Below are 72089 nucleotides of genomic sequence, written 5' to 3'. Positions count from 1 at the left end.
GAAAGAAGCCATAGACTTCTACTTCCCAGACGGGGAAGGGAGAAAATAGTCCTGTGCATGAAGATTCCAGAGAACAGGACAAGGCTACCTATAATTTAAGATAAAATTATTTGCTAAGAATAATATATGCTACAGGAATCCAGAGAAAGGCATTAGGTATCCAGAGTGTTGGTTAGAAATACAGGCTTCTAAGTCAGATGACGTGGGTTTGATTACATTTCAGTGCGTATGAAATGGAACAGAGATGATTCGTTGTCTCCTGTCATCTGTTCTCTCTTTTCTTCTCTGTAACAGAACTCCCAAGTGTTAGCTAGTGAATTTTATCTATCACTGTGTAATGAATCACCCTACAACTTAGTGGCTTAAAACATCAACAATTACTAATTAGTTTTCATGGTTTCTGTGCATCAGAAATTTGGGAGCAGCCTGGCTGGTGTTTCTGGCTCAGGATCTACCATAACCATTGGAGCTGAAGGTATCGGAAAGGTGACTCTCTCTGCAGACTTAATGCTTCCAAGCTGGCTCACTTGCATGGCTCCTCTACATGTGGACATCCCTGCAGGGCAATTGGAGTGTCTTCATGGCATGATGGTGGGCTTTCCCTAAAGTAAGTCATCTAAGGGACCAAAGCAGAAGCTGCCTTTTATGCTTTAGTCTTGGAAGACACTTAGTATTATATTATATTATATTATATTATATTATATTATATTATATTATATCATATTATATTATATTAGTCACACAGACAAACCCCAATCAAGTGTAAGAGAGGACTGCACAAGGCCATTAATAGCAGGAGGTAAAGATCATTGGAGGCCATCTTGGAGGCTGGCTTCCCTCGGTGGACACATTCTTCCTCAGAATAAAGGATTGCATTTCCCAACATCCACAGAAGTTAGGTGTGGCCATGTGACCAAGTTCTGACCAATAGGAATTGAACTGAAGCACTGTGCCCACCTTCTGAGACTTGTCCTCACAGTGAGGGGGCATTCCATTCTCCTTCCGTTTTCTTCTTCCTTAAATTTAGAATGTGAACTCCATGGCTGAAGCTGAAGTAGCCACCTTGGACCGTGAGGTGAAAACCGTGTGTTGAAGATGCTGGAGGAACAAATAGAAAGAGCTAGAACGATGAACATGAAGCCACTGATAATGCTCTGGATTGTCTAGATGTACGGAAGAGAAATAAGCTTATCTTACATTTAAGTCACTGTTGCATTACATTTTGTATCACACACAGGCAAATCCCATCCGGGCTAATACTGGCAGTGCTTACTTTCTCTGAACTTCAGTTTCCCTCTACAAAAGGGACCCAGCTACACAGAGATGTTGTGAGGAGTCAATGATGCCATGTATGTGAAGTGCATGGGACAAAACCAGGCTCATAGGAAGAAGCACCTGATACATTTTTGAGTTATTATGATCCCCATCTTACAGATTGCAACACTGAGCCAGGTGACAAAGCTAAGGCTTGAACACAAGGCCTTTCTTAAAACCTGTTCTCCTAACTATTACAATATAATGAGTCACTCTTTCGGTAAAGGTGGGTTTGGAAGAGGGAGGGTGAGTCTTTGGGGAGTGTGTGGGGGGTTTCAAATGCTCTTGGAAGAGGAGAGGCAGGATGAGAGCCAAAGCAATGAAGGAAGGCTCTGTGCCTTCCCTTATGGAGGTCCCTTCCAAGCTTAGCCTCACAGTCCTGGGATGCTCAAAGGACATATTTTTCGTGTTACTGGGTTCTTGATTTTGCCTCCCAAATGTCCTCCGAGGGCAAGAGATGGGAGAGGCACCGAAGCAGTAACTTGAACGTGACTTACTTTTGACTGGACTCAGTGCCAACACTCATAACCAACCCTGAAATCAGTGTTTTCACCCTTGTTTGGATGATCAGGTGTAAATATACATTTTAATTATTTACATAATTAAGTCAGTGATTTGCTGCTGATCCGATATGTTTGACAATATTTCAGTGCCATCTGTCTCTAATTGGACTTAATCTCCAAAAGATGTTACCAAAATAGCCACCAAATAATTAAAAAAAAAAAAATCAAGCCACAAAAAACCTCCACTCTCCTCACTGCATTCATAGATAACACACACAACACAATTTATCCCGACATTTGTAGTGGTTTTAGGCATTCTGTGCATGTAACTTGATGGCTTACAGGAAAATATTGAAGGAATTGAGGGATATAGAGAAAAGCACATTAGCCCAGGGAGGCGAGTTCCAGCGCTGACTGTGTGACCTTGGGCAGGTCAATTTCCTTCTCTGGGCCTTAGCTCTGATGTGCACACAACCCTTGTCCCCATCTGATGCTCGTTGCCTGCTACCCCATCATATGGTTGCTATTCCATTGTTGGGTACTTTTTATACCAAAAAGTTGTTCTTGAAATAGGTTCTGGAAACCAATATGAGGGCTGACTTTTGCACCGGGACCTTGGGTGACCCTCTTCCCTTCTGTGAACCTGAGGTTTCATGTTCTATAAAACAGAAGTAATGATGTCCAGTTGGATTAGGTAATGCTTACGGTGTGTCAGGGTCATGAAAGGTAACATTTGTGCTGAGAGTGGGTTGTGAAATCAAATTGTCTGGGTTGGAATCCCTGTTTCCCACTTACGAACCAGAAGCCTCAGTTTCCACACCTGACAAATGGGGTTCATGATAGTACCTTCCTCCCAGGAATATTGGAGGTTTAAATGAGAGAGTGTTTAAAAAGTCCCTGGCCGGCAGCAAGCTCTCAATTACGATTAATTGTCATTATTACAAGGTCGTCGTAAGGGTGTCACGTGAAAACCTGCTTTGAAGGACTATGAAAAATAAGGATTTTAAAAGATTTTGCACAGTGTGGGACACTTGTACCTCAATTTAGAAACACTGTTCTGTAGACTTTGAAAAACTTGATGCACATTTTATAGATGAAAAACAAGGCAAAGAAGGTTCAAATGATTTAGGTGGGGGGTGACTTTAGAAACTGCTTTTTCCACAAACCAAGCAATAGCTCTGGTAGTCCGAGAAGACTTCATTTCTGTTTGCCAGAAAATCATTCTCATAGGCTGCTTTGTTTTCGGCTTTTACTGAGGGAAGTGGCCCCGTCTCTGGAGAGAATTAATTAATTAATTCAACAAATAGTTTTGAGCACCTATTAAGTACCGGGCACTTTGGGCAAGGGGAACACGTTCTAATGAGGGAACCGCAAGCGCAGGCGCACACACATGTGCCCACGAACCACGTGATGTCTGATGGTAAATCAAGGCACGGGATTAGATCGCCACCGCAAGGGTTACATTTGCAGCTGGGCAGCAAGAGAGGGACTTTATGAAAAGGTGCTTTTCAAGAAACTTGATTGGAGTAAGGGAATATGCATGTGGGTATCAGAAAGAAGAGTGCTCCAGGCTGAGGCCACAGCAAGTGAAGTCCCGGAGGTGCAAGCTTGCTCAGTAGAGAGCCCCCAGGAGGCCAGTGTAGCTGGAAATGAGCGAGGGAGAAGTGGGAGTAAACGAAGTCAGAGAGACAGCCCAGGACTGGACTTGGGGCCATGGCGGGGGCTTACGACTTCATTTTACGGGAGGATGTGAGGCCTTTGGAGGGTCCTTAGCATGGGAAGGGCAAGGTTGGATTTATGATTTAATGTGATGATTCTGGCTCTTGTGTTGAGAAGAGCCAGTAAAAGCCGAGAACAGAAGTAGAGAGACCAGGATGGATCTCACCGCAGCACCTTCACCTAAGCAGGACAATAGCAACCAGCCCCTGCGTGAGAGGCGGGTGAAGGTGGGGCCATGGTTGCAACTCTGGACGTGCTTTAAAGATGCATCTGCCAGCATTTTAATTGGATTGGTGGGGTGTGTTGAGGAAATGAGAGGACTCGGGGATGACTCCTGGACTTTTGACCTCAGCAACCCGGGGGGGGGGGGGGGGGGGAACGGATAGCTCATTCCTGAGATGGAGGGTGCTAGGTGAGGAGCAGAACATTTCTTCAAAAGAGAAGATTTGTTTTTACGATGGGATCAAAGGTTCCATTTTGGACATACTGAGTCCATCTTAAATATGCATTGTGGACCCAGGAGCACCTAGGAGATATTGAAGCCAAGGTCTTGGCTCTGACCATTCTGTAGTAACTGGGCTACAACAGAGCTAAGAAAGAGCCAAGGCCGTCCACCTGGGGCACCCCAATATTTAATGGTCAGGAAAGGAGACTGAGAAGGAGCAAACAGTACTGAAGAGAAAAATCTGGTAGGCAAGTACATTGGATTCCCTGGGCTTGCCATAACCAAGTACCACCAACTGGGGGGCTTAAAACAACTGAAATTTATTCTCTCACAGTCCTGGAGATCAGAAGTCCACAGTCAGGTTAGTGGCAGTGCTTCACTCCTCTGAAGCCTCTACGGGAAGAGTCTTCCTTGCCTCTGCCAGCTTCTGGTGGTAGCCGGAAATCCTGGGTGCTCCTCGGCTTGTGGCTACATCCCTCCCATCTCTGCTCTGTTTTCACATAGGTCTCTTTCCTGGGTCTGCTCTGTGTGTCTTTAAGTCTCTCTCTCCTCATCAGGACACCAGTCATTGGGCTTAGGGTCCACCCTAATCCAGCATGACCTCATCTTAACTTGACTTTGTTTCCAAGGAAGGTCACATTCACAGATATCAGGGGGTTAGGACTTCAACCTATGTTTTCGGGAACACAACTCACCCCACAAAGGAAGGTAATACAGTCTCCGGTTGACTGCATGTTGTGTCTTCTGTCAGCACAGCCTGACAATCATAGTGAATATTCAGATTTTAATTCCTCCTTCATTGGTTAATTCGGAGAATTCAGCATAATGACGTTTTTCAAATAGTAATTATGTGGGATGTGAAGAAGGTGTTAACCTGAAAAAAAGTTTTCTGTGATTAGATATAATGGAGCAATCCTGCGTTAAACACACATATTTTTAAAAATTGCAGGACTTTTCAGTGCCTTTATTAGGTGAATGGGCATTAGGAATCTCTAAGAAAGGGAACAGAACGTAGAGCATTCCCAGTAATTCCCAGAACCTTTAGGTCACAGAGCATATTATGCTGAGAAGGAGGGGAGAGCGTGGGTGACAAGAATGTGGGATTTTGTGGGAAAGTTAACATACTGAGAAATCAGGGGAGACAGTCTTACAAATGACATATAAATAACCTTCAGTCCTTTATCCTCTGGAAAATGCTCCTGTGCATATTGCACCATCTATTCAAAATCAGCAAATTCCATTATGCAGATGAAATCCTGTGGAAACAAATCTGACATGAGGAGAGAGAGAAAGAAAAAAGTTTAATCTACCTCAGACATTTGATTTCATTTTAACCTTCTCAGGAAAATGTTTCTTCTGTAATGTTTCCAATAGATTTGAGTTGATCCTATTATGCTCAATATTCATTCATTCTTTTCCAATGAATATTTGAAAGGAGCCCACCAAGGGCCAAATACATTATGTATATTATCCCATTTAATCCTCCCCATGTCCTAAAAGGTTTTCCTCCTTTTATCAGTGAGGAAACTGAGTCTAAGAGGGTGGGGACAACTTGCTGAATGCCACACAATTAGCGATAGCAGTAATGGTATTCAATCCTAGGGCTGTCTGTCTCTAAAACCCATGATTCTTCTACATGATGCAGAATATTTTTTGCTTATTTGTTCACTTGTTTGGAAGGAGGAAGGAAAGGAGATAACCTTACAGTGAACATCAAATACAGGGAAGCAAGTTATTAATAATGATAGTAGCTAATAATGATTGCATTTTTACTCTTCAGCAGACATCTGATTGAAAATCACCACTCTCCAACAGAGTGGACGTTTGTATTAATTACCAGTAAATGCTACTGTTGGGATTGACTCCAGAGTTCAGAATTTCACCCCGTTTATCTTTGGTTTTGGTAACTTTGAATGGGGACTTCCATTCGATGGCGGGGGAGGTAGTGAATATAAATGGTGGTGGTTACTCGGGGCACTGTGTTGTGAAGGATCCTGAAGCTCTTCCTGGGCTCAGTGAGAGAGAGTGACTGATGTCTGCCTTGGGGCCGGACATCATAGGCACCTGCCCATCATCGTTACTCTGGATTTGTACCTCCTGGTTCTGAGGCACCTGCCTTATTTTCTCCTTTTCTCTTTTCTTGAAAGTGCAAAGCCCAGAATAGATAGTTCACCGAGGGAGGGCTAGGTTAGAATCATTATGAGCGTGGTTTTGATTTAAAGGTGTATCGCCATGGGAGATGGGGTCAGAGTGGGTTCCAAAGGCAACGGCAATGCGGCCAAACAACGGCTTGACTGGGCCCTGTCATCTCAGGACACTTCCATACACGTTTGAGTTAGCTGATCCCCCACGATGGGCTGGCGAGGTGGGCAGGATGGAGGAAATCATCCCGCTTCGTGCATTAGGCTCAAGGAGCACGGTGACTTCTTGGCGCCCGCACAGTTTCTAAGTAGCAGTAACAGGTTTGGACGCAGGTGCTCAGCCCTCCAATCCAGCAGTCTTGCCACTGCCTTGCCCTTTTCCTGGTGTGGTGCAGTCATAACTGCTGGTGAGGTCGGAGCTGAGATAAGACCCAGAGACAGGTGACGTTGGCCCTGGCGCTATTGTTTGGATGGAAGGAATGACGGGCACGGCCAGGAAGGAGTCAAGTTTGGAGATAAAACCATTTCAGTATCTTTCCTTCTCTTCACAGCCATCAATTCTTTCCTATATTGAATAATAACAATAGGATGTTAATAACCATGAGTTAGGAGGGGCTTACTATGAACTAGGAAGTGTGCTAAATGGCTTGACTAGCTGATATAATTTAATCCTGCAAATGAAGCCCAAATTGCCCCCCTACACCCATTTTACGGTGACAAAACTGAGTCACACTGAGGTTTACTATTTGCCCTGGCTGGGAAGTTTCTGAGCTGGGATCAGAACGTGGGGGCTCCCACAGCATGCTCCTTTGCCCCTCTCAGCTCCACCGTCAGACTAGCTGGGAACCATGGACACCCTTTGGGTATCTATTTTAAGATTCTAAAGCTGTTGTTTGCTCATAAACATCAGATCTGCTGCGGATGTAACAGGCAAGCACAGACTCACAGCAGAGCACGGAGCTGAGTGCACCAGGCCGGGCAGGGCCCCAGCCAGGCGGTCACGCGCCTGCTATAAATACAGCCGTACCAGCTGATCCAGACGGACTGTCGATGTCTCCCTGTCCAGTATTCGGACTTCAAATACATTTTTCCCCCCCTTAGGCCTCTGTCTTTTCTCAAATATCCATATAAATCCTCAAATTTGTTGTTACTCTTCCTCGGATCTATTTCTTGTTTCCTTCCTAGGTAATGTTTTAAATAGGAAGAAAACTGCTTTTTTAACCCAATGTAATACCTCCTTTAGAGTTGTCTTGCCAATCAGGAAATGAAATACAACCACATCAGGCCAGGCTTTAAATTCAGCCCTGTCTTCCTATTTTGCCATTTGAGTCCTGAAATTTACACAGCCTCGTTCCCACTCTAATTGATTCTTCTAACCTGACCATGACTTTTACCATCCTGTGGTGAGGACACCCGGCTGGCCTTATTTCTCTGCTGTCAGGCCATAGATCACCTTTAAAGGGACCCACGCTGTCAGGAAGTTTATGTCTCAAATTTAAGATTTCTTAAATGAAACAAAAACTGCCAGGCAGTTTAAAGAACTTAATACGAATAATAAACATTCAAACATGAGGTTTGTTTTTTTTTTCTGAAAACTTTATAAAAAAAGACATTAACATTTCTCTGCATCACGGACACACCAAATGTAGCCAGCACGTGAAATGACCAAAATAGGACTTTCACCTTATGAAGAGAACTTGCAACTATAAAATCCACCCTACCTTGAACGCTGGTATCATTTGATGTGCATCTGCAAAGGGTGACACTTGCCCTACCTGTTAAAATAAGAAGAAATGAGCTGTGATGATTGAGGCTTTAAGAGGACACAGATAGTAGGTTTAGTCTGCTTCAGAAATCACAGGGAACGCCATGCACATTGCATTATGTCATTATGTCTGCAGATAGGACCACAAATTGCAAGGGGAGCTGTGTGTCTTGCTGGGACACACACCAGGCTGGGAGACAAGTATCCTGGACTCAAATTCAGTTGCGTCCCTAAGAGCCACCGTTTACTATATGAATTGAACTGTCACAAAAATCTACAGACAGCATTATTATCCTCAGAGGAGTGAGCTGTGCCCTTTACCAGAGTGGTTTCAGAATGGTTCACAAGGACGTGCAGCAAGAATATGGGGAAGTGGGATTTGAGCACAAATCTGTCTGAGGCCCCGTCTCTCCTCACAGCCATGGCGTGCACTTGGACCAGTCACTTCCCGTCTGGACCTCAGCTTCCTTATAGTGGACCAAGGAAATTGACCTAGGTAATCTTACAGTTGATTACAAAGCTGAAATGGACTTGCATTCAGAAGACCTGCTCTTGAGATCCAGAATGCATTTACCGGTTGTGCAGCCTTGGGTGAGCTGTTCAACACCCCCCCGAGCTTCAGTTTCTGCATCTATGAAATGGGGGTAAAATCCTTCACTAGAGATCAAATTCAATAATCAGAAATAACAGTACTCTTATTTATTATTAGTCAATTATTAATAACAGTGTTATTTTTAAGCCCAGGCTTATTTTTATTCATTAAAAATTATTGCAGTAGGACCTAAACCTGAAAAAATATGTCATATTCATTGTGCTGGTGGCTACTTGAAAATACCTGTCTGTCTTTCATCTTGCACTCATATCTAAGACACAGCTGTCTGGAAGAGGAGTATTGTGGAGTGATTAAAAGCGAGGGCTTCAAAATCAGACACTTATCTGCTCTGTTATGTACTAGTGATATTATCCTGGGCAAGGGGCTAAACCTCTCTAAGGCTTGGTGTCCCCTGTGAACAGCGGGGCAACCCCACGTGGCTGATGTCAGAATGACATGGGACACTAATCCCTGTGAGAACCACTAAGCTCCGTGCCTGGTACAGAGCAGGTGCTCAGTTACCGCTGGTGAATGAGAGAACACCCAGCTTGGTGGCGCATGAAACACGCTGGATCACTTTCTTTATTAAATTAAATAATCCACTTAACCTCCCAGGGCTGTTTGATTCCATGGCCCTCCCTGTTGTCCTTCCAGCCGGCACTGATATTAAACCTGCATGAATTGAATCTTCCTGAAGGGAAGAACCAGGACAGGGCAGCTGGATGCAGCAGAAGACAGGGATGATTTAAATTTCAAATTCAGAGCTAATTCACCACTAATTAATTCTTAGTTTCATCTAGTCCTTTGCTCTATACGAGGTTGTGTGTGCAAGATCCCATTTGTCTATAGAGGACCCCATGAATAGCAGGAATGACACTATGGACTCCATTGGATCAGCTGGAAGGCTGAGGCTCAGCGGAGGATGAGTGACTTGTCCAGGAGCATTCAGGTAATCAGCATTGGAACCAGAATGCAAATCCAAGCATTCAACCACACACACACACACACACACTCACATGCACGCACGCACACACACACACAATTATGTATGTATATACATAAATACACGCACATGCATACGGTTATGCATGTGGATACATATATATATTTCTATATAATAAGTCAAGCATTCAACTGCACTTATATACATACATGTACATATGTAACATATGTACATATGGTATGCACATACATATACATACATATATACGTGCATGTGTGTATATGTATGTATACATATTTTTCCCCTTTTTGCTTTTCACTTTTCCCCTGTTTGCTTGCTGGAGTGCTCCTCTCATTTAAAAGATGGGACTATAATGTAAAAAATCCTTGAAATTTTTGGAAGAGACATCTGGAAAAGTGCCTGGAATCTATAGCATACAGGAGATGCACCTCTAAAATATATACAAAATCTATCCTTTCCATCCTCATTGTCTCTGCCTGTAGTGGGCAGAATAATCGCCCCCCAAAGTTGTCAACACTCGGGAGCATATGAATGTTACCCTCTGTGGCAAAAGGATCTTTGCAGGTGTGATTAAGTTAAAAATGTTGAAGCAGGAGATTGTCCTGGATTTTCTAAGCTGGCTCCGTGGAAGCACAAGAGTTCCTACAAGAGAGATGTGGGAGAGTCAGAGTCTGGGAGATATGAAGATGCTGTGGCACTAGATCTGCGGATGGAGGAAGGGGTCACGAGCCAAGGGATGGAGGCAGCCTCTAGAAGCTGGGAAGTGGAAGGAAATGGATTCTCTCCTAGAGCCTCTGGAAGGAACACAGCCCGGCCCACTCCTTGATTTTAGCCAGTAAGACCCACCTCGGACTTCTGATCTCCATTGGGAACTAACCACCACCATCTCTTGCAGGGCGACTTCAGCTACATTCACACTGGTCTCTCTCCCTCTATTCCTCCCAGCCCCCACCCACAAAATCTCTTCTCCATGCAGCCTCCAGAGGGGTCATTTCAAACCTAATCTGCTAATGTCCCTCATGTGCTTAAAACCCTCAATGGCTTTCTGTCGCACTTGTAATAAAATCCATGCCCTTTATGGTGGCCTCATTTTTCCAGCTGAGGCTTGAAGGTTAATGGACTTGCCCAACCAGTCCTGGGAGGACAGAGGGAGAGCTGAGCTCAGAACCCCAAAATCTGGCCTAAGTTCCCCCACTCTGAGGTATATATATGTCTATATACTTTGATCTGGAACTATCTCCTCAAGAGAAAGGAAGGGAAGAGCTTTCCCAGAGAAATGTCAGGGTGATTGCCACAATGTTTGAGGTTTTTAGAAGAAAGGCTGGAAGAAGTTGGAACACTCTTTCTGGAAACTTCTCTTTCCTGCTCTCAGAATTTCCTGTCCTCAAAAGTATACAAAGTGTTGCAAAATCAATGACTCAGAGGAGTTCTCCAGGAAAAACAAGTTTGTCCATTTGAACAAACTACTCACTCTCTAAATGCATGAATAGGAAATAATGACAATAAAATATATACTTATATATTTTATATCAGGTTATAAACTCAAATGCCTGCAGGACCAGACTGGAAACATATGGGTGGGGATTCAGGCCAAGTGTTGCTAGATCTTCTGATTTTTCAAGAGAAAATAGAAATCTGGAGTTATATGTGAAAACTCCCAATTTTTAAGTACAGGCAATGGATTTTAACAATTATTTTCACCATGTGAGGACCAAACAACATTTCTGTGAGCTGGATAGGACCCATAGCCATCTGCCTGAGATGCTGGTCCTACATACTCAGAGCCACATCACCTCTGCCATGCTGGAGTTTTATGGTCAGGTATGGCCCCATTCCACTTAAATGTCTTTCTGGCCTTTGAACTTTTGTTAGAAAATGGTGGGTCTAGCAGAGCAAGCCGGAGCTCGGTGCCAGGGAATCTCCGAGTTAGCTTATGTCTGAGGAGTACATCATACCCATGCTGGGTGCCAAGAGGACAATGATGCTAAAGGCCAGGCTCTTTCCTCAGCTTAGGCCAATTTCTAAACTATCTGATGGACCTGCTAATGCTTTACAATCTATATATTCACTTAGCTAAAAGAGACAGGCTCCCCGCATGCAATGAATTCATGGTGGACCTGCTGGTGGTTGTGAGACATACATATAAACAGGGAACCCTCAGAATTTGGTCCATGTTGAAGGTGGATTTATAAAAATTAAATAAATCTGAGAGTGCACAGTCCTGGCTTGGAGGGCTGGTAAGCCAGGTGGAATTCCTAGACTAGGTGACCCGAGATGAGTCTTTAAAAAAGATTTTTTTTTTAATTGAAGTGCAATTGACATATAAATTATATTAGTTTCAGGTATACAGCATAATGATACAATATTTGTCTATGTTGTGAAATGATCACCACATTAAGTCTAGTTAACATCCAGGAGTCTTCAAAGATGGTAGAGTGGTTATTTTGCAAGGTAAAAGTGGATAAATGTGCTCCTGGAAGAGAGAACCTCTTGAGCAGAAGTCTTTGCTCAAGTACTATAGATAAAGTCTAGTTTGGAAGAATGAATGTACATTTGAGGAAATGAGATGATAAGGTAATCAGATAAGTTGAAATAGACAAGATAAGATAAGATACCAGGCAGAGCGTGGCAGAGAAAATATACAAAGGAGAGATAAGGTGGTGTGCCAGAAAGAGGGTCACAGGTCGTCATGTTAGTCTTCTTGGCTTTGCATTGATCTTGCTGAAAGTCTTTGTCTTCTCCTCAGGACAAGACCTGTGCTCATCATCACTGAGGCTCCAATAATGCCAGGGAAGGGACCTCTTCAGTCTCTTTACCCCCTATCAAGTGCCCACTGATCCTCTCCCAGAGCACAGAATGTTCCCTATGGCTGGCCTGGGATCAGACACTGGAGACTAGGTTATGGACGGCATCTGTACTCAGACCAGCATGAACAAGAAACACGGTTCACACCTGCCAAGCCCGACAAGAAGGGGGCAGTGACAGGCAACCTTTTCCCTATGATCCATCTGGCCCAAATACTCAGAGATCCAAGGTTGGCTATCTTGAAATTCTAGATGATCTTGGTTTTAGTTGTCCTCCGAACAGAGAGCAACGCTCTGACTTCACACACATCCACAGCATTTTCTGTCTCCTGACCCCCAAAGGTCATATTCTCTGGTTTACCATTGTCCAAAAGAAGCCCTACTCTTTTTGAACCTATCTTTCAAGTTCTACTGTTTATCCTTTTTTACAAATGGCACTCCTGTGAGGTCCATTTTGATGATCTTATTTACAATTGTAACAACCCCCACCCTGCCGCATCACTCCCTAGCTTCCTAATCTGCTTTATTCTCACTAGGATGTATCCTCCAAGAGGATGAGTATTTTTATTGGTTTAGTTGTTGCTCCATCCCAACACCTATAACAGGTGTCTGGCACATAGTAGGCTTTCAATAATTATTTGTGACAAGAATTAACTATGATATTTATTGATCCCCTATGATGCGTCTGAGGTCTGTACCCTCATAGAATTTAACAATCTACCTGCTATTTGAATGTCAGACTTATTCCAGGGAAATCACTGCATCTTATCCATCTCTGTATGCCCAGATACAGAATCCTGCACACAGAAGATGCTCAACAGCTCTTGTCAAGTGAATGGGTCTACTCGACATGATCCCCTACAGTCCAGCCCCAGTGAGCTTTATAATAATCCCTGAGAGTTTCCATGACTCCTGAGACCTTTTGACCGTTCTCTGCACACTGGCCAAGTTCTAATTCAAATATCACGTACATCATCTGTGAGGATTATGGTTAATGCATCCTAAAACAGTTGGTACGCCAAGAAATTAATAAATATTAGCCATTGAAAATACTTTTTGAAAAACCCTCAATGTGAACTTTTACCATATGACTATCTAATGCCTGCAGTGTGTCTTGCTGTATAAAAGCTTGCATATCAAGCTTTCTGAGTGGTGTTCCCCGTGTAGGATGGGTTTATGACAGAGGGGTGGGGTTAAGAGAGAAAGGCGGAGGCCAGACAGGTAAGGGGTCAGATCTGAACTCTGCTATGGGTTAGCTGTGCAAACAGGAGCAGGTCCTTTCATTTCTCTGATCGCGGCTCCCTCTGATAAATGGGCATGGTAATTTCCCAGCACAGAGTCAGTAGAATATGTAACAAGATCCCATTTAGACAGAGTCTGAAACACACTTGGGGCGTAATACCTATGAATGAGCATCTCATGGCTTTTAAAATTTCCTTGCTGGAGGATATGTGCATTGAAACCAGTGACCCTCCCCCCAATTCCCTTTGGGAATCTGAGCCTTTCACTTTGTGTCCCTTTTGCATTTCATGCAGTCCTACTGCAAAGGGAAAGCTTGATGGAAATATCTCCTTGCCTCGTGTGGGTGATTGGTTTACACCCAAATCACAAAATCTGATTATAAGTTTGTAAATGTCTTTGCTTGCAGAGAGAGACCCGTATTATTAATGGCCATAAAATTAAATTATCTGGTGCATTTCTATTCCAAAAGAAAAACTGATCCATGTTCACTAGTCAGCCCGCATAGCGTCGATGTATAAACAAAAATGGAGGGGGGGGAGAACACCCACCATGTTATTTATTCAGTTCCAAAACATTTTCCACACACCATATGGCAGGATTTTTTTTTTCTTTCCCAAGCCTTTTTCACAGATGTAATTATAATTCTTTTCACCTTCCCCAGAGAGATCATCTTGAGTATTGTAAAGATTGTATGAAACTTGAGACCTTACAGGGAACTTTATTATTGTGGCAATCAGTCTCCCCCCTCCTTTGCAAAGTTCGGCCACTGGCCTGTGGATAGTAGCTCCGCAGAGCCTGAGGTTTGCCCTGGGGACTGTTAATGATCGGTGAAGGTCAAACATTATCGTGATCATTATCTCATGTCCATCAGCATCTCACTAGCAGGGATGGAGTTCAGCTGGACCAGTGGGCTACACCATCAGCCTGAAACATGAGCCAGACCTCTCTTTCTCTGGCTTTTTTGTCATTGTTAGGGTGTTCTCCAATCCCACTAGAATGCAGAATTAGCAATGTTTCTGCACCACGTTCTGAGCATGAGGGATCTTAGCACTTACCTCTTGTTTATGTCACGTGGAACCAAGCAAAGGGACTGGACATGGAAGAGGTATCTGCTAAACACTTGTTAATTTTAATTTTCCTGGTGCATAAGAGTATTGATAAGGATTGATTCAAGTCAACTCAGAAAGTGTAGGCAGATCGAACCAGGCATCCCCGAGGCTGCAGAGACCCCGTGTATTAAACACACACTGTGTGTGAAGCTTTGTACTAAGTGCTTTGTGTATGGGATCTCCTTTACGTGTGTGGTAACCCAGTGAGGTAAATAGTCTCATAGTTTTACAGGGATGGAAACTGAGGCTTGGGGGTGCTTATGTGCTCTAGGCAAGGTCACATGCGTTTTTTTTTTTAACCGCGATGTTATAATAATAGCAGCTCCAGGAACCCCAGCACATCTATGAAAAAGGGGTCATTTTTAGTTGACCCCCTTTTGAAATGAGGAACGGGGACTCAGAAAAGCATAAGGAACTCAGACATACGTTCCCACAGCTAGCAAATGTGCTCTCACCCAGTCTTTACCCAGTTCACTGTGCAAAACACAGTGTGTCATACACCCTCTGAGTTTTAAAACATGAAAACCTAACCTCCATTTATATCCTTGTTTCTATGGGGTGATGTGTTCCAAACGCCAAACATCTGAGTTACAAAGGAACTTTTGGCAACATAACCTGTTTATGTGTTGAAGACTGTCTGTATCTTCCATATTGATAGGGTGCGTCTGGCAAGAACAAAAATCATCTTGTGATTTACCAGATGGCGATTCTGTTCTCCAGCTGGATCGGGAATCCCACAGGACCCATATCTTCCTGCAGGATTCCAGCAGCACCACCTCTGTGCGGTCGCCTTACCACCACACACGGGGCTGCCTAGACCCCCGCACTGGGGCCCTATAGCTCCAGCAGAGCGAGGAGGAATTCACTCGGGTCAAGAAGGTCCCACACTTGGCGTGCTGTTCAGGAATTGCGCAAATGGACATCCTCTGCGTGGGAATGCTCCCAGCCACATGCACCCCCGAAGGTTCTGACTCACAGACCATTGGTGCTACAAGGTAGGGAAAACCAGTTCTGTAGAAATCGTCCAGAGAAGAGCTATGCTCAGTGACTTACAGCAATGTTTTCCAGTTGTTTTTGACTCCAGCTTCCAGAAAGATAAACATCTTATGTTGTGACCCAGTGCATGTATATGAGTAGAATATGCATATTTGCTTGTAATTGAAATATAGATTATACATAAATGTGTGTGTGTGTGTGTGTGTGTGTGTGTGTGTGTGTGTTGGGGGGTGGGTGGGGAATAACTGAAATAAAAGTTTCACAAAACAATACTTACCCTTCTTGTGTGAGGTGCACACTTATTTGTCTTTTCTCTCTCTCTTTTTTTTAGAGAGATATCAAGTTGGGGGAGGGGCAGAAGAAGAGGGAGAGACACTCTCATGCCGCTGTCTCACCAAGTGCAGAGCCTGATGTGGGGCTCTATCCCATGACACTGAGCCGAAACCAAGAGTGGACGCTTAACTGACTGCACCACCCACGTGCCCCACACCCTTATTTTTCTAATCCAATCAATTCCATTTCTTTCCTGTCCATTTCCTGGTCACAATCCTCTAGATGGTTTCTACAGCCCATGGTTTGAGAACACTGTTTTAGGTCAGGTTCCATTTACAGCTCTGGGGTACTAGACCTAGAGTCTCTGGCCTCCGTTACCTCATCCGTAAAATGGGTATAAACCACTACTTTTCTCGTATGATTGTTGTGAGAATTCAATGAGGTAATGCTTGTCTGCAAATCCTCAAAAATGATGAATTATTATCTAATCCATATTGTTCACCTTAAAGACGGGAAAATGAGAGCCACTGAAAGAGAGGTTCACCAGAAGTCACTCTGGGAACGAGCAGAGTCTGGGACCACAATGCAAACTTCTGACCGACGCTATTACTCCAGGCCAAAGGGAAAGTGTCTTACTTGCAGAAACTGCATTAACTCCTCGGAGCGACCAGCGCAACTTCAAATGCATGGCTCTCTCTGTGCCTTTCCCAGCCTTGCCGGCGCCCATTCTTGCTAGGTTTCCCGGTGAGAGTCTTCAAAATGCCAGTGCCCCAGGGAGACCACAAGTGTTTGCACCTGCTGAGTGGCTCCTTTGGTCAGGGAATGAGGCCACGGGGATGTTCAAATGGGAGAAAAAGGACTCCCAGAGGGCCTCACTAACTCCTTCTAAGTCCCTCAGAGAGACTGGCCCCGGGAAGATAAGACAGCAGAGTGCGCGCTTCAGTTCTGAGCCTGGTCTATTAGAACCAGAGAGGTGTAAGCTCGGGGTTTTGTGGTGAAGCTGGTAGCAGTGAGGAAAGAATGTTGTCAGCATCTTTGCATCTGTGGAGGCTAGGCAAGATGCTAGTTCTCCAACCCCATCATCCCCAGGATTACCCAGTGCTCTCCCCTCTTTGCCTCTGCTCAGGCATTTCCTCCCACCTAGAACCCCATCCCTTACTTTGCTACGTTTTTAGATCCTTCCCATCCTAAAGTTTTCCTGCCTACCCAGCTCCCAGCTCGTAGATACTTCCTGCTACCTGGAATCTTTTGGGGAGCATTTGCATTCCCTAGCTGTGTCATAGATAAGTATATAAAATTGTTCTCTCCTGCTAATATAGAAGCTCCTTAAGAGGCAGAATCTCTATCTGAGTTACCTTGGTGTCTTTTTGGGCACCTGACAAAGTATTTTGTTTGTACATATAAGGCCCTGAAATGTGTGTGTTAGGTGAATGAATGAGGGAAAAAATAGATGGGCATGTGGTAGGTGAATGCTGTCAGACTGCTTGGCATCACCAGAATACATTATTGACGATGCATTTGTAAGTGTGTGTGTGTGTGTGTGTGTGTGTGTGTGTGTGTGTTTTCCAAACTGAATTGTAAGCCTGGGACTCTCACCCTTGCGTGCTCATGAGAGTCCCATGGGGAGTTTACATAAAATACTGAGGCCCCACCACCAGAAATTCTGTTTAAATTGGTTTGGGCTAGGACCTGGGGAATGCATATATTTAATATTGTCTCTTGGTGATTCTAATGTGCAGCCATGGTTCAGAGGACTGCTGTTAGCTTTCTGATTAATAGGAAGATGGTATATGAAAGTGCCAAGTAGAGTAGCTGGTCCGTGGTAGTGCCCTATAAATACATATAAACACTTCCTCTCCTCCTTCCTCTTGAGAGTTGGGACTTTACATTTTGCCTCTTTCCATTGTGCAGGGAACTGAGCTCAAGGGACAAGTTAAAGAGAGGGCAACAGATGTTTCAGTGGGGAATGCAATCAAGGGTCCAATGAGGCAGTCCAGAGAGTGAATGCTACATGCTCATAGAACTTGGGTAAAATCACTGTGGACTTACAACATTCAGGGGAAAGTTTGTGAATAAGGTTAGATTGGAGTTGGGCCTCAGTGAATGGGCAGAGTTTGGCAAACTGGTGAAAAGCAACCCGAAGGGCATTCTAGAAAAGGACCATAGCATCCTTCAAGACAGGAAGATGGGGGAAGACTGTCATGTGCCAGGCACAGCGCTGAACACATTACATGTATGACCTTATTTAAGACTCGTAGGAACTATTACTATCCCCACTTTACAAAGGATGGGACAAGCTTTAGAGAGGGCAGACAATTAGCTCAGGCATGCAGAGAGAGTCAGCGGTGGGGCTGAGATTTAAATGGGGTTTGTCTGAGATACTGCGTGCCGCAAAGGGGGGAGCGGGTCACGGTGTGTGGATAAGTCTGTCTGAGTAGGTGTGTTTGGAGAGGGAAGAAGAGGTCGCTAGACTAAAAAAAGCATGTTTGGGCTAGACTGGGTGCCAGTGCATCTCCAGATCTTGAAATTTACCTTGGGGGCCACAGGGAGTTGTAGAGTTCTGAGTAACATGATTAATGTGGCTGAAGCCACAGAGAGCCAAGAGTTAGCAGGGTTGACAAGAGCCTTGGGAAGTTATTTAATCCACAACTGGCCAAATGAGGGAATTTATTTTACCTTACCTAAATTATTCTTGCCGAGGATCAAACCCGACACTTCAAACCTTTCTTGGAAAAGAAGTTTGTAAGCATCAGCCCCAACAGGTTTAGCAACCTCATTGCAGTGTTTTTCTCTGGGGGCATCCAACGGGAGCGTTTTTTACTGAGCACCTACTGTATGGCAGAGCCCGTGCTGTAAGCTGCAGAAAAAGAGCTACAGAGGATTCTCTCCCTTCTCCTTTTCCTCCTATTGGTGATCCCTCGGAGACCAAGCTGGAATGGACTCATCAAATGCCTTCCATTATCTGCCAGCCATCTTTTTGCTGAGCTGAAAATGCACAGAATTACCTTAACGTTCCCAACTGGGTCTTATTTACCAAGCCGCTTTCATCCCTTGTCTTGCTTTCCTTTGAACTACATCCAATTTATCACTTTTTTCTTTTCTTTCTGGAAACATGATGCTCAAAATTGAACACAGCCATCCAATTAAGCCTCACCACAGCCAACTAAGTGGCTGGCTTGTTTAACATGGTGAAATCTTATTAATAGGTAGATGGGGAGGGGGACGCGAGTGTACTTGGGCCATTTAGATTTTTTTTTTTTTTTTTGGAAGCAGTAGATGCAAAGGTGGGCAGAAGAAACTAACATGCCATCAGCTGCCTTAGAAATATTCTTACTTAATTTTTGTGGCATGTTTTATTTGGGAGGGTTTTGTGTTCACTTATTTTATTACCTTGACATTTTTATACCCCCGGTAACAATTTTTTTATAAGTTAAGCTTTTACTTAGGTACAGTGTGAAGCTGTTCTTGAGATGAAAGCTGTTATCTGATTCAGGGCTTAATGTTGAAAAGTTCTCAAGCTGGTGAATCTAAAGACATTTCCTGCATAATTGTGTACTTAGAATTCACTGGCAGCGTAAAAGAGAGAAAGCTTCATGTTCTGTCTGGAATTACGAAAAAAGACAATTTATTTTTAAGTGAACTGGGGGCGAAGGGGGGAAAAAAGCCTGTGACGGAAGATGTTTAGCTGAGTTACTGAAATACCATCTGGAGGCTTGGCTGGAAAAGAAGAGAAATCCTAGAAGGAGCAAGATGTGGGGCAGCTAAGCCGAGGAAGGACCAGCACACCGGAGAGATGCCGCCTCGACCAGCGATGTGATTTGTGCAGCTCAGAGCGGGGAGAGCTAATTTACCCTTGGAAAGAGAAGACAAAACTTATTTAAATTTCTTAAAAGTGTAGCCTCGTGCGCATAACATAAAATGTACCATTTGTAAGTGTCCACAGTTCAGTGGTATCCCATACATTCACATTGTTATACAACCACCCTGTCATCCATCGGCAGGAGGACCAGTTTTCCTCTTCCCAAAGTGAAACTCCATATCCATTAAATACTCCTCCCTCTTCTTCCTTGTCCCTGGTAACCACCATTCTTCAGTTATTTTTAAAAACAGTTATTTTAAGATTTTATTTATTTGTTTATTTTAGAGAGAGAGAGAGAGAGAAAGAGAGCACGTGCAAGCAGGGGGAGGGAGGGAGGGAGAGAATCTTAAGCAAGCTCCATGCCCAGCACGGAGCCTGATGTGGGGCTGGATCTCACGGCCACAAGATTGTGACCTGAGCTGAAGCCAAGAGTCAGGTGCTTAACCGACTGAGCCACCCAGGCGCCCCTGAAAGACAGTGATTTTTTAAAAAGTTGGAGGAGAAGGGTCTGTCAGGCCTCAACTAATCACACCAGATTTATGAGACATTGTCAAACCACTCCTACTTTACCATTTCCTCCAGCCTAGGCCTGGTCCTGTCTTCTATGGCGGCTGTTGTCCTGCAGCCCTGTCCGTCTGTCAGTCTGTCACCCAGACTGTGACCTCTGTGAGAGCAGGAAGCCTCAAGGGCCCGCCTTCAGTGCTCAGGGCCCGATGCTGGCCACTAACTGTTCCTCATGACTACTGTTTGCAGGGCACCGTGATCGATATTTACATCTCTTATCTCGAGGATCCTCACAGCAACCCTGCAAGGGAGGGGGTGCTAAACCCATCTTAGGAGAGGAAGAAAAGGAACATCTGACAATTTAAGTAATTTGCTCAAGGACAACTGGTAGAACCAGGGTTTCAATAAAAGTCCATCTCTTGGAGAGCCTGGGCAGCTCCAGCCCCACATAGGGCTCTGTGCTCAGCGTGGAGTCTGCTTAAGATTTTCTCTCCCTCTCCCTCTGCCCCTCCCACCTGCGAGCATGCATGCTCTCTCTCTCTGTCTCAAATAAATAAATAAATCTTAAAAAAAAAAAAAAAAAGTCCATCTCTCAGTTAAGCATCTGCCTTCGGCTCAGGTCATGATTCCAGGGTCCTGGGATCGAGTCCCGCATTGGGCTCCCTGCTCAGCGGGGACTCTGCTTCTCCCTCTGCCTGCTGCTCTCTCTCTCTCTCTGACAAATAAATAAATAAAGTCTTTTAAAAAAGTCCACCTCTTTACCATTTTCCAAAACTTTTTTTTCCCAAAGGTGGTCTTTGTCAGCATCTTTGATAGGAAGATGGGACCTTCAGGCACAGATGTCCCTGGGCTGTAGAAATCCACTTCCTTACCAAAGCTGTGTTCCTGGAACACTACTTTCATGAGATGATAGTAGGCACTTCTTAAAACTGCAAAAAAAGTTGGAAGAAGGGGCTGTACTCCTCCTGTGTTGTCTAATAAGTTTGGAAATACGGAGTTCAACACAGTTAAACAGAATCATCCTTGCAAAACATCTCAGAGGCTGGATTCTTCATTCAGTCTGCAAGCTTATTTTTCCTCTTTTTATAACGATTTGTTTATCCAGTACTCCGTAGGAAAACTTTAGTAAATGCCAGGGGTGACATGCAAAATATTTAATGACTGTTACAGCTTGGACAGTGGCCAATCCGACTGGAGAGCAGCCCAAACAGAAACAACAGGAGCCAAAAACTGGTGTGGTCACACCGACGTGAGCTGACGGGAAGGGCTACCTGCAGGTCATCAGGACCCACCTTAATCGATCAGGGCTCTTGGATGACGGACAACTCCGGGAGCGGGGAGCAACCGAGCATGCCAACTGTCCCCAGGAAAGAAGGAAGCCCATTTCCTGAAAATGTTTCTTGGGGCTGTCTAGGATGCTTGGGTTGGGAATAAGTTTTGTCTGCCTGATATAACCCCCTACCTCACCTATAAGCAAATGGAGGTTGGCACACTTCAAGGCTGTCAGTGGTGGCTGTCTGCTAGGCTCTATTGTATTTTGAGCAGAGGCGACATCACTCATTAAAAGGAACTCCGGACAGGAGCCAGAGGGTCTGGGCTCTGCCTAGGACGCATGGTGACGAGAGGCCAGTGGGCACCTCTCGATGGGCCTCAGTACCAGCTTCTAGTGCAGGGGTGGGCTATGTTATCAAAATTCTCCTCTCCCTGTAATATCTCACAACTCCCGCCTTCTGGGCTGTCCTTAGGTTTGCCGATTCCCATTTTTAGTAAGTAACTACACTTCCCCCTCACAGCCCCCAAGCAAGTCAAGACAATCTATGTTTCTTCCTTACCTGTCAGGTGATGTTGCTACAAAGATAAAGGCACTTGCCTTTTGAATTCCACATCTGTCTGAGTCTGTTCCACGCTTGATGCACAGCCAGGAGTGGAATGGGGGAATGTATCTTTAATATTTATTAAAGGACTCCAAATCTCTGTAATCTTCCATCTTTGATCCTGTTAAATATTCTAAACTCCTTTTTTATTTAAACATGTTTGACTGGTCTAATCATGGGTTGATGTGCTTCCCCGGCTCTTGGTGCATCTTCGGCAGCGAGCCGGGAGAGGAGGGATGGGGCTTATGGGAGACGTTTAATGCTCATGTCAATTCCATTTCTACTTTGTCCAAGTTGAAGCAATTTCACCCGGAAAACCCAACATTGTGATGGCTGCTCAGGAAATTATCACAAAGGAGTCAAAGACATTTATTTGAAGGTATTCGTCACCATGTTATTTATAAGAGTGCGATTATTAGAGATATACTTCCTGTATTACGTAGAGAACATGTTTCAGTAAGTTCCAGTAGAATGATAATTTTATGCAGTGATTGAAATTTTGGTCCTGAATATGACATCAGATTTTCGGGAAACTCTATGGCTAAGGGGCTACAAATACCTAAATTTCACAAAGGTTTAAAGGGGAATGTGGACAAATGAGCGTGGTTGATTTATTATGGGTAATGGGATATTGAGATTATGGATGATTTTTTTTTCTGTCAGTTTCTGTTATTTCAGTTGCAATATTGTTTATATGGTACACAAGACATGAGAAATCATGTACTATACATAGTGGAATAAGTATTGACTTCGGAATTGGACAAATCTATATTCAGACTCAGATTTTGTTACTTCTTTATGTAGGATTTTGGGGGAAATCTTTTATCCTTACAGAGCTTCATGTGTGGAAAGTGAATTCTTCTTTTCTTCTCAAATCAAATCAAATCAATGAAGCTGCTATTTCTTGTAAAAAAAGCTAGTATTATAATAAGCCACAGACTTTGACCTTGCTCATTCCTGACGATCTATATTTTATAAAGCTACCCTGTTCTTGAATTTGTAGGAAACATGACAGCATCATAGTTCAGGTTTGAGTCTCAGCTCCACCAAGTCCTAGCTCTGTGATCTTGGGCAAGGGGCACCTGTTAGGGTTTGACCTGGTTAGTAAGCAACATTCCTCTTTTTCTTGCCTGAGTTCAGAACCAAGTGAGAAAGAGACACTTGAGTCAGAAAGATTGAGATCAGGATAGTACCTTTCCTCCTTTAAAGCTGTTTGGGGGATGTGACAGGGATGCATTAGCAGCCATCAGCTTCCTAATCCAGATGTTCCCCTTCAGCCACAGCACTCCTGCCTCAGGGGAGAGCAGGCTCTCCCAAGCTCACAGGAAGGGACAGCAGAAAGCAGCCTCCCTGTAGGTGGCAGATACCAAGAGAAACAAGACTTGAAGATCTACTCCCATCTTCCAAATATATTCTTAAAAATTCAATGGAGTTGTGCAAGTTGTTTTTTACACAGTACCTGGCATATAATTAGTACTCAGTAAATAGGTTCTGCTCTGTCTCTCCACCACCTTCCCCAGGTAAACCCCCACCACCACCACCCCCGGATATCTGTGGATGACCTGCCAGACCAGTGCGGCCACATGAAGAGAGGTATGGCATGGGGTCAAGAACATGGCTTGTGAAACCAGATGGTCTAGATACGAACCCTGGCCTCACCTCACCAGCACCTGGTTGCATGACCCTGGACAGTTTACTTAACCTCTGTGTCTCAGTCTCTCTCTCTGTAAAGTGGGCCTGGGGCAGTAACTTCTCTCTGAGCCCTTATGAAGATTAAACAAACAAATAGTTGTAAAGCACTTAGAGCAATCACTGACACATAGTAAAAGTGTTTGCTAGATATAAATAAGTAACAAAGACCTAGACATTTACTATAGGTCCACCCCATTCCACAGGATCAGTGAATTTAGGGTATAATGACATGCCGAACCATCCGCATTAATAGTATAGTAGAGGGATTTCTCATCCCTCTGAAATCTTTTTTACATTTCTCACCCCACCCCCATCCTTTTACTTTTTGGTTAGAAAAAAAAATAACTCTGCAACTGGCAATGGGAACGATTCTGCATTAAACTGCCTTCCGTGGTGTGTGCAGAGTTGGAGATCTTGGATCCACAGCCTTCTTTTTCCCTCCTACCACCTAAATTTCTTGGTTAAATTCCCAGCAAGATGAGGATTATTTATAATTTGGCCCTAACTGCAGCCCGGCAGGAGAACATGTTAATGAGTTCATTAATTAATTAGCTTGCATTTGCATAGCGCTTTAGCATTTGCAAATCTCTTTCGGATTCATTATTTCAGTTTATGATCACAATCCCCCAGTGAGAGACAAGGCAGGGGTTATCTAGACTTTCAGATGAGGAAGCTAAAGCTCAGTGAGGTTACCTGGTCAGCCCCAGACAACTAGTTCAATGGCGGAGCTGGGATCATTCATTTTCAGTAGGGACTATGGGGTCTTACCGACCGTCATTTAAATCCGAGCTCCTATCTGTGTTACCTGTGTGATCCTAATCAAGTTACTCAGCCTCTATGGTCATTAGTTTCCTCATCTGTAACATGAAGTTAAAAATAGTATGAACTTCATTAGTACTAATATGAGTATTAACCAAGATAATACACAGAAAGCATACGCTGTAACTGCTTGGTCAGTGGTAAGGTCATTATTATAAAAAATAAAATAAGCTTCCACTAAGTATAACACGGTGTGGGCTATGGAAGCATCACATGCAAAGTGCATCGAGAGAAGCGAGCAGGAGTAAATTGGATCCACCTGATGCGGTGGGGAGTTGGGGAAATCTCTGAGGCATGGGGGTTGAACCTTGACAGCTGAAAATAAATTTTTCCAAGCAGAGAAAAATGAAGGAAAATTCCAGGGAGCAACACTGATGGACCTGAATCACAGTGGGGTGAACCTGTTTGCTGTCTCTTGGTTACGTGTTGACAGAGGATACCTAGTGGTGAAGGTGAGGTTGGGTGTGTAGATACGGATATATACAAAATAGCTAGGGGTTGCAGTGATCGTTGGGGTGTGGGCATTGTGACAGCATAATGTGCCTTGTGCTGAAGATAATAATTGGGAGCTGGGCACAGAGAAGGCATGAAGTCCCTAGTGGTGGAGGTACTGCTGGAAGCGTGGGCATAGTGATGGCATAGGGTATCCCTAGTGGTTGAGATGGTGGGGAGAGAGTGGGTGCGGGGATGGGTAGATGATGGGTAATGAGATGAGCCAGAATAGCAAGGATTAAATTATGAAGGTCTTGGAATCCATGAAGAACACTTGTATTTTTATGGAAAATCATATGAATGATGCTTCTCTTTTTCTTTAAGAAGATGAAATGATTTTTATCTGATCCATGTTTCAGAAAGATTACACTGATTGTAAGTGCATGGGATGGATTGAAGATAAATCTTTCTCCCATAGGAGCAATATCCAGGCTTATCCTGGAATGTCTTTTAAAGAAAAACATGTTTGTTTGTTTGTTTTTTCCACTTATACATGTTACTCTGTATTTTCCGAAGATCTGTTTGATTTCTAAGCCTGCAGGGTAAAGTTTGCAAGTGCAGACTTGAAAACACACAGGGTCTTCCCATCACCAAAAGGCTTAAATTTGTAAATTCATAGAAATTAGGTTAGCCTGGGGCCTGTGGGACCTCTCATTCGAAATTTTCCTGGAACAGCTTGGTTAACAATAGTCTTCACACATTTCCTCCAGGCCACTGACTGCACACATGTGAATTGGAAGTTCTGCTACATCTTGGAGTCATCTGGCTCATCAGGTACAAATCACACTCATGGATCATTGGCTGTTAGATGCATGAAAGGCAACAGAGCCCAGACATCCCAACATCTCCTATACTATAGAATAGTACCTGGCCAAAGTAAGTTGGGGGCATGCTCCCAATGAAATCACCAACTCTGTCCCACTCCCAACACACATGCATATGTGCACTTGTGAACATGCATGCATGTGCATGCACACATGCACACATTTTTATATTTTGGACAGTCATGATTCACAATGGAACATTAAAGCCTCTGCCTAAAAAGCAACAAAAACAGCAACAAAACCAGAACTTTAACACTATGTTTCCCAAACTTAACTGACCTTAGAAATAACATCTTTTTTGTTTGTCTGTTTGTTTGTTTAGCAGAATACCTTTTACATCCCACTTTGGGACATTCTGATCAATCTATTCTTCTGGTAATCAGGGTAAGCTCAGTGAGTTTGCTAGGACAACAAAAGTAGTTATTGCTGGAGCTCAGACTTGAATTTAGGTTCAATGCCTGGATATTTTCTCTCTCTCTCTCTTTTGTATAAATATTCCAAGTTCTGAGTCTTCTGGCCCAAGTCTGCATTATAAAGATATATTTGGGAGAGTATTGGGACAACCAGAAGCACAGCTTTGTGTCAGTTATGACTTTATGTGTCACTGGAGAATTTTTCTCTCTCTGAGTAGCTGATCTGCACTGGGACTCTCTTGTTATAAAATGTCTTGAGGAGTGAGGGTTTTATTTCTGTCTCATCTGTTTTTTGCATTTGTAGTTTCTGCTTTGTCCAAACAAGTTACTCTTTCAGAGAATGAACTACTCATCTGATTTTTTGGTTTTTTTGGAGTAATATGTTGTTCAATTGTATTTTAATAAAATCCACAGGAGGAGCTCAAAAAATATTTTAACTTTTACAAAAACAGAGACATAATGGGAAAGTCACCATCTTCTCTAATTCCTAGCACATTGCTAGGACACAACCCGGACACCAGTGTTTCGGTGGAGATAGGCTGGACACTAACTAGTCCCACTTCTTCTTGGACAAAAAGGAAGACTACATTTCCCAACCTTCTTTGAAGTTACTTTAGGATCATGTGATTTGGTTCTGGCTGAATGGATGTGGGGTTGAAGTGATTGTATTCCACTTTCATTCTTGGTTCTAAAATATCCGGGGTGCCTGGGTGGCTCAGTCGGTTAAGCGTCTGCCTTCGGCTCAGGTCATGATCCCAGGGTCCTGGGATCGAGCCCTGCATCGGGCTCCCTGTTTGGCGGGAAGCCTGCTTCTCCCTCTCCCACTCCCCCTGCTTGTGTTCCCTCTCTCACTGTGTCTCTCTCTGTCAAATAAATAAAATCTTTAAAAAATAAAATAAAATAAAATATCCTGCACAATTTTCCATTTTCTCTCTTCCTTTTTCTTGGTGACCATGACATTTCTTGTGTTGAAGATGGGGACACTTCTGGATGGAAATTCCTGAGTCACTACTGGAGGAGAACTATCAAGGAGAACTACCCAACCTGTATGTCTTGGGGTTGAACAAGAAACAGATCCCTGCAGTATAAAACCACAGAGATTCCAGGTCTATCACTTAGTGCAGCCTAGCCTCGCCTGTTCTGACTAACACAAACAGCATGCCATTGACTTTAATTTTCCCTAATGTATCTGAGTATTGCCTACTAGAAGCAAATATTTATTCCTTGAACTCTAAGCACTTCTATAGCATCTCAGAAAGAATCTTGCATCGCTTCTCTCCTTTGAGCCTCCCAACACCCCCTGAAGAAACTTGGCAAAGTGTTCGTCATACCCAATTTATAGGTGTAGTGGACATGGCTTAAAGATTGTCCAAAATAACTCAGGAGGTCAGAGTCTCATCTGAATTCCAAACTCAGGATCTGTGTCTCCAACTCTGGTGCTCCCTCACTATACTCCTGCAAACTGATATGAAGTCTGTAGGATGGCAAAGCCAGCCTGAGACATCCAAAATGGCTAATTTCAAATTATTCGTATTCTCAAAACCAGGAGGAATTTAATTATCAAAACATTAGAGCCAGTGGCATTTCCAAGCTAAGGGAAACAAAATTCTTCCAGCTATTTTCTTGTATTATTGCACTTTTCCTGCTAGCTATACATTATTTTCATATATTTTGGGGGTTACTCTAGAGATTATAGTAAACATTTTTGCCTTACTTAAAGACGAATGTAAATTTGTACTTTTCCATTTCCTGAAAATTCAAGGACCTTAGAATAGTTAATTCCCTTTACTTGCTTCACTCCTATATGCTATTTCATTGTGCAATTCTCTTTTTATAAATATTAAACCTCAATGTGAATCATTATTATTATTGTTATTGCTTTATCCAATCAGTATTTATGTAGACTTACTCCCCCTCTACTTGCATCTGAGTTAGTCAATATACTTTTTATTCAGCCTAAAGTATCTTCTGTAGTATCTCCTGTAGGGAAGATCTACTGTTGATGACTTAAGTTTTGCTTGTTTGTAGTTGTCTTTATTTTGCTTTCATCTTTTTCACTGGATATAGAATTTTAGATGGATAGTTATTTTCTTTCAGTCTTTGAAGATATTGTTCCATTTTCCAGTGCCTCAATTACTTCTGTTCAGCAGTCAGCCATAGTTCTTATCGATGCTCCTTTGAAGATAATCTGCATTCCCCCCTCTGGTTGTTTGTAGGTCTTTCTACTTTTCTTTGAATTTCTTGTCTATATGTGTTTTTTGTGTATGTTTATACTGATGGAGTTTGTAGTGCTTCTGGAATCTGGGGCTTGATGTCATGCATCAGTTTGGGAAAGTGCTTGGTCATTATTTCTTCAAATATTATTTCTGTCTCTTCCATGTCTAGCAATCCAGCTGTGTATACTTGGCCAAACTTTCTCAGGAGATCTCACTGTGTCTTATTTTCTTTCTGTATTTTCTATATTTTTTTGTCTCTTTGTGCCTTAGACTAGATATTTTCTTTTGTCTTATCTTCCAGTTTATTAATCCTCTCTTGAGTTCTATCTAATCTTCTGTTTACCCATATATTGTGTTTGAATTGCAGTGATTGCATTTTTCCACTCTAGAATTTCCATTTGATTCCTTTTTATGGCTTCTCACCCTCTGCTGAAATTATTCATCTTGGCATCATATTTCTTCAACATATTGATCCTCTGGAGAGGATCTACATTTGCTTCTGATAGGCAGATTAAGAACAGACTTTTTAAATCAAATCAGAGATTGAGTAATTTGAAGCTGGGTTTTAGCCTTTTAAAGAGCTTCTTGATTCTTTAAATAGACCTTATTTTTAGAGGAGTTTTAGGTTCATAGCAAAATTGAGAGGAAGGTGCAGAGATTTCCCATATGCCTCCCACTCCTGGCTCACATGCATAGCTTCCCCCCTTCATCAGTCCCCCCACCAGAGTGCTAAGTTTGTTACAATTGATGACCTTATATTGACATAGGATCACTCCCCAAAGATCATAGTCTATATTAGGGTTCATTTTTGATGTACATTTTATAGGTTTAGACAAATGTATAATGATATGTATCCACCATTACAGTTTCATACAAAGTAGTTTTGTTGCCTTTGAGGGCTTCTTCAGTTCTTGCTTTTCCTTACATTTGGGATAGAGTCTTCAAAAATCCCAAGGGAAAGCTCCTCCCTGGCAGACCCTGAGCTCCAATTTTAGTTATTCCAACCCAATACAATGACTCTGTTCAGCTCCTCGGAGCTGCTCAGATACCCATTTAAAATCATCAAATCTCTATAGGAGGAAAGCAGCACCAAATGTTAGGCTCACTCTCTGGACCTTCTTTCTCCCTGAAATTTCAGCCTTTCAAATCTTGGTAGTTCTCAGATATGTTCAAAATGACTATTGTTTTTATAATCGATCAAATTGGTATAATTTTTCAGTTGAGCTTCATAGGATTGTTGATCTGAAACAGAAGCAGAATTCCCTTCCACAGCACTTTCTGGTAAATCTTTAGGTTTCTCTTATTCTTTTTTTCTTCCCAGAATCTCAGGCTGCATTTAAATGTAAATAGGTATCTTCACACAGAATTGGGCAGTTATGGCCCCAGAATAGAATTTCTGAGGATTGGTATAATTAAGGGAATGTATCTGGTCCTTAAAACTATTTAAGAGTATAATGTGGTTCTAAAAAATGGCTCAGATAAAAAAATTTTTAAAAATTAAAAATCGTTAAGATCTGGGAAAGTAAAGTGAACTTGGGAATAGGAGACAGAGAATCATAAGCTCAGTATCGGAGTCTTGTTCTGGTCCCCAGCTGTCAGGTGTTCTTCTATTCTCCACTTAGAAACCACCCCCCTCCTCTGGCAAGGGGAATCGGAGCTGCCTTTTCATTGGATAATGTAGATGGGTTTGTTCATTAGGAAATACGGCATGCTAGAATTTAAAGGGATGAGGATGGAGTAAAGGGAAGGTTAGCTTTGCCTTGATTGGTGCTTTCCAGACAGAAATGAAAGAGTATCAAATAGGCCATTTTAGTGCAAATAAATGGTACCACTTTTATAGCAGTAGTAAATGCTAAGGCAATAAAGCCTAGTCCACAGGGTCTATGAGAACATCAGTTTTGGCTATTTTTTTCACAACTTATATCCAGTACTAGCATAGTGCCTGACACATGGTAGGTGCCCATCAAGTACTTTTTGCAAGGAACAATGCTTGAACCCTAGAACCCTACAATATTTTTTTCCTTTAAACTTAGAACCCTATAATATTTCTTTTCCTTTTTTAAAGCTGGAACTAAGAATTCTCTACGTTATCAGTTTAACCCTCTTTACAAATGAGAAAACTGTGGTTCATATTTTCTGGGTCATTGCTGAAAGCAGATTATAATAGCGAGCAACAGAACCTAAAAAAAAAAAGTTCCTTGTGACTTAGGCTTTGTTACAAAGTTATGAATGTAAAAATAGTTGCACAATACTATGGGCACGTAATACACAGAAATACAAGTATACAGCCATGCAAATAATTTTACCTAAGAAGCTGGATGAAAGACACTTGGGAGTCACCAAAGGAAATTTTGAGTAAATCACCCAGGAGCAGAACATGCTGCATTCTATAGTGTGTCTTCTGGTGTCCAGGAAGGATTACAAGAGCAGACTCTTTCCCATTTCTTTGCATTGGATTTGAGAATGTTGGCCGAAGTGATTTAGTACAGGCAAACCCTGCATTTTCCTACTGGATGGTTGCCTTCTACTGTTTTGATAAAATTTCTCTATCTCTACCTTTTAAGGAAGAATAGTCTGCTATCAATGTTTGGCTACTGTCATTTAAGAGCATGGAAACGTGGGCTTAAAAGAGAACACTATATTTAAGTCAAACGTCAAATCTAATTTTTGAAATGGAAACCCCTACTGCTGTCTGAGGTAATTATCAAAATGTGGATCTGAACAAAGTGATTTTATTTCAGCCAGCGCCCTTTAAGTTTGGAACAGGAAGTGGGTTAAGCCTGACTGTTTCTTTCTCTTTATTAGATTCTCTAAGGAGAAAAAATAAAAGCCCTCATTTTTAATTTGTATCAAATGATACTTTGCTGACATGTTATCTGCTGAAATCAATGCAGCACCCTGGCTAATTTGGAGTGGAGTTGTTTTGCAACAATTTAGAACATAGCTTGGGAATTAGCTATTCAGCAAGCCTACATTAAAATTAATTTGATAAAGTATACATTAACATCCTTGACACTTCTGTGAGCATAGATTTTAATAGATCAGTGTATGGGGGGCTCGACCAATAAAATAAAAGCCTCCTCTATGAGATGGAAAGAGAAATGCACCATCTCGCCCTCCCACACTGCGGGACTAAACCCTTCAGCTATCAGCATAGTACATCAAATTTAAGAGTCTTTAAATATTAAATATCAGTGTGCACCATGGAATGTAATAAACCCACTTTTCAAATAATGTTTCATTCCCCGACATAGAAATGTGTGAGGAGTTTTCTTTTAAATATACTGTGGAAGTTAATTAAGTTCACTCAAGTTTATTGCATGGATTCACTAAGACTACATTGGGATATTTACAACCCACCCAGAATGCAAGTCAGTGAAACTTTTGATATGTTGATAAGTGATAAGGATGTCATTTGAGGTTTATTTTTTAATAATAATTTAATTGTCATTGTAAAATGCCTCATAGTTAGGACAGATTAAATTGCCACCAAAACCATTACTAAAATTCATAACCTCTATAAATGTAAAGTGTTTGCTGCTGTGTCATAAATAACAGCACTTGTTCCAGGAAAATGAGGTGCCTGAAATAAATTAAGAAAACCAAAACACATAAATGCATTAGATTGCAACAATTTCTGGTTGCTGATGGGAATGCAGCTGAGTGGGGAGGTGGATTTTTTTACTGAGTAAAAGTTACTTATGATCTCAAGAAATCTTGGGTGCTGGAGGATTTCTACATTGTTTTTTTTTTTTTTTTTTTTTTCCTTTTACCTTAGTGGTACTTTTGGAGGGTGCTGCCTTTCCTGACTGAGAAGGAGCAAGAGAATCTGGGAACTTTCGAAGAAATTATATCATGAGCAAGGTGACCTTATCCAAATTGCATGATCTTCTTGAGTTCGTGTTTCTTATCTGCAAAATGGGATCATGTTTTCCAATTGTTTTGAGAGTAGAGAGCCAAACTGGGTTTTCTCATGGGGTCCTTTCCTGTTTTAACATCCACTAGACTCAGGTGAACAGTTGTCAGCTTCCTTGGGAAGCATTTTCTGATTTCTCAAGTTGGATTGGACCTTCTCTACCTGCCATTCATCTAATGCCATTGATCTTGTGGCTGTTATTACATGCTCAGAGACTGGTTTTGCTCATCAGGGTAGGAGCCATTCAAGGTCAGAGTCTGTGCTGCTCCTATTTGCATCTCCTGTGCCCAGAATAAGACCAGACATATAGTGGATGCATAATAGAGCTTAATGGGATAAATATATCAATATATCATTTGGTATATTTGAAAAAGAATGTTTTCATATGCTTAAGGGGAATGCACAGGTTATATGAAAGAAACTTTCAAGTTTTTTTTATTTCACCTTTTGGTACTTGGCAATTGGGTGCCTGGGGCAAATTTGGCTTGGTGTGGAATGGGTCCCTTTTAGGAATGGATGGGGTGGAAGACTGAAGAAAAGACTGCCTGTTTTATCCACAGAAATAGCATCTGTCTTAAACATATTGAACTAATAAACAATGCAGCTGCTATGGAACTCACACAGAGAAGTAAACATGGAACCATATGTAATTCATGGTCTGCGTTAATGAGAAATTTTTAAAAAATTATAAAAGAAACAGAACGGGTTTCTGATCACTGTAGGCATGGGTCAGTAGATACATTTGGCACTCACCCTGGCTAAGAGACATAGCCTGGGTTGATTTCTGTTCTTGAAAAAACTCCAGGGTTTTACACAGTGGGAAGGAGAACCAATGTTGGGTTGAGAGCTGAAAGGTTTGCATTTTGGTCCTGACTCAGCAGCTTCCTCTCTCCCTGGTTTTGAGTAAATCCTGTTCTCTGTCTTGGCCTCAGTTTCCTCACATGAGAGATGAAGGTCGTGATGATCCATACGTCTCCCTCCATCCCATATAGACCCTGCCTCATGTCTGGATGGCCAGATGGCTCCAGGGATGGAAGTGCTCTCTGGTCAGAGGTGTGGCCAGTTGCAATCCCAGTTCTGGCAACACGGACTATGAGGCCATCAAAATTGGGGGGTGGGGGATGACCCAGCATTTCCACTTCCTCATGGCTCACCTCTCATTGTTCTTTTGAAGTCAGAGCCAACCTAGAGAATGATTATAAACTTGCAAGATACCCAGGATAAAAGGGGACTGAGCAAGAGTGAGGAGGTTTAACTTTCTGGCCCTTCCAGCCAATTACAGCACATACCCTCCAAGTCAGGGTTCCCACTGCGTTTAACAACCCAGCAGGAAACAGCCTTGTAGAGAGTTCACAATTCCTCTCTCCAACATGAAATAAGACCAAAGATTCCTTATTAGTGGGCTGAAAACCTAGGGACAGTAATCAAGAAAAAATAATAAAGTTGTAAAAGTTCTTTCCTGTTTAATAGAATTTTGTGTTAGTATTGTAAATTAATGTAAATGTCACTTTAAAAGAGAATACAGAATAAAATCCTAATAAAGTTGGATAGCACTGCAGGGGTGGTGAGTAAATTGAGAGAATATCTGATTAGATTTCAAAATGCTGCTTTTTAATTCATGGGACTACTCTCTTCCCCGGTTTATTAGATATTCAGGTTCAGAGTGAGTTTCTTGGGCCAAAGTGGGCTGTATCCCACTTCTAACTCCATGTTAACTAGTAGATTACAGGATACTTACTGTTTAGCATTTGTGTAGGTTCTGTTTTTGCAAGTGTTTCCAGTTATCAGTCAATCCCTTTGAGAAAGCCAAGTGGAAGGTTTGGCCAAAAATGAACAATGAAGGGTGCCTGGGTGGCTCAGTCGGTTAAGCGTCTGCCTTCGGCTCAGGTCATGATCTCAGGGTCCTGGGATCGAGTCCTGCATTGGGCTCCTCGCTCAGCAGAGAGTCTGCTTCTCCCTCTCCCTCTGCCCCTCCCCCCTACTCATGCTCTCTCTCTCTCTTCCAAATAAATAAATAAAATCTTAAAAAAAAAAAAAAAAGAACAGTGAAGCCTAGGGAGGTTAAATAAATTGAGATCCCACCAAAAACTGAAAGCTGATCCATTTTCTGGTATGTGTTTAACAGTGCTGGTTCAGTTTCTGGAAGGTAGAGATTGACCCTCAATGATATACCCGATCAGGCATATATCTCCGTGATGGCCATGCAACAAATGCTGATTGAATTAGAGTTTCTGCCAGCGTTAGTTTTAGAAACATCTTTTACCGGGAACAAACTTACTTTATTTATTTATTTAGCTCCACACCCAGTGTGGAGCCCAAGCAGGGCCCGGACTCGACCCTGAGATCAAGACCTGAGCTGAGATCAAGAGTTGGATGCTTGACGGACTGAGCCACCCAGGTGCCCCTTATTGGGAACATTCTAATAGCAGAGAGATTCACACAGATATCTTTTGTTTGAGACATGGCTAATCCTACCCTTACTTATATCTCATTGGAGTCTCCCAACAACCAGAAGCCTTGGGAAGGAGCCTTCTTCGTAGTTACTGGAAACTATGCCTGGCAGCAGAGAGAAAACACTGGAAGTGTAGTTCTGACCTATCCATGCACTTGGGCAAGTCCCTTCTTTGCTCTGATCCTCATTTCCCTTCTCTGGAGGAGTGGATTAGACTTGATCCAATGTGTTCCATCCAACACTAGCTCCATGAGCTACTTCATGATAAGAGGCCTCCATGGCTATGTGTGGATAAAGATGTGAACCATTCCCACCTCTAAGAGATGCACGGCACACCCCAGTATGCTAAAACTATGAAAAGACCTGAAATAAGGAAGTCTGTTGAACTTCAAGCTCTTGCTACCAAAACGATTATGATTTAAGGACTCTGTTTCTGAGAAAAGCCCATTAACATCGTTTAGGTGTTTTGTGAAGCATTCTTGGGCAAATATTGGAGGAGGTGTTCTCAAAGAGCTTCAGACTCCATGATTTATTATTGGTGATTGACCACTTCTCCTTGACAGGTGAGAAAATCGGACACTCAGAACAGATAACCAAATCAAAGTGCCACACGATTGGGTAGTTAAGCCCCTATTTTAGAATCTTAATAGGAGTTCCTTTCTTTGACAGCTTTTATCCTACCAATGATGGGGACTCCCATGGCCTGTCTGGTCCACGTGGCCACATTTACACTTAAAACTGTATTCCAATGTGTAAGAGGCCCAAGTTTTCCTCCCAGAGCTTTCTTTGAGGAAGGCCATCCTGGAAATAGGGTAGGACTAGGGCAAGAATGGTAGCTAGGGTTGGGATAGGAAGCAGCCCTTGTGTGTCCAGAGCAGGCTTTTCTGACTTCCCCCTGTCGAGTTAGGTGGACTTTTGTACACATACTTTTATCACGACCCTTCTGCATTTTCTTTATAAATTATGTGTTTCAAATGTATATGTTCTTCAGACATTTCTCGAAAGAAGACATAGAAATGGCTAACAGACACATGAAAAAATGCTCAACATCACTCATCATCAGGGAATACAAATCAAAACCACAATGAGATGCCACCTCACACCTGTCAGAATGGCTAAGATCAAAAACACCAGAAACAACAAGTGTTGGCGAGGATGTGGAGAAAAAGGAATCCTCCTACACTGTTGGTAGGAATGCAAATTGGTGCAGCCACTCTGGAAAACTGTCTGGAGGTCCCTCAAAAAGTTAAAAATAGAGCTATCCTAGGACCCAACAATTGCACTACAAGGTATTTATCCAAAGAATACAAACATAGTGATTCGAAGGGGCACCTGCACCCCAATGTTTATAGCAACAATGTCCACAATAGCCCAAATATAGAAAGAGCCCAGATGTCCATCGACAGATGAATGGATAAAGAAGAGGTGATACACACACACACACACACACACACACACACACACACACAATGGAATATTACTCAGCCATCAAAAGAGTGAAATCTTGCCATTTGCAATGACATGAATGGAGCTAGAAGTATTATGTGAAATATGTCAGTCAGAGAAAGACAAATACCATATGATTTCACTCATATGTGGGATTTAAGAAACAAAACAGATGAACATAAGAGAAGGGAAAGGAAAATAAAATAAGATGAAAACAGAGGGAGGTAAACCGTAAGAGACTCTTAACTGTAGGAAACAAACTGAGGGTTGTTGAAGGGACGGTGGGTGGGGGGATGGGGTAACTGGGTAATGGGCATTAAGGAGGGCACTTGTTGTGAGGAGTACTGGATGTTATACACGACTGATAAATCACTAAATTCTACCCCTGAAACTAGTAATAAACTATATGTTAACTAAATTGAATTTAAATTTAAAAATGTTTATGTTCTTTAGAAACCCCTTTAGAATTCAGTGCTTCTAGCACAGTGTCTGGCACATAGTTGGTGTTCAGCATCATTTTGAGACTGGATGAGTGAATAAGTAAATGCATGAATATATGAATGCATGAGTGAATGAATGAATGAATGAATGAATGAAATACTGATTGAAACTCTAAACATCTTAAAGCCATATGTCTATTGTCCCTGCTGCGTGGGACAGGATTGAAACAACTTGGCTGGTGAATCTGAGCCTACACTGGCTTCTTTCATCTCAGTTGTCCACCTCTGGATCCCCCAGTCTTCTGTTATTTTTCAGTTTTGTTTTTCACTTTACCCTGGGGCCATATTTTACCTTGGAGATAGTTTCCATTGACATAGTACATTGATCCTAAGGACAGACAAGGTCTTTCTTGTCCGTGTCTCTTTTTTCCTAAGGAAAAATTTGTTTATGTCTTTAAGTAATTGAAGCCATCCCCAAAATATTTCTGGCGGGGTGACATCATGTCAGGAAACACTACCAGGTATGGGAGAAATGGTGATCAGTGAAGTAAGTAGAGGAAAGCAGAAGGTGCTAGAATTCAAACTCAGTCTTGGAGGTCAAGGAAGGATTTATGGAGGAGAGCTCAACTGGGATCCAAAGGATAAATAGGAGTTAGCAAGAAAAAAAAAAAAAAGAAGAAGAAGGTAAGCAGAAGTGTTGCGGACAGAAGGAAGAGCACGTGAAGAAGTCTGCATGTGAGAACAAACAAGCTACATTTGGGGAATGGGAAGGTGTTCTGTTTGGCTGGAGTAGAGCTAGTAAGAGAGCTGGGGAGGAGGGGTCTAGAGCTGTAAGCCTGAGCAGATACCAGAGTGAAATGCATGCCAGGCCTGTGGGTATGTCTGTGGGCAATAAGGACCCTGGAGAGTTCCAAGCAGGTACGCGATGAGAACAGACTGATGCTTTAGAAGCTTGGCCAGATCGGCAGTCTGGCTGCAGAGGGAAGAATAGGTGGAGGCAAGACAATACTCAAGGAGCCTAATTAGGAGCTTGCTACAGTCATTGAAGAAATTATTGTGTCATGGGCTGGGGAGGGGCAGTGACAGTGGGAATAAAAAAACTGTTTGGCTTTGCAATTTTTTAGGAAGTTGAATCAATTTAATGATTAATTAAATGTGAGAGATGAACAAGAAAGATGAATTAAATATGAGTCCCAGTTTTGTGGACTGACAACCGGGTGGGAATTGATAGATACTACTCATTGATAATGGGAAAACAAGACAAGGAGGAGGTTTTTACTGTTGGGGATTTCATGAGCCAGGATCTAAGTCATATATTTTCTTCCTCTTCAAATCCATTGTCAGGGACTATAACTACTTATTTGTTTACTGAATTTACCAGTCAGTATACATAGCACAATATATAAAAAGGAATTTGGATTCTATAGGTACAAAAGAGCCCATTTAAACAACTGTATATCTATCTACAAATATGTTGGTGGGGGGCCACCCAATTCAAGCAAAGGATTAGCAATATTTTGAAATAACTAATGGTTCATCAAGTTTTATAAGTGAGGCCACTTGCACCTTTGGGCAGTAGAATAAATGAAATAATAAAAATACTTTAGAAAGTACTTGTAAGCTATTTGTATTTTATGTATTTTTGATGAGTTGGAAAAACAGCGGAATCGCTTCTGCTTCAATATGTTACCTCATAACTAAAGAACTGGTTTCAGGGAGGGACTGGGTTATTTGAAATGTATCTAAATGAGTGTGACCAGAAGATTAAAAATACCTAGGGTAAGTGATACAAGGCACTACTGCAGGAATATGGAATATTTTCTTCTGGAAAAGAGAAGGTAGCATTAAGTGTTCATAAACATACACTTGGCTCTTGGAGGCATATGAGTTGGACATGGAAGGGCTCTTGCCTCAGACATTCAATAATCATGTGACCTTGGCAGGTCCTTCAACTACCTTGAGGCCAGTTTCTTCATCTATAAAATGGAGATATTAATTACTTCTCCTGCAAAGCCCAATTGGATAATAAAGAGAATGTGACCACTTGTCAACTCCTATAATTTTCTTTTTCTACCTCTCTAATCTAATTCATATCACTCATCTTCTTTCTGACCTCATTGCAAGCATCCTTATGACAATGGTTCAATCTATGGTTCAATCCTACCCTAACTGAACTCTTGGACTCTTGTCTTATTCTCTCCAGCCACCAACTATGCTGTTCATGGAATAATCTTTCTAAATTCCAGATATAATCATGTTTTCCATCCTCCAAAAGCTTTCCATTAGCTATATAATGAAGCCCAAACTCCTTAGTATATGTTCCAAGTCCCTAAATTATCTGACCCCTCAACTCAATACTCAAACCGCCAACTTGGGCTTCTGCCATATTAAATTATTTGTGATTCCCCGAATTGACTAGTATATTTCAGACCACTAAGCTTTTGCTCAAGTTTCTCCCTTTCCTTGGCATCTCCTTATCCCTTCCCCATTCCACACCCACACTAACATCAAAATCTACTGTGACAGAGAAAGTATGAGTGTTCACCATACCTTTGATGTAGAGATCCAGTAGAGGACTCCATGATGATAGAAGATGGGGGAGTCATTCGATGCAAGAAGCTTGGGTATGTGATGATTACATGGAGCCCAGACCCTGGCTAGTCATCAATTAACTTGAAGAGGAGTAAGCAGTAAACCTTTATTATCTTAAACCAAAGATATTGGAAGGTTATTTGTACAGCTTTTAGCCTGCCTTAAATAATGATACCTACTTGGCTTTCAAGACCTCTTTCAAGGTCACTGTTTGGGCACAAATCCGTGATCTAACACTTTCCCCTTCTGAGGCAAGTCACTGAGCCCCTCTACATCTGGCTTTGCCATTTGCCAATCGGGAATATAATATCCTTTAGTTTATGGTGCTGACTAGGGATTAAATAAGATAGCCCATGCAAAATATCTGGACCAGAGTGAATACAGAATAAATGCCGGCTTTTGTTATTATCTCCAATATCATTCCAACCCTGAGACTCTGTAACTGATGATTTCCAAAACTCAGAGCCAACAATACTGAGACGTGGCCTTAAACGTTTCCCCCACAGTTATGTTGAAACAGTTTTTAGAATACAGGCTGTAAGAAATCCATGGAATGTTAGTGAATACAAAAATCACCTGGAATGCCTTTCATAAAATCAGTCTGATGAAAAGATAATTTCAGTTGAATGACCATGTTGGAGGAGATAAGCTAAAGCGGCAGTTAGGAGGAGTCAGACACTGAAGATGACAAACATCACGAGACCAAGTTTTATTGTTACCCTTAGTCTGCTCAAAACTTTGTCACTGAAATAACACAGACCACTAACCATCTGTTCCCCAAAAGCCATGACTCATGTGTTTCATGCTCTGCAAATCCAGTGCTTAAAAAATCATCAAGTATGCACAGTTGTTCCTACCTACTAATTGTATGTAGCACTTCTTTTAGTTGTCTAGTCTTTCAGCACTTATTGGGGTGTTTTGCTACCTGTCTAATCAAGGTTGTAATTAACCCAGTTTCCATGGTGTCACGGAAAGGGCACAGCCATTGGTATAACACATTTGCTTGGAATTCTGGATCCATCCCTTATTATCTATTCGGACTGGACCATTTACTTTATCTCATTGAGCCTCAGTGTCATTACCTACAAAATGGGGGTTATGGTACCTATCTTGCTGTACCTTTGTAATAATTGGAAATAATTCATACAAAATAACTGTCACATGATAGGCACTAAGCAAAGATAGTATGATATATATCCATAGATATTGTAAATTATCTTTTTCTCTTCTCCCATTTAGATTCTATAGGTAGCTAAATATTATAAGGTTATGCTCTAGACAATCACACAAAGTTGTATTCACAATATCTTCCAAAATATTTCAGAACAACATTCTGTGTATTGAGTGCTTTAATGTGAATAGTGGTATAAGCTCTCCTTTACACATCTCTATTTATTTATTCCCCAAGGAAAACAGGTTGAGTTGGCTTACACATGAACTAGGAATTCAGGTTATCTATAAGTAGAAGAGACCCCCAAAGTAATGGTTTAGATTAGATTAGATTAGGTTTTTACTTTTTCATGTAAAAGAAGTCTAAGTATAGATGGTTTTTATGCCCGGGATAATGGCTCCAAGGTGTTATCAAGAATATAGGTTTCCATCCTTCTACTTTACCACCCTAGGTTGTTAATTCCATTTTCAGTCAATTCCATGGTTATATATGGTGTCTAGGTCTTCAACTATTACATTCATAACGTGAGTTGTAAAAACTCAAAAGGTGGAAAGGCTGAGAGAGCAGCCTTCAAGATGAGCCAGCTCACTTCAAGCAGCCTTTCTGGAACTTCCACATAACACTCACTTATATTCATTGGCCAGAACTTGCTCATATGGCTACAACTAGCTGCAGAGGAGTCTAGAAATTATAGGTTTTTATTTCTGGGTGTCAATGTTCCAAACTAAAAAGTTGGGTTTCTATTACTAAGGAAATAAGAGGGGCACCTGGTTTGCTCAGTTGGTTGAGTGTCCGACTCTTGATCTTGAGAGTGCAAATCAAGATGGGTTGAGGCCAAAGAACACATCTTATCTCACACAACGAGAAGTCCAAAAGTAGAGTGGCTTGCAGGTGCTCCTGGCCCACTTCTCTATGATGCTTTGGCTCCATATCTTGGCTGCATTCTCTGAATGTTAAAATGCTGTAGATGTTCCAGGCATCACTTTCAGACATAACATATTCAGAGGCATAAAGGTACCGTCCTCTTCTCTTTCCTTCTCTGGAATAAGATATTCTTGTCTAGAAGCCCCAGGGCAAAGCATCCTACTCACATGCATGTTGGTTAGCTAATCATGGGCAAGGAGAATTGGTTTCCTGATTGGCTTATGCTAGTCAGGATACAACAACTAGGGTGGGATGTGGTCAGCTTCTCATGAAGCATGTGGCTGTATGGTGGGTTCTGTTAAGAAGTGGGGAGTGCATATATACAATGGAGTATTACTCAGCCATCAGAAAGGATGAATACCCAGCTTTTGCATCAACATGGATGGGACTGGAGGAGATTATGCTAAGTGAAATTAAGTCAAGCAGAGAAAGTCAATTATATGGTTTCAATTATTTGTGGAACATAGGAGTAGCATGGACGACATTAGGAGAAGGAAGGGAAAAATGAAGGGAGGGAAATCAGAGGGGGAGATGAACCATGAGAGACTATGGACTCTGAGAAACAAACTGAGGGTCCTAGAGGGGAGGGGGGTGGGAGGATGGGTTAGCCTGGTGATGGGTATTGAAGAGGGCACGTTCTGCATGGAGCACTGGGTGTTATACGGAAACAATGAAGCATGGATCACCACATCAAAAACTAATGATGCATTGTATGGTGACTAACATAACATAATAAAATTAAATTAAATTAAAAAAAAAGAAGTGGGGGTGGTGTTACAGATAAACAGCAAGCAATGGACAGGAAATCTACAGGTGGATTTCTGCTGACAGCTCACTTCCCCCTGCCTTACCCCTCTGCACCTGTCTGTATCAGCACAGGAGTCAATTTCCAGCCTATTGGAGCCTTTCAGTCTTGTTACAGTGTGTGTGTGTGTGGGGGGGGGAGGGAGTGTGAGGAGGGGAGAGAGAAAGAGGTAACAAAAAACTGCTGGGGATATTATTATATGGAACCAACGTTAGCCCTACAGTGACAACAGTGTTTGGTTTTCTTACTATAAATAAAATTAAAATCCCACCTGAAAGTCATTAGTCACGAATCTCTGTATCTCTCCATTCTGTAAGACAGTTATTCCAGTAAAACAATTATTCCAAATCCCACCAAGGTCAAAAAGAAGGAATTAGTTGGTTTGGGATAAAAGAATATAATGTATTCAAGTATTTTTTTTTCACTATGTAAGTTGCAGAATAAAGTTGCTGTATAATTAGTGCATAAATGACTCATCGTAGAGGTTGAATGTTGTTTTTCTTTTTTATTAGGACTTTCCAGTGGCTGGTTGGTGGGAGGCAAAGGTTTCCAACAAGTTTTAAAACAATATTTTGTGGGTTTTCACTTAGTGCTGACAAAGGATGGACACAAAGCAGTATGACGTCCTAACAGATCAACTAGCGACTCAGCATCAGCTCTTGGACTGGGATAGTTATCTTGATTCACAATCCACTAATCTAGTCTATTCTCTTGGTCACTTTCAAAGAGTGTTCATCAGTATGAGGGCTCCTTGAGCCATAGCAGAAGCTATGTCCTATTAATCTCTGTGTCTCCAAGCAATGCCTACCATAGTAACTGGTCCATACTAAGTGTTCAGCGAATATCTGCTGAACTGAACTTAGAAATGTCACATAGGTGTCCTTGGTACTTTAAGTTTCCATGTCTCTCTTATCCTTAGTGTATCTTGCATATATCAAAATACATTTATTTTCCTTATTTTCCACTCCTGTCCTTTTCACTGGGTCTGCCTCAGGTAATATAGAAAGTCAAAGCAATAGAGAATCTTGTTATTTGATCTGAATGCGTAGGGGACTATTCATTTTTATGCAGCTGGGTAACAAAAAGATTTCTGCAAAGACCAACAATTACCCCATTTATGCTGATAGGAAGAAATTGAGTGATCTTGCCCAAAGCCACCAAGGACACATTGGCCCTAGACCAGAATTTCAGTTAATAAAGAAGGATGTTCTGTTACTGGCGTTATCTGGTGTGGTCTGAGATTCCCAGGGAAGTTCTCAACTAAAAGATGCACCTTGCCTAGTGATGCCTGAAATTTCACTGTTGGTGTTGGGTCCTTGGGCACCAAATTTCTGATTTGACATTATATTTTTATAACACTTTTTAGTTGACAAACTACTTTACACATTATCTCATTTGATGCTCCCAGCAGCAGGGAGAAATGGACAGGGTGGGCCTCATTAACCCTGTCTTGGAGATTAGGAGACTGAAATTCACAGAGGTTAAATAAGTTGGAAAGCCAACTTATTGAAAGCTACAAATATGTTGACTTCAAATTAACCAAAGTTTTGTTCATTGCCCCCCACACTCTGCAAACCTTCCCCTTCCTTCCTTATTTCCACTATTTGGAATCAACTCTTCATGATCTGTGTTCTATCCAATGCAGCCAACAGATCGTGTCATTACGGCATTTGACTGGCTCTGCTTTATTTTTATAGAACCTTAATACTTTCAGGGAACTTAAAGTTAGTCAGACCCAAACAGACATCTGCTGCTGGAATTCCATCTATACCATCCTTTACAAGGAGTCATCCAGACTCCTTGTCCTTCCATTAACAGGGATACTTCCATTGACAGGGATCTCACTACCTCTCAAGGCAGCCTGTTTCCTTAAGAAGCCCTCTTATAAAGTTCTCCATTTTGGAGAGGTTTCTGCCTTCTCTGGGAGAATGTGAACTCTTTACAGATAAGACTAGGTGTCCTTGTCATCCTTGCATCTTACCCACCTCCTCCTTTTATAGCAGAAGCTCAATAAAAGTTTGTTGAATGAATAAATCAGTGGATGAACGGTTGGATGAGTTTCTAATCAAAGCTTCAAACAGCTCCATCTAGTATCTTTCAGAAGCCATTGACTTGCCACCCAAGGTGTTTTTAGTTGCTAATTTGCTTTCCTCCAGTTGGGGTTTTGGAATCCCTAATGCAAATATTTTTGAAATACAAAGCATAATCCATCGGTCTGGCCTCTCATAAACTGGGTGCGTATCATAAGTGAGCACAAGGATATGCGAGATAGTGTAGTAATATATGGGCAGCCAGAAAAGGGAGATATAAACTGATAACTGCCCGCAGGGAGATAACAGTTAAGTCAGGAGGAAGACAAGGATGTTGCTTCATACTGGAAATGCGCAAGTAACACAATGATTTGTTGGAGGCAGCAGAACATGGTGGGAAGGCAGAGGTGGGACCCCTAGTGGTTAAACTTGTGCCCACTGTCACTGACTGCATGTACTTGAATACTGGCTCTTTGCTTACCAGCTCCATGACCCTGGGGAAACCACGTAGTCCCTCTATCATCCAGTTTCCTATCTAGGAAGTAGAGATGAAATGAGCTAGTGCATGAAAAGCACCTCGAACAGTGCATGGCATATAATTTATCTTCATGACGGGATTGGTGGTCAGGCAGCCACAGTTCTAGCCCCAGGTCTGTCCCTAACTAGCTGTGTGAGTTGGTCCCATGAGTGCTTTTCTTGAATCATCAATAATATGGGGATGATAATGTACTGCATAGAGTGGTTATGGCCACTAAATGAGATGAATACATTATCCTGTTCTAATTGTCAACTGCTCTGAGATGCAGATAAAATGGGTTGGAACATGCTCATTCTGCATCCTCTGGATAGCCAAAGCTTTTCCCAGGGTATCTGGGAATTCACAGAGGTGTTTGCATCCTTGGCACCAACTGAGCTCAGGGTTCCTGCATCCTTGAGAATGGACTCTCTGTGGCATCATGCCTACCCCAATCATTTTCTTCTGTTTTTACAAAAATTGCAACTAGTTCTCTTTGCAGGCACTTGTGAATTAGGGAGACATTGCTCCTGAGTTGAAAGGTGTGTGTGTGTGTGTGTGTGTGTGTGTTCGGGGAAGGGGAAATCTGCATCCACAGCTCCTAGCTTCTCGCCGTGCATATGGCCTTCCTCTGCTATCTTCTCTTCACCTTGTAACCCCCAGATTGTCGAGGAAACCCCAAACTCTTCCATCTTCTATAAAGAGCCATTGATCTCTTCTCAGATATTTTGGCACTGGCTGATATTCGAGACTAAGGTCTCGTCTTCATCCAAAGCATTTATTAAGGGATTTTTTTCCAACTAAAGACAGCCTCCCTTCCACTGTTTTTCAAGTTAACTGGTAAGTCTATACAATTTGACTGGTCTTCAATAAATCCTACTTCACCTAGATTCACTTTCAATTTAATAACTCTCCCTCACTCCTGTTCTCTTTTTTCTCATGCGGTGACATGCCGCCATGTCTATGAATTCTGCTCCATGAAGAATGGAGATACATCACCCTCCACAGTGGCAGCAGAGCACAGTTCAGCCATTTCCCACAGGAAGCCAGGATAAAAGTCATCCAAACTTGCACTAAACCCTGACTCAGGCCCAGCTGACATTGATAACAAGGGGACTTGCTCTGAGCTTAGGATCTAAAAATGTTCAAGGAACAAAGGAACCAATCAGGCAATAAATACATGAAGAGGAGCTCTCCAAGTGCTGAAGGAAAAAGGAAGAAAAAACTAGTCTGAACATTTCTCTCCAGACTTCAACACCCCTCTTATCATGCTCTGGTAACCCCCCAAAGGCCATGCTTCCCATCCATGCAGGGAAAGAAAACCCTGGCCACTTTCTTTCTTTCTTTCTTTTTTTTCCTAAGGAGGAAACAATATTTCCCCCAAACTGTTTTTACAAAAATTTTAGAAATTGATAAGCAAGTTACAAAATAAATTTTAAAAAATGTTTTTAGAATGACAGAGCCCCATGCATCTATTGCTGAGCTGCTACTATCATTCCTAGAGAACCATTGTCTTAGAAAGGTGAACTTTCAAGCATTCAACTAAATGTAAATGTTGAGCACAGAGAGCCAGACACAGCACTGGGCCCCATGAGTCCTGAAGAAACAGTCTCATCATAATGGTGCTTATATCTTCAACAAAGACTTATGTAAACTATTATGATTATGATTATGATTTTTTTTAAGTAGGCTCCATGCCCCGTGTGGAGTCTAACTCGAGGGCATGAACTCATAACCCTGAGATCAAGACCTGAGCTGAGATCAAGGTCGGACACTTAACCGACTGAGCCACCCAGGCGCCCCTATCATGATTATTTTAATGCATATCTTGAAGGAGAACTGTAGGCTGCCTTCAAAGTACAATAGGAGAGGGGCGCCTGGGTGGCTCAGTTGGTTAAGCGACTGCCTTCGGCTCAGGTCATGATCCTGGAGTCCCGGGATCGAGTCCCGCATCGGGCTCCCTGCTGTCAGCAGGGAGTCTGCTTCTCCCTCTGACCCTCCCCCCTCATGCTCTCTCTCTCTATCTCATTCTCTCTCTCAAATAAATAAATAAAATCTTTAAAAAAAAAAAAAAAGTACAATAGGAGGCCTTGAGTTTGGTTTGAAGCACCAGGGAAGGTGTGCTCAGGGAAGGAAAGGCTGAACTGACATCTATGATGGTTGATTGAATGTGTTAACTTCACTAGGCTCTAGTACAGAGCTGTTTAGCCAAACACTAACCTAAGTGTAGTTATGAGGGTATTTCTTAGGTATGGTTCACATCTATCATCAATTGACTCTAAGTAAAGAGATTAGCCCTGAATAAAGGAGATGGGCCACGCCCAATTAGTTGAAGGCTTTAGAAGCAAAAACTCCGATTTCCCAGAGAGGAAGAAATGCTGCTTCGAGACTACAGCACTAACTCCTGCCTGAGTTTCTAGTCTGTCAGTCTGGCCTATGGATTTTGGACTTGACGATTCCACAATTGCATGAGCCAAATTCCATGAAATCTAGATAGCTGGATAGCTAGCTAGAAAGAATACACACACACACACACACACACACACACACATATGCACACAACGTCCCATTGGTTCTTTGGAGACCCGGACTGATACATCTAAAGGATTTGTATGTAGGCAGGTAAAGGAAAGAAGCTGAGGATGGTGTTCCAGACAGAGGGAATAGTGTGTGGGAAAGTCCTGCTCACTATTTTTCATTTCACACCTTTAATGACTTTAGCGGCTCCTGGTTCTGTTCTTTGAATTCCTTGGAGGATTTTCTCTACTTAGCTTCCTTGTAACTATCTTGATGCAACCCCAGGCCCGGCAGGTGTTGAGTGTCCTGTCCACAACTGTGGATCATGGAGGGGGGGCTCCAGGAAGACCCTTGCAGGCAGGAAGGTGCTTGAACTGGGAGTCTAGTGTCCTGGGTTTGGTCTTCACTTCTCCCCTAGGGATGCTTGGGCAAGTGCCTAAGTCTCTTTGGGTCTCAGGATTGTTTTTGCTGTTCTGTAAAATAAGAAAGATAATAATAAGATAATGAGAAGAGACTCCATGTATGATTCTAAGCATGAAGCATGAATTCAGCTAATCCCCTCAACAATCATATGAGATGGGAACTATTGTTGCCTACACTTCATGGATGAGGAGCCAACCATGTGAGCCTTGCTCAAGGCCTCACGGCCAATAGGTCATAAGAGCAGGTTTTGAGTTCAGGTGGAGTCCAGCTCTGCACCCTTTGTCATAATCACCACATTAGCGCTGGTCCTTGTGTGCCCCACCCTACGAGGCTGTTGTAAGCACTGGCTATCAAACGGGTTTTTTTTTTTAATTTTGTTTTTATTCCAGTGTAGTTAACATACAGTGTTATGTTAGTTTCAGGTGTACAACCTAGTGATTCAGTAATTCCATATATTACTCAGTGTTCATCAAGGTAGGTGTCCTCTTCATCCCCTTTACCTATTTCCCCCATCCCCCCACCTACTACCCCTCTGGTAACCACCTGTTGGTTCTCTCTAGTTAAGAGTCTGGTTTTTGGTTTGTTTCTCTCTTTTTTCCCCTTTGTTCATTTGTTTCTTAAATTCCACATATAAGTGAAACCATACGGTACTTGTCCTTCTCTGACTGGTTTATTTCGCTTAGCATTATATTCTCTAGATCTATCCATGTTGTTGCAAATGGCAAGATTTGTTCTTTTTTATGTCTGAATTATATTCCAATATATATATATATATATATATATATATATATATATATATAGGACATCTTCTTTATCCATTCATCTATTGATGGACACATGGGCTGCTTCCATAATTTGGCTATTGTAAATAATACTGTAATAAACACAGCAGTGCATGTATCCTTTCTAATTAATATTTCCATATTCTTTGGGCAAATACCCAATGGTGCAATTACTGGATTGTATGGTAATTCTGGTTTTAATTTTTTGAGGAACCTCCATACTCTCTCCACAGTGGCTGCACCAGTCTGCACGAGGGTTTCCACTGAAAGTGCACGAGGGTTCCTTTTTCTCCACATCTTCGCCAAACAACAAACTTGTTGTTGCTTGTGTTTTTGATTTTAGCCATTCTGACAGGTGTGAGGTGGTATCTCATTGTGGTTTTGATTTGTATTTCCCTGATGATGAGTGATGTCGAGCATCTTTTCATGTGTCATCTGAATGTCTGGCCATCTGAATGTCTTCTTTTTTAAAGATTTATTTATTTATTTATTTGAGAGAGAGAGAGAGATAGCACAAGTGGGAGGGGCAGAGGGCGAGGGAGAGAGAATCTCAAGCAGATTTCATGCTGAGCTCGGAGCCCTATGCAAGGCTCGATCTCATAACCCTGAGATCATGACCTGAGCCAAATCAAGAGTCAGAACTTAACCGACTGCACCACCCAAGGACCCCCGGAATGTCTTCTTTGGAGAAATGTCTGATCATGTCTTCTGCCCATTTTTTGACTGGATTATTTGGGTTTTTTTTGTGTTGAGTTGTATAAGTTCTTTATTCAAAGGGCTTTTAAAAACCCATAAAGCTTCATGAATGGAGATGATTATTATACTATTTTCCAGCCCTCTCTGCAGAAGGCTCTGGGATATCTTCCCAAATTGTCTTAAAACTTGTCTTATTTTTATTGAATGTTTATTTTCTGACTGTCAGGCTCTGCAAGATCTCATTTAATTCTGGCATCAATCTTAGGAGGAAGATATTTTATCTTCATTGTGGGCACGAGGCCACTGAGGCAGGCAGTCAGGTACAGAGAGGCCAGTGATATGCCCTAGGGCACACAGGGGCGATGTGGACCTGGGTTTGCCTGAAGGCAAGTCCCAGCTGCTGGCTCCATCCCGTTTCTGACAACCCTCCAGAGTCTCCCCACTCACCCAGGCTGGGCGAGGCCTGGGCCAACTCCACTGCTGGACTTCCCACGCCCAGGGAAGAAACAGTTTTCATCAGCTTTTTAACACATTTGCATGAGTCCTTTCTGAACAAAAGCTCTCCAAGTTATGATTGTGATTTATTGAATTTGAGTTGCCTTTCTTCCTCAGCCCGCTACGCAGCTCGCTAAGGCTCAGGCTCCTACCCTCCTGCCCCGACCCCCCAGGCTCCCTTCTTGCACTTGTGTTTCCGCTTCTCTGGATCTGTATTTTCCTCTCCCCACTCATGTCCCTGTGTGCCTGTCTTTTCTTTTGCAGCCAAAGCTTCTGCCACGATGGGCCTTGAGGTTCTGTGACGTTCTGTTCGTTGTGGAAATGCACTCTCCCTCACGCACTCACACACAGCTCGTGCTTCCCTTGTGGAGTAGGTGGCCTGCATTTGTACGCTGCTCTGGGGCACAAAGGGCCCAGGAGGGACCCAGGAGGGACCCAGGAGGGACCCAGGCAGCTGTTCTCGTAGCAGAGGTGTTTACGTGGAGAGGGCATCTTGCAACTCCTTCCAGTTTTGTTTTAACCCAGTACCGGTTGACTGCCTACTGTGTGCTTAAATCCACAGATTTTTTGTAACTTAAATATTGTGTAGCTCTCTCCATATCAGAACTAATAAGGATCCTTGGGAAAAGGTGAAGGGATCAAGGATGAGGAGAACAGAGGTAAAGGAGATGGGTTTTGTAATGCATTCTGGAAAATGCACAGCTGGGTCATGTCTGCAAGTTCCAGGGAGTGTGGGCTGGTTCTGGGGAGGTGCAGGGGTCTGAAGGGGCTCCTGGAGAAGTAAGGTCTATTGAGGGTTACAAAATCCCACCTACTGAGAAATGGGAACAGGACACTTTGAAGTGATTATTTTAATGTTAGGAGTTTGCAAACATTTAAAGGTGGCCTGAAACAGAAACCTTCAAACCTTCAGCTTTTATTTCTATTGTCAAGTGATATGAGCAGACATCATCCTCAGCCCTTCCCCAAGGTTGTCCTTAAGCCTCAATCCATGCATGAGATTTGCCCCCCTTCCCAGGGCGTCTATACGTGTCCCTGCATCCTTGTGTCGTACTTCATTCGTCAGCCGGCAGCTGCCAAACCTCCAATTGGTTGTGCCAAAAAACCCTGCTCAGAGAATAACACCTGCATGAGCAGAGAGTTCTTTTATAGCAAGCCGAGATGAATAAGGTAAATAAAGATTTCCCAACGCTTTGCTCTACCTGAAGCAATTCAATGACTCCGGGTCTCTTAGCATACTGAGTCTTGCATGGGAGGCGTGAACAAGCCAGCCGTGACAGTTTCCTGACTTAAAGTCTATTTTGTCTGATCCAAGTACAGCCACCTCTGCTCTCTTTCCTTACTATTTGCATGGAATGTCTTTTTCCATCTTTTTACTTTCAGCCCATGTCGGTCCTTAAATCTAAAGTAGGTCTTTTGTAAACAGCGTTTGGTTAAATTGTTTTTAATCCATCAGTCACTCCTCATCTTTTGATTGGGGAGTTTCATCCAGTTACATTTAAAGTAATTATGGATAAGGAAGGACCTTTTATTTCCACTTCGTTAATTGTTTTCTGTCTGCTTCGTGGTTCTTTTGTCCCTTCTTCCTCTCTTGCTGTTTTCCTTTGTGTTTCATTGATTTCTTTTTTTTATTATTATTGATATGCTTTGATTCTTTTCTCTTTTGAAGGTTTTGTGTATGTTTTACAGGTATGTTCTTTGTAGTGACCATGGGGCTTACATAAAACATCTGATAGTTATAATAACCTATTTTAAGTTGATAACAACTTAACTTTACAAGAGTCAAAAAGAAAAAGACATTGTATAACGATAAAAAGGGTCAATTCACCGGGAAGATATAACAATTATAACTACATGTGTGCACCCAACATCAGAGCCCCTAAATATATAAAGCAAACACTGGCAGAACTGACAGCAGAAACCGACAGCAATAGAATAATGGTAGGGAACCTCAACACCCCACTTTCAATAATGAACAGAACATCCAGACAGAAAATTAATAAGGAAACAGAAGACCTGAACAACACTATAGACCAAATGGATCTAACAGACATATATAGAACGTTCCACCAAAGGACAGATTAAACATTCTTCTCACGTGCACCTGGATCAAACTAAGCCCAAAGTTAGCAGAAAAAGGGAAATAATAAACACTAGAGCAGAAACAAATGAATTCGAGAATAGAAAAACAGTAGAAAAAAATCAACGAAACAGAGTTGATTAAGCATTAAGAAATTCTACCACATGTAACAACATGGATGAACCTTGAGGACGTTATGCTATGTGAAATTAGCCAGTCACAGAAGGAGAAATGCTGCATGACTCCACTCCCAGCAGATATCTAAAATAGTCAAAGTCAGAGAAGCAGAGGATGGAATGGTGGCTGCCAGGGGCTGGGGAGCTGGGGGAAGAGGTACTTATTCGGTGGGTACAAAGTTTCACTTATGCAAGATGAATACATTCTGGAGATCCGCCACACAGCACTTCCCACAGTTAACAATGCCATATTATACACTTAAAATTTTGATGAGAGTAGATCTCATATTACATGTTCCTATCACCATACAAAACAAAATGAAACAAGTACCAAACAAAAACAAGAAAGTCACATTGCAGTTAAATTTGTTTCTTTTGCAAGGGAAAGGCAGCCTGCTACAATGCAAAGATCTTTAAAAGGGTATGTGGTTACAAGTCTCCCTTCTGCTCCTTGCTAGTTCTGAATCATTAGAAAAGTCATTTTATCTTTCCCACTTTAGATTTCTTCAATCCATAAGGTGGGAATAAGATGATCTGACTGGTCTGTGTCACAAGATTATTATTAATGAAGTTTACTTTGTAAATTCCAAAGTCTTTTTAAAGATCCACCATCTAATTTGGTTCAGAAATTATCTTCTCTACTTCCTTGTGAAAATTCCAAGGTTTAACAAGGTTCAGTGACAAGCTCAAGGTAACACAGCTAGGAACTCATGGAGCTGAAATTAGATTCCGGGTTTTCTAGTCTCTCCAAGGGTGCTTTTCTCAGTACTGGACTTCCTTATTGTATAATTTAAGGAAGAACACTGCCCACTTCTAAGACATTTTCTTAATCATCATGTCCTTATTTCTGAAATTTCTTTTTTTTTTTTTTAAAGATTTTATTTATTTATTTGAGAGAGAGAATGAGGTAGAGAGAGCATGAGAGGGAGGAGGGTAGGAGGGAGAAGCAGGCTCCCTGTTCAGCAGGGAGCCCGATGCGGGACTCGATCCCGGGACTCCAGGATCATGACCTGAGCCGAAGGCAGTCGCTTAACCAACTGAGCCACCCAGGCGCCCCTCTTATTTCTGAAATTTCTAATAGTAGCTTTCAATCTTGATCAGTTTTCTGGAGACATGTGTTTTCTTATAGAGTTAAGGCATTTGAGAAAGGGTGGAGGTTGGGTGCTGGCTTAGTGAGGTGCCCTAGAAAGCTGTGTGTGTGTGTGTGTGTGTGTGTGTGTGTGCGTGCGCACATGCCTGTAAGGATGTTGTTCTTTAAGGGGAGGATACAAGAGAAGTCGGTGGATTTGGGGTTTCCCCTCCCCTCAGTTTTCTTCAAGGTAATTACTCACCAAGGAAGGAACAAAATGACTGAGAAATATTCCACATGTAATGGGACATTTTTGCTTGGACATAGACTTCTGAGCAGTCCTTACACCTGATATGTGAGTCACAAACTAGCCTATACACCGAGAGCCCACATACAATAAGAGTGAAAATCACATCTTAATGGGAACAAAGAAACTTTTCTCCCAGAGACCCTTGAAACTGTCATCTTGGCCAGAGAACCCCATGGTTTCACCTTTTGGAATTTCTTGGTCTGGTGAGCTCTCAGAAGTAGGATCTTTTGGGTAGGAGTCAAAGCCTTGCTAGTATTTAAAAAATCAGGACCTATATAAAGATACTAATCTTATCAGGAAAACAGTCCGTTTATTTCATCCCCTCATCCTAGAAAATCACACAGAATTCACAACTTTCCATTTATGGTGATCTCAACGATACTGTTGACAAAATTTTTAATTTTTCCCTGAGCTGGTCCTGTCGTGAAGATCTGTTTTATTCCTAAGTCTGGACATCCAGCTCCAAGAGTTGCCCATAGTGTCTGAAGCTAGAGGATGGGTGGGGATGGATGAAGCAATTCAGAGCTTTTCATGGAGGGCTTGGGGTAGCTGGTGAGACATCAAAAAGCTCTTAGAGAAAAGCTGAGAGATGACTTCAGAATAAATGAATCCCTTAAAACTTTCTGGGTATAGAATATTAATGGAACCGGCGCGTGGCCCTTAAAGCATTTAAGGACTTTTTTACTGACGCCACAACATTTGAAAAAAAATAGTTAAGCAATGTTTAACGAACTGGAAAAGGTGCACAGTGCACCCAATCCTGCGTTATTTGTGAAGTGCCTGGAAGAACCCCTGACAGCACATCTGCAGGGACTCCATTAAGGAAGGCCCCTCAGAGGATCTTATAAAGGGGGGTAGGAATGAAAATCTCAGTGAGAGTCTCATCAGGGAAATGAAAAACGACAGAAGTGTTTTCATACTGAACTGAGTTGCATTAGTCAGTCTCCTGGAAAAGCCTCCAGTGTTATCAGCCGAACAAAGGAAGAAAGTGTCTAAAATATGTCTAAAATATGAAGATTACAGTCTATTAGAACAACTGCCATACAGAGAGAATTGCCCATCTGCTTTGATAAAGGAACCACATGGTATAGTCTAGAGTCTCAGAAACAATTATTAAAGTTGGGATATACTGAATCCACCTAGAAGTATCAATGGGGTGCTATAGAAAGGAAAGGGCCAGGCCAGAGAGATTAGCTTTGAGAGCCTACTGTGTTCGGGGCACTGGGCTGAATGTTTTCAGACACTATTTCATCTTAATATTAATTTCTGTTAAACACAGTATCTATTTTCCAGATAAGCAAATTGAAGATGACAGTGTTGAAGAATTCGCATAAGGCCATACTGCCGATAAATGCCAGCACCTTGACTTGATTCCTGGTCTATTTGATTCCAAAGCACATGCCTTAAAAAAAAAAAAGATTGCACGATGGATTCTCCTTTTGTGAAAATCTACACATTCTTGTAAGTTCAGATCCTCCTATGTGGAGCTTCGTTTAGATCTCTTTCCAGAAGAGTTGTAGACCAGTCTCAGATGCCAGAACGTATGAAGCAAGACTGAGAAATCTGTAATACTGTGTTCTAGGGTTATAGATCTCTTAGCTTTTTCCTTAATTAATGTCTTTTTTTTTCCAAGATAAAGGAGAAAGAACCTCTGAGCTGGGACCCATATCTTTTTCATTCTAATACTGGCTCAGCCACGACCAGTTTGATGAGTGTGGGTAGTTCACATAACATTTCTCAGGGAGAATTTTATCAATCTGAAATCTCCCTACTCTGGTAAGCTTGCTATCACCCTCCTCTGGATGCTTAGTCTTTATACTGAACTTTATTTATTTATTTATTTATTTATTTATTTATTTATTTTTATTTTATTATTTTTAAACTTTTAGAATTTTTTTAGTTTCAGGAATAGAATTTAGTGATTCATCAGTTGTATATAACACCCAGTGCTCATCACAAGTGCCCTCCTTAATGCCCATCACCCGGCTGCCCCATCTCCCCACCTATCTCCCTTCCAGCAACCCTCAGTTTGTTCTCTATAGTTAAGAGTCTCCTACGGTATGCATCCCTCTCTGTTTTTATCTTATTTTATTTTTCTTTCCTTTCCCCTATGTTCATCTGTTTTTTTCTTAAATCCCACATATGAGTGAAATCATATGGTATTTGTCTTTCTCTGACTGATTTATTTTGCTTAGCATAACACACTCTAGTTCTATCCACATCATTGTGAATGGCAAGATTTCATTTTTTTGATGGCTGAGTAATATCCCATTGTGTATATATATACCACAACTTCTTTATCCATTCATCAGTCAATGGACACTGGGCTCTTTCCATAGTTTGGCTATTGTTGATAATGCTGCTATAAACTTTGGGGTGCCTGTGCCCCTTCAAATCAGTATTTTTGTATCCTTTGGATAAATACCTAGTAGTGCAATTGCTGGGCCATAGGGTAGTTCTATTTTTAACTTTTTAAGGAACCTCCATACCTTTTTCCAGATTAGCTGCACCAGTTTGCATTTCCACCAACAGTGTAAGAGGATTCCCCTTTCTCCGCATCCTCGCCAACATCTGTCATTTCCTGAGCTGTTAGTTTTAGTCATTCTGACTGGTGTGAGGTAGTATGTCATTGTAGTTTTGATTTGTATTTCCCTGATGCCGAGTGATGTTGAGCATTTTTTTCATGTGTCTGTTGGCCATTTGGATGTCTTCTTTGGAGAAATGTCTGTTCTTGTCTTCTGTCCATTTTTGATTGGATTATTTATTTTTGGGGTGTTAAGCTTAGTAAGTTCTTTATAGATCTTGGATACTAGCCCTTTATCCAGTATGTCATCTGCAAATGTCTTCTCCCATTCTGTAGGTTGCCTTTTAGTTTTGTTGACTGTTTCCTTTGCTGTGCAGAAGCTTTTTATCTTGAAGTTTCAATAGTTCAATTTTGCTTTTGTTTCCCTTGCCTTTGGAGACGTGTCTAGCAAGAAGTTGCCTGCGGCCGAGGTCACAGAGGTTGCTGCCTGTGTTCCCCTCTAAGACGCTGATGGTTTTCTGTCTCACATTTAAGTTATTCATTCATTTTGAATTTATTTTCATGTATGATTTAAGAAAGTGGTCCAGTTTCATTCTTCTGCATGTTGCTGTTCAATTTTCCCAACACCATTTGTTGAAGAGACTGTCTTTTTTCCCACTGGATATTCTTTCCTGCTTTGTTGAAGAATAATTGACTATATAGCTATGGGTCCATTTCTGGGCTCTCTATTCTGTTCCATTGATCTATGTGTCTGTTTTTGTGCCAGTACCATACTGTCTTGATGATGACAGCTTTGTAATACAGCTTGTAATACAGAATTGTGATGCCACCAGCTTTGGTTTTCTTTTTCAACATTCCTCTGGCTATTCAGGGTCTTTTCTGGTTCCATACAAATTTTAGGACTGTTTGTTCCAGCTCTATGAAAAATGCTGGTGTTATTTTGATCGGGATTGCATTGAATGCGTAGATTGCTTTGGGTAGTATAGACATCCTAAAGTATATTGAACTTTATTAGTAATAAAAACAAAAATTGCATGGTGCTTACACTTCTTAAAAGCACTTTAATACCTATTAACATATTTAATTATCTCATTAAGCTAATGAAATTGGAACTGATGACTTCACTTTCCTTTACAGGTAAGGAAATTGAGACTTCAAGGTTAGGTGACATGCTTAATAAGGACACGTTTTTAAATGACTCATCAGGGACTTGAACCCAGGCCTTCTAAATCTAAAGCCTGGGATGTTTCTATTTTATGTGATTACTGTAGGGACTAAAATATTCAGACCATGTGACTGCTCCAGTCATGATTATGAGCCATGGTGATGTATATATATATATTGAGAAAATAATCTCTGGTTCAAACATATTTGGGAAACACTGCATGCCATATTCCCATCTTTGTAATTCATAATTCATCAAATCAGAATATCAAAGACTCTTAAAAGACTTGAAGAAAAAAAATACTGTAGTTTGTTTGTTTGAGTCAAAAATGTTCGGACCATACATTATTCATTAGTATGAAGTGCCCATTTATACCAAATGGGATACCAGTGTTCCATAAAACACTGGGGAAATAGTGTCTCATCCCATATTCTGACCCTTGACCTTTCAGAATCAAAACCGACTTTCTGCTTAGATGGTCACACAGCAGGCAGGAGTATTCAGGCCAGGCCGGTGGCGAGCTGAAGGGATTGTCCAATCTTGGCGCCACCTCGCCGCACCATAGCTATCTTGTCACCAGGCTCAGTGCCTGGGGAAAATGAATTCCATACTCACAGAATTACTTTGTAGAAAGATATCCAGAGCTGATCATCCAAGGTGATTCTATCTATCTTATGGCCCATATTTTGTTTTTAAAATACAAGCTTCTAAATGCCCTGCAGCGATTCATTATTTATCAAACTTCGGCGCACTCAACGGCTCCCTCCTGTAAAATGGCCAGCTTTGAGTCAAGTTATTGGTGGCATGGTGATTATTGGTAGTGGTGCAACTTCAGAAACATTAATAAGAATTAATTAGGCAACAGGGCTGGAAAGAAAACAGAAAAAAAATCCTGATGGCCAATAATAAGGAAACACGGGACACATTTCATCCCATAAGAGTGACAAACATTCTGATCTGCATTATTTTAATAAAAATCTCGTCTCTGTATTCTAAGTCACTTAGATTTTCATGCTGTATCTCAAAAAGAAATGCAGCAGACATGCATTGAATAGTCATTTTGTCCTGGGCATTTGTAAGAAGGAGCGGAGGAGCAGAGATGAAGAATATGAATTCCTTGCCTTAGTAAGGTTCCTTGTGTTCCAGTAACAGGGAGATAGACATGCAGAACATTGCCCACATACACTATAAAACAAATAAAACGGAGATCTGCCCTCCAGAAGAAGGACAGTAATTTCTCATGGTGGGGGGTTGGCGCAGCCTGGGAGAACTTCCCAGAGGAAGTGACATTCAAATTGTGTTTTGGAGGTGATTAAGAAACCTCTCCCTGGAATCTCTCCCTCTCCAGGGTCCTCTTCTGCCACTGTGCCCTCTGCCCACTCCTTTCTAGCCTCAGTTGCTTTTTCTCTGGCTCCATCCTCAGGGCCTTTGCACATGCTGTTTCCTCTGCTTGAAACCCTTGCCTCCTTCCTTCAACTATCTGACTCTACTTGCCTTTCTGGTCTCAGCTTAAATGTTACTCCCCAGGAAGTCCTTCTGATACCCTCTCCCACCCATATACATTGCACCTCCCACATGGTTCTCCTTAGGACATTTGGGTGGTTTCATTTATAGTGGGTATCACACCTTTTACTTCTGTATTTTTCCCATGTTTGTTTCTCTCTCTTCTACCTTGTTTTCGTAACCTCCCTGAGATCAGTAACTGCATCTATTCTATTCAACGTTGTATCGTCCCATCTCATTTAGGGCCTTCCACCTAAGAGAGGCTCAATAATCATGGGTTAAATAAACGAATGAAAGAAAGCTGGATGTCTTAAGGTGAATGAGAATCTCTAGCAAAGAGGTGTTGACATAAACCTTAGTGGCAGGTTCTAAAACTGCGTGGTTTAGGGGCAATGGAGTTGGGGGGATCCAGCCTTCTCTCCACACAGGAAGAGGAGGAGCTCAAATGTGGGGAAGGGTAAAGGCATTATTATATCACATACAGACAAGGGAAGCCTCCTGCGGGTCGAATGGTGGTAGTAAGTTCCTGGCTCTTGAGTGCATATTTGACTTTTGGATACATCCTCTTTTGGTTCATACGGCTGCTGTGGGAAGCCAGACTTGGACTTTCTTCTTACATAGAGGCTCCATTGTTCTGGAGTCGTGGCTCTACATCTTAGGAACAACCCCCTTCTCTTTACCTATTAGGTGAGATTTGTCTTGGCTTTAGCTTTCCATGCTTCCCAGTGCCATTGGAATGGTGGGTTGTCAAGGGATAGGATTAGGGTATGGACCTGGAGAGGGGCTCAAGCGTGGGCTTGAGTCTGCTTTGAGTTAATACACTAGGCCCGAAGTAGACTAGAACCCTTCAGACTTTACATTAAGTCTGGCACGTTCACCAGAGCTGGGAGTCCACAGAGGATCTGGAAGCAAATTCTTATAAGAGAAGCATAATCCTAGCTGACATATACTGAGCTCTAACCATATGTCAGGCACTGGGCTAAGCATTTCATATGCATTTTCCAATTGAATCCTCACAAAAACATCCTGTGAGTTAGGTCCTATTATTATTCCCATTTTATTGAGGAGAAAACTCTAGGTATTGAGTGAGAGGCAGTCTGAGGCTTACCTGGCCAGTGGGTAGTGGAAACGTCGGACTCTGCAGCCTGAGCCCTTAGCCTTTTGTGCTTCTGCTTCTGGAAACTGCAGTCACAGTAGGCAGGTGCCGAAAGACTCTGGGCTTGGAATCCCAGCCATCTCTTCTTCTCTTTCTAGACCCGAGGAATAGGACCACCAGCTGGTCCACAGAGAGTGGGTGAGTTGAGGACGGTGTGCTTGGTGGGACTGGTTGTGAAAGATTATGAACACCAAGCTGAGAAACCCGGATGCCATTCTTGGAAACCAAAGGGATTGTTTGCACAAGGGAATGGCATGTGAGAGATCAAAGTAGCAGAGTGGCACTCAGGCATTGGGTGCTGAGGAGACCAGGGGCAGGAAGCTGCAGTGATAGCTTAGCAAGTCAGAACCAAGACTGTGGTACTGAAGATGGGCCAGGATTCCTCTCAGGGTACAAGCGATGGGAGTTGGCAACCGATTGGTATGGAAGAGCTGTCTGTTGTCACTCAGCGATGGGACACACATTCCCCCATTCCCAGCCATGCACAGCATCTCAGCAAATACACTTCTTTTGATTGGTCAGTATTTACTTAACATCCTCACTTTACTGAGAAATCTGACTTGGCTCCAGCTCTGAAGAAGCATGAGTTCCTGGGCTTCTCTGGTTTATAAGACTGCTCTTAAGCAATGGTCTTTGATGTCAAGAAATGAAATCACATGCATAAAATGCTACACACGTGCTTCCTACACACTAGGACTTGTGAGGTCAAACTACTCTTCTTCCTGCATCATTATGATGTAATGGTATGACTTAGCTCATTTAAGGTTGATGCTCTACCAATTTCTTCTAAGTATTTTAGGGACAAACTTAAGAAAGAGAACAGGCCAAATAATTGTAAACACAGAGTTAGACAAATTAAAATGAGCAGATGATAAACGTTTGTCAGGCTTCTAGTGGATCTACTTTGCTAACACAGTGCTTAGCAAAGAGTTTTATGCTATATATTTATCTTTGTATCTATGTACCTGTGTATAGTTGTTGCTTTTGTTTTTGCTGTTACTCATTACTGAATGAATGAATGAATGAATGGATACACTTTCTAGGAAGAGATATTGAACTTCATTCTGAGTTCCCTGGTAGCTAAGGGGAAAAGGGAAAGAAGTATATAGTATAGTCTGTATTATGTGATCAAAGGAAAGATATGTTTATCTGAGTAAATGTTTATCTTGGCATGGCAAGGAATTCCATGAAAACATTGTTTTCTTAGACCCTTACATAAGACATCTTGAAATAAATAATGTTAATTCCTCCTCTTTCTAAAACATAGTTGTTTGATGGATACAGTTTTTGGTTTTGTGTGCTTAAAACTTGGGATGTGGCCAGACTGGGGGATAGAACTCAGTCAACAGAAGAAGCAATGTAGACTGCTGTAGCTAATATAATGGGTTTTAGAAGTGAGGGACTCCCCTCTTTACCTGCACAATGGAGATGAAGATGAGGAGGAGGAAGGGGAGGAGGCCTAAGTGCTTAGTAAAGCAGCTGTCATGGGACAAATAGCCCCAACTTGGAGGGAGTCTGACCGCATGCTTGTGATACAGGTGACACTGTTCTCAGGAGGCCTTTTCCATTTGCACCATCTCCCTTCCCTCTACCGTTTATGTCCCGTTAAATAATAAGATGTGAGTAGCACCACTGGTAATAAATATATATATTTTTTCTCTTGGGCCCTCTTGTCCAGATGGAAAAAGACAACGTGACTGCACAAGGTGCACACACCAGTGGAGCTTGGACAATTGACTTTGCCCATTTCCCATCGCATGGTATCATGCCTCATTTAATCTGAGTGGAACTTAGAACCTCATCTAGATGGCAACTTTCTCCGGGAAAGCATACTTCCTTCTCCTCTGTCTCCTCTATTGCCCAACTCAGACCCCTCAGCACCCATATTTGGAGCAACCTAGGATGTCCCAGGCACTGGGATAGAGCACTGAAGAAGCACGCAAATTTCCTGCGCTCAGGCAACTCCACTTTCAGTGGCAGAGACAGATACGACAAATAATCAAATGAGTAAAGGTGACAGGTTCAGATTATAAGTGTCATGCTGAAAATGAAAAAAGGACCAGGTGACAGAAAGGACTCAGGACATTCTTGATTTGGGCATCGGGGAAGGAGGTTCAAGGAGGTAATAGTCGGACCAGGCTCTAAATGGTCCAAAGGAGCCAGCCATGCCCTGAGCTGGGGGAAGGTGATCTGGCCCGAGAAAGAGGAGCAAGGGCAAAGACCTTGAGGTGGAATGAACTGGAAGTGTTCAAAGAGCAGGAAGAATGCCTATGTGACTCACGTGTGGTGAGAGAGAAGGAGGCTGGGATAAGCAGAGGCCAGAATCCAGAGCTAATTATGAAGGGAGCTCTACACACATCAGCAAGGAGACTGAGTGGCTATGTGTTCCCTGGGACAGAGTGAAGTTTTCATCTCCATGGCATTTTCTCTCCTCTGCTACCATCCAAGTCTTGAAAGATAGAACTCTCAGTGCAGAGATTTCAAAACCATCATTGAGCTGAGTCCTCAAATGAACCCCAGGAGGTGAGTGATTGGAATTCCAGCTTCAAGGATGATCAATCTACAATTTAAAGAACTTGATAGAAGTCTTGTCACTTTTAAGTGGTTCTGTTCGGGTTTGAATCTTCCTGCTGCAGGCCCTGGGTTTCCACCATCACCATGAAGATGCTTCTCAGTTATTCTTGTCCACCTCAACTCCTGTCTAAAATCTTAGAAATGGGTCTGCAGAGACATGGAGTATAGGTATCAACACTTGGAATCAATGCAGTGAATATGCACTATCATCATCATCAACAACAACAACAATCATCAGAACAGGACTCAAAGTAGTTACAATTTATTTAGCACTTACTATATCCCAGAAACATGCTAAGCACTTAGCATACACCATTAAATTTCCTTCGCCCAATAATCCTAAGGGGTAGGTGCAATTATTATCTATAACTTTGTAGATGAAAATAAAATAACTGCTCAGAAAGGTTAAGTGACTTGCCTAAGGTCACACAGCAGTGAAGCTAGAATTGGACTCAGATCCAAGGCTAAATAGACTCTGAATGACTTTGCTGTTCACCTCCAAGTACAGGAACCAGACACTGGATCAGTCATGGGGGCCATATGATTGAATAAGGTTTAGTTCATGACCTTGAAAAGGGCAAGGTATAGACAGGGAATGTCTCTTAAGGGAACACAGCCTTTTTTCGCCTGCCCAGCCCTCTCAAGCAAAGTGATCACAGAGCCCAGTTCTGTTTGACAACTCAGAGGGTTAGCATCTGGTTGTGAAGGCAGGAATGGAGGAGGAGCCAGGCGAGAGGAAGCCATCCAGCGCTAAGGATTAGCACTGGCATCTGGGGAGGGAGAGGGTGAGAACCCGGTGAGCAGTTAAGAGGCTTCACCTTGGCATGGGAGATAAGTGGAAATTCTGATTTCCCCAGACCAGACGATTGAACCACAATCCAGGCTGTGGTTATTTATATTCCCCTAACAGCCTTGTTTACACAACCTGCCCGGATGCAAATCAGCGCAGGGAAGCGGTGGAGGCGGCGAGGTGTGCAGCCGGAAGGGACTGGGGGATTGGTTTTCCTCGTGTAGTGTTAACACAGCTACACATGACTGCCCGCACTTCTGCAGCAGAGGGAGAGAATGAGAACACGCAGTCCCCAGGACACTTGCCCAGTCCTTCTGCCTGAGCGAGAGATAACAAAAGGAGTGGAGTGGACTGTGATTATTCCAATCTCTTCCTTCACAATCTGCCCCTGACCTTTCTTTGCCAGCTTCATCACCGAGCGCATCTCCTGCCCGCCCTCCCGCGAGCACCCTGTGTTCCTGTCACTCTTGGCTCTGAATATAGCCCTTGCCCTCAAGCTTCTGTCCTCCAGCTCAGGCCATTTTGCTCAGAATGCCCTTTGCCCTCTCTCTCTCTCTCTCTCTTCTTTGCAAACCATGTTATGTGTATGACTGATGGGGCACCAGATGGCTTTAGGTAGTACACAGGCAGAATTCTTATTTTATGCAAATATTTATCATCTTAGACCCAAGTCAATTTGAACAAAGACCCTGAATATACAATAATAGAGGTAAGCTATAGATAAGGCAAATGTCTTGATGATCATGTAGAGATTATTGTCATTTGGGAAACACTCCTCTTATTTATTGGACATTGTCTGCATTTTATAACATGGGAGACAGGATTGGAATTCTCTCCTGCTCTAAGGTACTTTCCCCAACCTATGGAGTCCATTCACATCATCTGATTATGTGGCCTTCCTTCACTCTCCAGGATGCCATCTGTCATCCTGTAGGGCATTGTCCCTAAAGGCTATAGCCCTGGAAACTCTACCTTTTTCCCAAGCTCAAATCCTGCCATCCCCAGTGGAACATACCAGTCTCCAAGGAAAAACCACCAAATAACCAGGCTCCTCTGTCCCTCCATCCCTCTCCCCTCTCTAAACCGTGGCAAACTTTAACCTGTTCTCTGTCACTGTAATTTTATTAATTTGTCTAAAATTGTATAGGATGTCATCTCAAGAGGTTGGCTTCTTTTACACAGCATAATTCCCCTGAGATCTATCCAAGCCATTGTGTAAATCAATCAATAGTATTCCGTGGTATGGCTGTATTAGAGTTTTTTAATCATTCACTTGTTGAAGGACAGTTGGATTGTTTCCAGGTTTGGACTATTATGAATATGTAATAATATTAAGAATAAAACTGTTTGAGCATTCATATACAGGTTTTTGTGTAAACTTGTTTTCATTTCTCTGAAATCAATGTTTAAGTTCAATTGCTGGGTTGTTTGGTAAGCATAAGATTAAAATGGTAGGAAAATTCCATACTCATTTCCAGAGTGACTGTACAATTTTCATTCTCACCAGCAAGGTATAAATCATCTAGTTTCTCTACATCCTTGCCATCATTTGGTGCTATCACTTTTTTTGTTTTTTTAAATTTTAGCCATTTTGGGTGTGTAGAGATATCTCATTTTGGTTTTAATTAATACTCCTTTAATATTTAATGATGCTGAACATCTTGTGTGTTCAGTGATATGTCTGTGTATGTCTTTTGCCCATTTTCTAACTGGATTGTTTTGTTTTAATTGTATTTTGAGAGATCCTTATATATTCTAGATACAAGTCCTTTGTTGGCTATGTGGCTTGCAAATATTTTCTCCCAGTTTGTACCTTGTCATGTCATCCTCTCCCCCTGGGTCTTTCACAGAGCAGGATGTCTTTCCATTCATTTAGCTCTTCTTTGATTTCCTTCAGTAGCATTTTATAACTTTCTGTGTACAAATTTTGTACATGATTTATACCTAATTACTTCATTTTATTTGGAGCAATTATATATAGTGTTGTGTTTTTGTTTTCTGTTTCCACATGTTCATTGTTAATATATAGAAATATGAATGATTTTTGAGTGTGGATCTTGTCTCCCATGACTATACTGAATTCACTTATTAGTTCTAGTGTTTTGTAAATTCCTTTTTACGGGAATTTTTTTTTTGTAAATTCCTTTTTACATTTTCTATGTAGACCATCATGTCATTAGCAAATAGAGAATGTTTTATTTATTTTATTTATTATATTATTTATTTATTCCTTTCCAATCTGTAGAGCTTTGAATTTCTTTTATGGCCTCACTGCACTGGCTAGAACTTTCTGTAGTATTTTGAATAAGGGTAGTGAAAGTGGACAATATTGCCTTGTTCCAGTCTTATGGGGAAATCATTTGTTGTTTCCCCATTAAGGACAATATTAGCTCTAAGTTTTGTAGATCTTATTTATCAAGTTGAAGGCATTGTCCTTTATTCTTAGTTTTCTGAGAGCTTTTGTCATGAATGGGTGTTGGATTTTGTGAAATGTTTTTGGCATTTGATAATCTGATATTTCTTCTTTAGCAGTGTTGATATGATGGATAACAGTGATTGGTTTTTGAATATGAGCCAACCTTGCTTACTAGAATAAATCCCACTTGGTCATGTCTTATATTTTTTATACATTTATACATTTATACATTGCTGAATTCAGTTTGTTAATATTTTGTTGTAGATTTTGTGCCCTAAGTTAATGAGAAATGTTGGTCTTGTGATTTTTCTTTCTTTTTTTTCTTGGACTATCTTTGTTTGGTTTTGTTATCAGGGTAATACTGACGTCATAAAATATACCCTCCTTTTTTATTTTCTACAAAAGATTGAGTAAAACTAGCATTCATTTAAAAAAAAATTGGCAGAATTCTACAGAACAGCCATGTAGGCATGGGTATTTTGACTTGGGTGCTTTCAAAATATACATTAAATTTCTTTAATGGTTATAGGACCATTCAAATTATCTATTTCATCTTGGTTGAGTTTTGGTGGTTTGTGGTTTTTGAGGAATTGGTCTACTTATTTAAGCTGTCAAATTTCAGGGCACCTGGATGGCTGAGTTGGTTGAGCGTCCAACTCTTGATTTTGGCTCAGGTTATGATCTTGAGCTCATGGGATCGAGCCCTTCGTTGGGATCTGGGCTCAGTGGGGAGTCTGCTTGGGGTTCTCTCTCTCCCTCTCCTTCTACCCCTCCCCCTCCCCTGCTCTTTTTCTCTCTGTGTCTCATAAGTAAATAAAAAAAATAAGTTGTCAAGTTTCTATTTTGTTTTCAGAGGGAAAATTGTTGCTCCCCTTGATGGAGGTCTAGATCCTAAAATCTGTAACAAAACACATAGCTCTCCATGAGGGTTTTCTAAATTCCTCAGCTGCCCTGGTCTCTACCTGATTCCCTTGTTCATCATTGACGGTCCCCTAGCCCTCAGTTCTCTGGAACAGCGGTTCTTAGCCACTATCATTTTTAATCTCAGCCCCAGAGGACATTTGGCACTGTCTGGAGACATTTTGGGTTGTCATAACCGGGGAGGGCTTGCCATTGGCATCTAATAGATAGAGGCTACACATGCCGCAAAGTGGCTTACGATGTGCAGGACAGCCTCTACAGCACAGGGTTATCTGGGCTAAGATGTCAATAGCACTGAGGTCAAGGAACCCTAGGCTGGCCTTGCTCCATCATGGTCTGCAGACCAGCAACACCCACATCACCTGGAAGTTTGTTAAAAATGCAGGATCTCAAGCCTCACCCCAGATCTACTGTGAAGTAGAATCTATAGTTCAATAAGATTTCCAGATGATTCATGTGTACATTAAAGTTTGAGAAGTACTGTCCTAGAATAATTTCTCCCTGTATCAGTTTCTTATTGCTGCTGTAACAAATTACCAGAAATTTAGTGAATTGAAGTGAAGTGAATTTATAATACAGTTCTGGAGGTTAGGAATACAAAATGGGTCTCACTGAGCTAAAAATTAAAGTTTCAAAGGACTGTGTTCCAGGCTCTAAGGGAGAATCCATTTCCTTACTTTTTCTAGCTGCTAAATGCTGCCTTCATTTCTTGGCTCATGGTCCCATTATTCCACTTTCAAAGCCAGAAACATAGGGCCATGTCTTTATTATTCTACCATCTCTCCGGTTCTGACATTCCTACCTCCTTCTTGCATATTTAAGGACCCTTGTGATAACATTGTGCCCACCTGGATAATCAAACATACTCTCCCTTATGCCTTATCTTATAGCCAATTCATGAGGAAGCCTAATTCCATATGCTACCTTAATTCCACTTCATCACACAAGCTAACATATTCAGAGGTTCCCAGCATTAGGGTGTGGATACATTCAGGTCTTTATTCTGCCTCATATACTCCCCGATTGCATTGATCATCAGAATCACCCGGAGAGCAATTTAAGCATTCAGCTCCCGGGTCCTAGCCATATCCTACGGAAACACGCTCCAGAGGTAGGGACTGAGAATGTGTATTTTTCCAACACTTCCCAGGTGGCTCTGATGATCACGCAAGTTTGGGAACTACTGCTCTAGACCTCTTGGGGTAGCCAGTTTCTCCTGCAGCACCATTTTCTTGCCTTTACTTTCTGGTAAGGACCACGCACAAACTCTCTTGGTGCCTTAACTTGGCACCCCACCAAACAGAATTTGAGACAAAAATTCAAGTGCAAGTAGTTTATTTGGGAGGCAATTCTAGGAAATAGTAGCAGGCAGTGGGGGATAAGAAAAGGAAGGGAAAGCAGTTCCTAAAGGGTGATTATCAAACATTTAACCACTATTGGAAACTGGGGCTTCACTTCCACCAAGGAACTCTGGGAGCCAGTATGGGGCACAGATTTCAAAGTTATCTCACTTGGGAAGTAGATAATCTGGGGGGGCGGTATTTATGCACTGGTTTCTGTTGGTCATTGCTTAAGCGATGTTCCCAGGGGGACATTAATTACCGGCCGTTTTGGGGCTGTTATGTGTCTAGTGGTCATCTGTGGCCAGAGAAAGCCCTCAGGCAAAGAGATGATGGTGCTAGCATTTGGAAGTCGAGAAGTGTCCACTGAAAAGGTAAGGCCCAAGGAGGTATGGGCAGGCCACTAACAACATCTGTTCCATCTTGGATGTCCAAAAAATTTTTTTATTGAAATCACTAAGGAAACAATATTTACAAAACAGGAGAAGAGATGGAAGAATTTTATTGAAAGTCATCTGTCGAGGTAGAAGAAGAAGGAGGGACCATTGTTTGTACCGAGGAGGGAGCAGGAACCTAAGCCCCTCTTAGCCTCTGGAGTCCAGAACAGTTATTATTCCTCCTACTTGGTGCCTGTTTGTCTTGTCTTTCAGTTCCTGACAGTTCTCCGCTCTCATGGTCCAGAGGCAGGGTCTCTCCCCAAATTCCACTGCCGCTCCAACTGAACTCAGGGCAAAAAGCATGCATTGTGCATAAGAAGATCACAGGATTGGAGTCAGGTGTCCTAATAAATATTGTAAGGGCTTCTCTGAAAGTTTATTGAAATCATGCTCAAAAACTTCCCACTTAGATGCTTGCCATATATGATGGTTTCTTGAAATGCGAGTTTCTTGCTTCTATGCTCAAGAAGAAGCTGAAATGAGTCTAGGTACAGGTATAGATGCAGATCTATCCATGAATACCTTCTCGACCCTTTAGAATAAGGTAGATTCTCATCGTAATGGAGGGTGGATGATGAATTCAGGGCTGCGTGCATCAGGATGGTGTTTTGAACCAAAAGCAGGGTGATGTTGGCTTACTTCCACCTGCCATCTCTCCATCACCTGTTTCTTCTCTCCCCTCCTCCATAAGTAGTAGCACTGAGACTTTGCTTTGGGCAGTCAGATCTGTGGCTAAGATCTGTCTATGGTTGCTGAGTCCCCTCACGGCGTACAAGCCCTGTGATCCACTGTGAATGTTGGCCACTGATCCTAAATTCTCTGACCCAGGTTGAGTCCCTCTGTTGAAAGCAGTGCACGGGCTTTGTATTGCCTCTGAGTGTCAACTTGACCTCCTATCCATTGTTAAGACCTACCATTGTCCCTGAATTCCAAACTCAATGCACTTCCTCCCCCCTTTCTCACCCAGCCTCGGTTTCCCAAAGAAAAATAATGCAAAGCGGTACGAATTTACAAGTGTGGCACTGAATAATGAATCGAGAATACAGTGACATACAAGCAATGAGTTTTCCTATATAGTCTTCATTTTAGCCAGTAATTTTTCTATAGTGTTATTCACAGATATGCCATTACTCTTGATATTCCTCACTATTTACCCTGAGCCCTCTTTAGCATAAAGCATCCCACAGCCTACCTGTGATTCAAAAAATAAGCATGAAAAGGGTCTATCTTATTCAGCACACCTATTCTCTGAGGTGTTTCTCCCCCATAGAAAATAAAATGTGCATTGTCGTATAGGAGTAAATTGGACCAGAAACCTTTTAGAATGTTGGCTGTTTTGTGTGTGTGTGTGTGTGTGTGTCTTACGAACATTCATGTGCTTATCTCTAAGCTCGTCTAATACACATTGTGTTGTGTTAGCTAAATGTTAAATTTACCCCCGAGTCACTCCAACAAGAGTGGTGTTTTGAGGCAACTTGAACTCAGCATAAGCTTTATATATATAATCAATCCGAAAGAGGCAGAGGCAGATTCATGCTTCTTGCCAAAGGGCGGAAGAGTGGGTTTATCAGAGCCGCTCAACTGGCGAGAAGCGGCTGCTTCTACCAAGTTCTGCTCTCCCTCCAGGACTGATCTACCAAGCAGGAGTGGATATGAAGTGCAGGGAATAATTGTAGGGCTCTGGAAACCTGTTCATTTGTAGAAATTAAAAAAAAAAAACACACACACACAAAAACACAACTGGCGCCCAGAGAATGAAACGACTTCCCAAAGGTCACAGGACATCCCTCAAACTTGCTCCCCAAAGGGGAGGGCTCAGCACATGAGCTCCACCTTCTTTTGGGTTTGTGTGAAAGTCTGACGCTATGTCCCTGTGTGAAAGGGGCCAGAGATAATCCAGTTTCCTAAATGAGCAGTGTTGATCACAGATGAACACCAAGCTGATGCTAGATAGGAACTCGGGAAAACACTCATTTTCAAAAGGATAATAATCAAGCCATTGGACTGGAATAAAAAAACAAACAAAACAAAACAGTCATAATGGGTTAGAGCGATGCCTTTTCCTGTCAAACAACAGCCTTCGAGAAAGAAGATGAGCTTGAAAGGTCCAGAGTTAAATCCTGTTTTCCACCAGCACAGAGAATGTACGGGTCTAAGAGGATGGTGAGGAAGAAGTCATGCCCCACCCTTCTTGGCCATTATGGTGCAGGAGAAGGACATTGTTCTGCATTAATAAAGAGACCTTGCGAGCACAGAAGCTTGGTTGGGGGAGCAGGCAGTTTAGAAGAGAGCACATAAACACACTTGGTGGAGAAACTCTTCATTGCAGGTCTGTTTGTTCTGAAAACGCTGCAGTCCCAGGTCACGGAATTTATGAATAAAACCCCTTCCTTATTTTGACTCAAAAAGAATAAAGATTTATTACCATCCTAACCAGGGAACCAGTATTGACCCACTGGCTATTTGAGATTTTTAGCATTGTGGACAAGAATATTTATTGCTTTTAATTACCATAAAGTAGCAAGGATTTTGTTTTCAATAGATTTTTCTCCTATTCCCTGATGTTGGTTTGCAATTCTGGGTACAGGAAGAGGGAAAATAATGCCACATCAGTGTTAAGTAAAAATTCTCAGACAAAGATGATAAATTAAAAATGACCAAGGCTTCTTTTCAGTCTTTCTCTCTACATTCTTTTTAATCCCAGAAAATCAAAACAGCTTTGGGGGGTGGGGGTGGGGGGGGGGACCTGTGGGAACTGGCCCTGCTGGCTGCATGACCTTCAGCAACTCAGTTAACCTCTCTGACTCCCCAGACCAACCAAAGTCAAGGCAAGAACACAAGGGGTTCCGAGGGCGGTCTCCCAACCTGTGGAGGACTTGTGGGCAGGTAAGTCACAGCAATACTGTCTCTCCCTCGACCCGGTCACTGTCTGTTTCGCCTATGGAGAATTTCTTCATCTCTTTAAGCCTCAGTTTTATCATTCATAAAATGGGGAGAATAATGCTTCCTTTGTAAGGTCATCATAATGGTAAGAGGTGATAATGGGTTAAAAAAAAATCCCTAGCAAGTTTCTTACTCCATATCATCCAGTAAATGATAATCATGTTGATAGTTGGAGGTCTGGAGGCCAGAGGCTCTGTGTGCTCACTCTCTCATTCTCTCTTTCTCTCTCCCTTGTCTCTACACACATGCACACACATGCACACAAACAAAAGAGAGAAGAGAAAGATTCAGGCTCCGGGCTAGGGGTATGGGGTTGTGCTATTTCCAAGAGTTCCTCAGTGGCGGCCTGCCAGCTAAGATCTGTATGTTTGAATCCACCTATGGATCTTCTGTGGCCAAAGGAAGGAATTTCTAGCCATCGCTGGTTATGCGCCAACAGTCGACATGCCATGTTATCGTGGGTAAAGATAAGCTCTCCTCACTCCATGTTGCCAATAAAAAAGCCGAGTGCGGAAAATACTGATTGGCTCCACAAAAGAGAAGAACACAAGACATTAGAGACCCCTCAGCTTAGGATGCTGGGGGAGGATCGTTAAACTCTCCGTTTTAACACTGTTCCAGGAGCACTTGCTTCTACCTGCATGAAGTGACTACCTTTTTGTTCCACCATCCCCCAGTGGATTGACCTTGGGCAGTTCCTAACTTCCTCGAGTCTTAGTTTTCTCATCTGCAAAGTGGAATAAGTATATCTATTAAAGCGATAATTGTGAGGGTTCACTAAAATAATCTGTGTGAGGCTTACTTATCATTGTCCAACCCAGAGGGTGTCAATGAGTAGATGCCCTATAAGACATCTGGGTCATCACTGTCCTTCTCTGCTGGCAAATTCTGGAGAGGAGATGCCCCCCAAACTGGTTTTCCA

The 72089-nt window shown here is 42.1% G+C and overlaps 1 long non-coding RNA gene across 1 annotated transcript; it reads left to right on the top strand.

Moving 5' to 3' along the window:
* Window positions 1-15306: 15306 nt before the first annotated feature.
* Window positions 15307-64453, top strand: LOC116641396. The gene is made up of 7 exons (XR_004301163.1): window positions 15307-15593; window positions 22399-22483; window positions 23625-23697; window positions 31125-31257; window positions 32339-32424; window positions 54692-54859; window positions 61425-64453. It is a non-coding gene; the product is annotated as an uncharacterized LOC116641396 (long non-coding RNA).
* The last annotated feature ends 7636 nt before the right edge of the window (window positions 64454-72089 follow it).

Source organism: Phoca vitulina, unplaced genomic scaffold, assembly GCF_004348235.1.
Source record: "Phoca vitulina isolate PV1807 unplaced genomic scaffold, GSC_HSeal_1.0 scaffold21, whole genome shotgun sequence".
Lineage (NCBI taxonomy): Eukaryota > Metazoa > Chordata > Mammalia > Carnivora > Phocidae > Phoca > Phoca vitulina.
This window is presented reverse-complemented; position numbering and strand designations above follow the sequence as displayed.